Source organism: Nicotiana tabacum, chromosome 18, assembly GCF_000715075.1.
Source record: "Nicotiana tabacum cultivar K326 chromosome 18, ASM71507v2, whole genome shotgun sequence".
In the NCBI taxonomy this organism is placed as follows: domain Eukaryota; kingdom Viridiplantae; phylum Streptophyta; class Magnoliopsida; order Solanales; family Solanaceae; genus Nicotiana; species Nicotiana tabacum.
In genome coordinates, this window is record NC_134097.1 from 85,002,972 (window position 1) to 85,070,551 (window position 67,580).

A 67,580-nucleotide genomic window follows, 5' to 3' on the forward strand; every position below is an offset into this window, starting at 1 on the left:
TCACCTGGAATTTATGAAAACTCTCAACAAAAAATTAAAGAATAAAATGTCATTTTAATTGAAATCATAGATAATATGTGAATCATTATGTCGAATCAATACTTACTCGAGAAATGGTTGAATTTCATCATAGTTCTTCAAAATATAAATATGTGCTTGCTCTAATTCATCTGGGTTAAGTTTTTCTAATTTTTCAGCTCTTAATTCTTTTCCAGGTTGACAAAAAATTGTTAAACCTCCATCAGATTCAATAACACCACCATCATAATTCCGCTCAAGGCGATTAAACTTTGTTTCCGTTGTATGCAAATACCTTGAGCATAGAGTCAAATATTCAGTTGCCAAATATCCTTTCACGATAGAACCTTCTGGGCAAGCCCTATTATCAACTAAAGATTTCAAAAAGTATAACAATCGCTCCACTGGATACATCCATCGATATTGAATAGGTCCAACAATCATAGCTTCATTAGCTAAATGAATCGGCAAGTGCACCATTACATCAAAAAATAAAAGAGGGAATACCTTTTCTAACTTGCACAGAGTTATAGGAATTTGAGCTGTTATCAGTTCTAACTAATCCATTCTTAAAAATTTTTCTCCAAGCAAGTTGAAAAATAAAGACAACTCAACAAGAGGTTCACATATAAATTTGAAAAGCATACCACATATAGCAAGTGGAAGTAAATATTGTAGAAAAATATGACAATCATGACTTTTTAGGCCTGAAATTTTGCAATCTTTAGTGTTGACACACTAAGATATATTTGATGAATATCTATTTGGGAGCTTTAAGTTCTTTAGGAATCTGAAAAATGTGTTCTTTTCTTCAGGAGATAACGTGCAATATGCTGTTGGTAGCTCATATTTATCCCCATTTTTAATTGGATGCAATTCTTTCCTTATGTTCATTGCTTGCAAATACAACCGAGCTTTTATGGTATCTTTGGTTTTTCCTTTGACATTTAAGATTGTTATCACGATCCAAAATCCCAACCCGGTCGTGATGGCGCCTCTCATGAGGACAAGGCCAGCCAATCAACAAAACAGTACATCTCTTTATAATTACTTAGCAAAAATAAGTCTAAACCATGGACAATATAATCTTAAATGCGAAATAAATGTGATAGAATAAGGAAAACCCTCCCAACTCAGCCCGAAATCGGGGTGTCACAAGTCATGAGCTACTACAGAGTTTACTAATATTTTACAAAGTCTGGAATTATCATAAATAACAAAGATAAGGGAGAAAATGGGGCTGCGAACGTCAACAGCTACCTCGTTACTCCTAGTCACCGCATGGTCTGGAAAGAATCAGCGCTCAGGAGTGAACCCAGCTCTGCCTGTATCTGCACACATGGTGCAGGGAGTAATGTGAGTACTCCGACCTAGTGAGTAATAAAAATAAATAACGACTGAAAACATAAAATCTCATAACGGCACAATATAGCGCTATCCCAAGCAGTAAAATCAGTTATACAGTAAAATAGTGAGTATCAGATAATTCTTCTTTTAAAACAGTAAAGACAAATAATTTCCACAGTAAGGATAAATCAAAAGCTTGCCCCTCGGGCTCAATATGTAAATCTCAGTATAGTATCAGCCCCTCGGGCTCACTCCTAACTCACCAGCACACAACATCAGCCCCTCGGGCTCACTCCCAACTCACCACACACAAGCAACGGCCTCTCGGGCCCACTCCCAACTCACCTGGGTACCCTGCGCTCACTGGGGGTGTGTACAGACTCCGAAGGGGCTCCTACAGCCCAAGCGCAATATCAATAGGCCTGAAAGCCTTCACACATCACACACGAGGCTTGAAAGCCTCCTCATATAACACTCGAGGCCTGAAAGCCTCCTCACATCACTCAACATATCCTCACGTATGGCCCTCGACCTCAATCAGTCCAGAAAATAATCATAAGCCTCTTGGGCATCAGTAAAACAATAGTGCTCAGCTCAACAACATTATAAATATCATTAAATCTCGAGTTGAGTATAAATGTAGCTGAGTTCACAAAATAATATAATTCAATTGGACTGAGTTCAAATAATATTTCAATTCGTGAGGAAAATAGTGATGTAAATTCACAAAAGATTTCATATAATTGGCACGAAGCCCAAATATGGCAATAAGCCCAATCATAGTGAAAAACAATAAATCTTTATCAATTACGCGGTAAAAATATCAACTGGGATGGACCAAGTCACAATCCCCAATAGTAAATATCCCCGCGCTCGTCATACAACGCGTGTCTCATCTCGACATAGCAGTATGTTGTGCAATCCGGGGTTTCAAACCCTCAGTGCATCATTTAAAATCATTACTCACTTCAAGACGGTTCAATGTCTACTCCGCTATGCCCTTGCCTCTCGAATTTACCTCTTCGCACGTCGAATCTGGTCAAAACCACAACGAATACATTACAATAGGCTAAGGGAATATAACCCAATCGAAAAGACTCGAAAAATATCGAAATTCACGAAATTCGCAAAACCCGAGCCCGGGCCCGCTTCTTGAAAAATTACAAAACTCACATTACCGGATTCCTCGTCTCACCACGAGTCCATACATACCAAGAACTCCCAAATCCAAGCTCAAATGACCTATCAAATACCAATTTGAAATATCAAAAACTCAAGCCCTAGTTCATCAATTTTAGGCTTAATTTCCATGAATTTCTAGACCAATTTCACAATATAATCGAGTTTTAAGTTCAAAGATCTTACCTCCAATCAATCCTCTTCGAAACCCTCTTCATTTTCTCCCAAAAAGCTCTGAAGATGCTCAAAAATGGAGGAAAATGACCCAAAAATCGCGGATATAAACTCACTGCCCAGATTTTTCGGAATCACTGTTCACCCGCGCGGTACTGTTCACGCGGGGGCACTGTTCATGCGCGTGAGGTCACTGTTCACTGTTCACCCGCGCGGTTACTGGTCACGCGCGGGTACTATTCACTGCTGCAGAAAAACAACAGCTTTTAAGAAATTTGCAGCACAACCATTTTTCACTAAAATGACTCTAACTCCATTATACAAACTCGGAATTAGACGATTCTTGTTCCTATGAGTCACAAATAATAATAAGAACACAACCCTTCAATCGAAACTCAATTCGGAGCTCGTTTGCCTAGTTCAATACCCATTTCGCTCGTTAAACAATTAACTCACATTTCACGTCAAAAACCCAATCGCGACTTGATGAAATTAAACCAAAATTTCCAGATCAGTCCTATAATTCATGATTTAAATTCTGGAAGTCTCAAAATCAAATTTGGATCTCTAGAACTAAAAATGAACCTTTAGATCATTACATTTATGCTCAAAACGGCAAAAATCTTCCAAAAATGACCCGTTGGGCATCCGAAACACACCCAAGGCCCCCGTGACCCCGACCAATAATACCAACCAGTCCCAAAATACATTATGGACTTGCTCGAGGCCTCAAATCACATCAAACAACGCTAAAATCATGAATCAACCTCTAATCCAAGTTTTATGAACTTTAGAATTTTCAACTTCTATTTCCGATGCCGAAACCTATCAAATCACGTCCGATTGACTTCAAATTTTGCACACAAGTCCAAAATGACATAAAGAAGCTACAAAAATTTCGGAATTCCATTTCGACCGTCGGATCAAAATTTCACCTATCAACCGGAAATCGCCAAAATACTAACTTCGCCAAAATGAGCTAATTTCTTCACCGGACCTCCAAAATTAATTCCGATTGTGCTCCTAGGCCTTAAATTATCCCCCGAAACTAACCGAATCATCGGAATTCAATTCCGAGTCCTCTAACTTACAAGTCAATGTCCGGTTGACTTTTCCAAACTAATTCTTCCTTAAAGAGACTAATTGTCCCATTTCATACCAAACTTGATCTGAATTGACTCAAATTCACCAAGTACACATATTGAAACATGAATAAGCATTTAACGGGGAATACAGGATGAAAATACAGGAAACGACGGTTCGGGTCGTTACAATTGTCCCCAACATATTGTCACATATATTTTTCTCAATATGCATCACATCCAAATTATGTCGCAACAATAGAGTTTTTCAATGGGGAAGATCAAAGAAAATACGCTTCTTATTCCAATTATTACCCCTACTCTCATGTGATATTTAATCTTTTTCTTTGGATCCTTTGTTAGTGGTAAACCATCTAAATCAACCACTTGATCAAGTATATCCTCACCGGATAAACTTTCGGGTGGTAGTCTTTGCTCCTTAATGCCATCAAATGACTCTTTATCATTCCTCCATTTGTGATTAAGAGGAAGAAAGCGTCTATGACCCATATAACACTGCTTTTTACCATTTTCTAACCTAATTGAGGATGTTTCTTCATTACAACATGGGCAAGCCAATTTTCCTTTTGTACTCCATCCAGATAAATTTTCATAAGCCGGAAAGTCATTAATGGTCCATAATAAAGCTGCATGCAACATAAAATCCTGTCTAGTTGGCGCATCAAAGGTCTCCACTCCAGTTTCCCATAATTCCTTTAATTCATCCATCAAAGGCTGAAGATAAACATCAATTGCATCTCCTGGACTTTCAGGACCAGGAATAAGCATCGACAAAATAAAATTCTCTTACTTTATACATAACGAAGGTGATAAATTATAAGGAATAAGTATAAAAGGTCAAATGCTATACAGAGTTCTAGAACTTTTAAATGGTTGAAAACCATCACTAGCAAGTCCAAGTCGAACATTACGAGGTTCATCGGCGAAAGATTGGTGAAGTTCATCAAACTTTTTCCATACCATTGAGTCACCTGGGTGCCTCATTATTCCATTGTCAAATCTTTTGTCATGATGCCATGTCATTAAAGATGATATCTTTGAGGACATAAACAACCTTTGGAGTCTTGGCTTTAAGGGAAAATAACATAAAATCTTGTGCGCTATCTTTTTCCCACTCTTAAATTTGATTTCTCCACTATGTTTATCCTCTTTCCATCTAGACGCTCCACAAACTTTGCAAGATTCAAGAAATTTGTCATCCTTCCAATATAACATACAATTATTCTTACACACATCAATCTTCCCGTAAGAAAGTTCAAGATCCCGAATTATCTTCTTTGCCTCGTAATATGAATCTAGCAAGTTTGATTCGTCAGGCAATAGATTTTCCTTCAACATCTTCAACAACATTGTAAATAATTCATGACTCCAACTCCCAATACTTTTGATATGAAGTAATTTGACCATAGTAGAAAGTTTAGAAACTTTTGAATTTTGGTACAACTGTTGCTAAAAATCCTTTAAAAGCTTATAGAATTTTTTTGCTTCAAGATTTGGTTCCTCCTCAAAAATATTATCACCATCAGTGTTCGTATTGTCTGCATCAAAATCAGGGTATAAATCTCTTATGATCCCATGTATTTCATCCTCACCATCAACTTCTTCAATGTCATCATCTTCTACATCTTCTGGAGTTAATTGTGGCTCACCTAATTTTTCCCCGTGGTGATACCAAAAAGTATAATTTTAAATTATTCTATGTACTATTAAATGTGACTTAACCATCTCACGTGTTCCCGAAGATGTGTTACAATATTTGATACATGGACAGTGTATTACACACGCTTCACTTAATCTTGTAAAAACAAAATCCAAAAAGCTATCCACCCCAATCTTGTAAGCATTACTAAGTCAGTCATGGACAAGTTCCATCCATTTCTTATTAGGTGCCATGATCTGGTGCATGTGTAATATAAATGTATATATGTTAAAAGAACTTATGGATCATCAATAACTCCTATATTACGGGAGAACTTATCAAAGACTTATATTATATTTAAAACAAAAAACCTCTTAGTAAAATATTATTTATATTTTTACCCTTTAAAAATTTATTTTACACTAGACATGATTATAATAATTAATTTTTTAATATTGAGACAACCCACAAACATAATATTTTAAAATATTAAAAATAATTTGTATAGTATTCCGTATTAGTTAAAGAACAAGAACAAGTCGCATTTGCCCGTCAGAAAGAAAAAAAAAAGAATCTTGTGAGTTAGCTGACATGTTGTGTCTTCTAGAATGAACTTATGAATACATCTGAACATATAACTCTTCAAGAATTTTTTTCGAAAAAGCTCTTAAATCTTCAAAGGCCATGTGTTCTGTAACGACCCGGCCGGTCGTTTTAAGAAATTAAGCTTCGTTCAGCGGCGTAAGGTCTGGAACAGCTTTAGAATACGAGTATCGACTTGCATGCATGGTGGAATTTAGTTAACGGATGGTTTAGAGTCAAATTGGAAGAAGGAATCTAGTTTTGGAAGTTTGAACGGTAAAAATTTGACCAAAATTGGACTTTTGGGTAAACGGCTCTGGAATGGGTCGTGGATGATATCAACAGCTTCGTATGGTGATTTTGGACTTATGCACGCGTCCAGATTCAGATTTGGGGGTCCGTAGGGTAAATTGAGGCATTTCGGCGAAAGTTGGAAAAGTTGAAGGTTGGAAAATGAAGAAGTTTGACCACAGTTGACTTTTTTGATATCGGGGTTGGAATGCGATTTCGAGAGTTGGAGCAGCTCCGTTATGTCATTTTGGACATGTCTGCAAAATTTTCATTATTCCGGATTGATTTGGTAGGTTTCGGCAAGAGTTTAGAAATTTGAAGAATTGAAAGTTCATAAGTTCAATTTATGGTTTGATTCGTCGTTTCGGTATTGTTTTGTGTGATTTGAAATCTCGAGCGAGTCCGTGTTAGGTTATGTGACTTGTTTGTGTGATTAGACGGGGTCCCGGGAGCTTCGGGGGTGTTTCGGATGGGCTACAGATCATTTTTCCCCATTTTGGAACTGTTGTTTGCTGCTTCTGATATACTTCTTCGTGATTGCGAACAGCCTCCTGCGATCACGATGCATTGTTGAATACCACCTCGAAATCCTTCTTCACGTTCGCATCTTTCCCTTCGCGTTCGCGAAGCACTGCATTTTCCTTCTTCGCGTTCACTTCTCCCCCTTCGCGATCGCGAAGGCCTTGCATCTTTCTTCTCCACGTTCGCGAGCTCATCATCGCATTAGCGATGAGCAACTTGGGCAGCCTTAAGATTTATTCTACACGATCGCGACTCTTCTTCCGCGATCGCGAAGCACAAATACCTGGGCAGACAGAATATATCCCAAAGTCAAGGGTTTCACCATTTTTATCATATTTTGACTTCTAGAGCTCGGTTCTTGGTGATTTTTGAAGGGATTTTCACCTGGGCGACTTGGTTAAGTGATTCTTACTTGGTTTAGACTAATTTCCATGAATCTTCTCTTAAATTCATCCTTTAATTTCGAAATTTTGGTAGAAATTGGAGAAAAGTTTTTAGACCTAGAGATTGGGTTTTGATTGGGTATTTGACATCGGATTGGAATAATTTTGATATGGTTAGACTCGTGAGAGTGTGAGTATTCTGAAAATATAAATTTTATATGATTTCGAGGCATGAGCCCGAGGGGCGTTTTGGTCATTTTATATAATTCCGCGTATTAGCTTAGAATTTAATTGTAGAATCAGTTACTTGAAGTGTTATTTACATTATAAAATTGAATTGAATAGATTTGGGCCATTTGGAGTCGAGTACTCGTGGCAAGAACGTGGTTTCTAGTTGATTTTGAGCCGGTTCGAGGTAAGTATCTTACCTAACCTTGTGTGGGGGACTTTCCCTTAGGATTTGAGTCTTCTCTGTTGATTGTAATCCGTGTATGCGAGGTGATGAGTACGTGCTCAGACTTATTTGTGGAAAAATTGGCCTTTTTAGGTTCTTAGGTCCTTATATTCACTGAATATGAAGTTGTTCTTGATATGATTGAATTCCCTATTACTAGTTTCTCCTCTACATGTTTTACTTTGAATTAATTGCTTTATGGTTCATTCTCATTGCCTAATTGACTTTTACTTTGTTTAACTGAAGATCTTTACCCCTTCTATTGTCATGTTATCTTTCATAACTGCTTGCCCTTATTTGGAAACCATTATTATCTCTCATGTAATTATTTAGTCTTATTTGAGGTTACGATTATCTCCCAGCTGCTCATCCTTAATTGAAATTGTTGTATATCCTTCGTAACTTGCCCAACTTTAAAAAAAAGGTTTAGATATCCTATGTTTAGTTGACATTTCCTTATTTGAAATTATTTGATTCATGTTAACTTCCTTATTGTTGAACTACAATTATGGAATCGTTGCTTCATATTATTTGCTCCCTTGTTGAATCTTTCTTATTACGCTTAGTATTCTCTGTTGCGGTTATTCCTTGTGAGTTAGTTTTACTGTCCCCTGGTGAATGAAAGTTCTTGAGTGGATTCTCTTGTCGTGCTCTTGTATACATTGTCATTGTTGTTGTTGTACTTGTGATGGTGGTGCACGAGGTTTCTGCCGTGCGATTGTTGATATTGTGATGCACGAGGTTTCTGTCGTGCGGTTGTTGTTGACGGGTTGCACGAGGTCTTTGCCGTGCTATTGTTACTATTGATAATTTTTGCATATGCGGCGTAACAAGGCGGGATATGTTATTATGCTTATATGTGGGTTGCGCATGTGGCGAGATAAGGTGGGAACATTATGATGCACGTGTGGCGAAACAAGGCGGCACTTATTATGTTATTATTTGCACACGTGATGAAACAAGGTGGGCTATGTCAGGGGTTGATTGCAAGGATTTGTGACGGCCTGTGGAGGCATTCCTATTTTGTTTAAATATTGTGATTGTGGGTTGCTTACCTGTATGAGCTTTATCTCGTGGAAGTTGTGAGGAAACATCGTATGTGCTGCCCCTTCTTCTTCTTACGCTTATTAGCTGGTAGAAATATGTTAAGGCACTTGCACAAGCATACACGTAGTTGAATACCCCTATCGAACATAAAGTCCTCCTGATTTTTCTAAGCATAGATGTACGCCCTCATTACTTATCATATATGTGAGAGTGGCCCTAGTTAGCAAGTGAGTTGTCAGTATGACCGTGAGGCTGATGGGGGCATATGATGCCAAGTAGTAGATTTCAGGTACTGGGACTCGTGAGTTGTAATTTGTCCGAGATTCGATGATTCGTGGAACTTTTGGATAAGACCGATGTGAACGCTGTCGTAGAATCTGAGTTATTGTTTTGTCTTCCCTTTACTATATTGTGGCCTTAGAATTTGGGTTGTGTCTTTGTCCGTTCTTATGTGTCATCATTTTTAATATTTTCGTTGTTACTTGTTGTTCTCTTCCCTTATTGAGATTGTAGCATTATTGGTCATTTCGTGCAGTCTTTATAATATTGTATATATATCATGATCCGTTGTTCCTATAATTGTACTGTTTATTAGACCAGTAGATGTCTTGACTGTTCCTCGTCACTACTCCACCGTGGTTAGTCTTGATACTTACTGGGCACCGCTATGGTGTACTCATGCTACTCTTCTGCACATTTTTGTTATGCAGATCCAGGTACTCCCACTCAGTTCTGTCAGCCTTGGAAGGAGGCGTTTCTATAGAGACTTCGAGGTATATCTGCTACGTCCGCAGACCGAAGAGTCCCTTTCTATCTTTCTGTAATGAGTATAGCCCTTTCAGTATTTTCCTTTGTTTAGACATATTCCTGAGTTAGAGCTTCTTATGTATCCCTTAGCTTGTGATTTGTGAGATTCCGGGTTTTGGGAATTTTGTTAGCTTCGAGAGTTGTTATTTTATGTGCCGAGCGGCACCTTAAACACTGTCTTATTTTACTATTTCGGTTTTTAAATTATTTCTTCCGCAATTATTATTTATATTCCACATTGTTAGGCTTACCTAGTCGTAGAGACTAGGTGCCGTCATGATGGTTCACGGAGGGCGAATCGGGGTCGTGACATGTTCTAACTAAAACTAAAAATGAAGCATGATAATTTTTAATGTCTAAGCAATAAAATGATTAAACTGGGATAAATTTCAAGTTGAATATATTAACCAAGATAACTGATTACCTTTTGTGAGCAATCTTGAAGGATATATAATTACTACTTATTTATTGTGATTAGTGATGGTAATTAAGATGCAATATGGAGAGTATGGACACTAATGATACATCCTCTATGGGAACTTGACTTTATCTACTTCTGGGAACAGGATAAAGAAATCAAATTAAAAGGGGTCCCCCCTATGATAGAAACATATACAACATCAAGACTCAAACTGATAAATAGAGTAAAGAGAAAAAAAGTTCCATATCTTTCTTACAACATAAGAGATATGCAAGAGTGGAAAACAGTAGAAGAAAGGAAAACTCCTCCTGATTAAGTGATGTTTTCTAAAAGAGACAGCATCTGCTTCTGCTGAGAAAAAGCTATATACCTTTGGTTCTCTCCAAGTTCTGATTTTTTCCATTGGAAGCCCCAGTTTTCACTTATAGCAAATGGGCCAAGTTTGCATGTGAGAAATAGCTACATGTATCAGTCTTTCATATTCAAACATTCACTATCACCATAAAACTCCATCAATTAAAATTTTCTCATGGGATGTACTCAACAAAGGGTCCCTCCCTAAACTTTTTAACTATAGTACTTTTTCCATGTTTTACATAATATTCATGGACTAGCTAGTTATCTAACACCTGTACCTAGGAAGCTGATAAGTAATCTTCATGTATAGAAATAATAAAAGGAAAAACAAAACAAATACCACAATAATTTGTAGATGGAAAATATTATTTTCAATCAATGAATATATAAAAAGTAATTTTAAACTCTATATAGTAAGGAATAAAAGATATTGACAGGCTCAGAGTCTCTTCTCCTCCTCCATTCTTAGAAGTTCTACGTTCAATAATGACCATCTCATTTTACAAGTTATCTGAATGTTGGATTGGTTTATATGAAGTGAAGAAAAGCAAGTAATTAGTGAAAGAGATACTACTTTGGAGCAATATGCGCTATGATTTTGGCGTTGATTCATCACAACCTTTGCACTTCTAATAAGTTTCTGTATACAATAGGAAGATCAATGTTCATTTTTATTAGCTGAAATTTTCCCCAGCCTGCTGTATCAGTTTCTAGAGGACTCTTCATAAACAAGATAAGTTTTGGCCCGTCTCTTTAATGAAATGTCTTTTCTATTCAGCAGACAAACAAACCTCAAACCTCAAGAATTCTCTGTTGGGCAAAGTACCTACTCAATATACATCAGTTTCATCGATCAAAGCAGTGCCCCCAATAAGAAAGTATACCTAAAAATAAACTAACTAGATATCTTCTTATCTTCTAACGAAATTCATGTTGCATTTCTTTAGCATCACTACGTTTTTTTTTATTACCGCACTTCTTTAGCATTTTATCCAAGCCAATATTTTTTGTCAATTAGTAAGTTTAGCACCTATTATATAGAGGTCTGGAACAAATATGATTTTACTCTTTTTTTTTTCTTTTCATACAGGCAATATGACCACGCCCAACTATGCCTTATAAAAAAGACAAAGCGATCGTTGCAATATAATCCGGTTTATAAGTCTGGAGTCGCATCCCACAGAGAACTAAGACTTAGCTACAGTTGTTCACTATCACCAAAAATACAAGCTTGAACAATTTCTAACTTATAGATATTAAGATTCTTGTGTTTAACTAACTAACTAACAAATTAAATAATAAATTAACATTAAAGATACTACAGGTTGGAGAAGAGATTAAGGAGGTCTAGATTTATGATTTTCCCAATTGTCGGAATCTTTCCCGCTATGTCTTCTATAATTTCGCCTAAGTATTCTCTACCGATCATGAGCGCTTTGCGTGTTGTAATTCTCGCCCGAGTAATTATGACAATTTACTAGACATACTCTCCCGAGTTACGCTAGCAGGCTTTAATTACAGCTTACTTAGATCGCACCCAAGGTTTCGTTATCTCTAATCCCACCTTAAACCCTTGGTTATTGATTCCTCACATACGTCGGGAGTGATGTTGTTCAATAACTACCTAAATATGCACTCTCTCCTGAGTAATACATACTAAATAGGCACAGCTAATTGAGGGCCCTTCAATCAACCACAAGAATAATATAGTTGAACAAATAGAGAAAATACTACGACTCAATTATATAAAAGCATAACAAGAATTTATCCTACAACAGGTTCCATCAAAACCCTAAATAACAAATTAGTTATTCATAATAGTATGTAAAACTACAATACTAAAATTATAACCAACAATGAAAAATAGGAAGATGAAGGAAAAACTCGTAGAGGAATTCCTCGCCTTGCTCCTCTTGTGTCTCTGCCTCTTTAGGTCGAATTTGTGTCAAAAGTCTGTCCAGCCTCCTCAAGATACTGTTTTTCCATGTATATATACCAAGTAGGGTTGAGCCCAAACAATTACACCTTCTCCTACACGAAAAAGGACACATTTTCTGGACAAGACATGCGCGGCCGCGCTTGGACCGCGCTCAGACAGCGCATATCCACTTTGATTCTGCCTGACGAGCGCGGCCTGAGCACGGTCGAAGCGCGGATGCGCTCTTGATGCGAACGTTTCACCCTGTTCTGCTAGAAATTTAGAAAAACGTAAAACATGTAAGTTGTAGCCCTTTGAGTTATATTTCCAACCATATATTGTGGATCCCAAATGGAGTTCTGAGAAAAAGGTTATGTCCATTTTACTAGACAGTGCGCAATATGCCTATTCGATTCTTCGTTCGTTCTAACTATCATCCGTTGATCCCTGAACATGATCCCGGCTTAATTATTTGGGCTTTTACTCAGACTTCAAAGGTCCAAATTACTTGAATTCATTCCATAACATCTATATAGCTCGCAATCACTCCTACAAGGCATAAAACACACAATTAGTGCAAGACACTAGCGATTAAAGTGCCAACTCAACTAAAGTGTAGTAATTATAGTGTAATAATCGACTAAAATACGTAATTATAGCCTATCATCAACACCCTGTAAGCACGTGATTTTTGCCCTATATGAGAATTACTCCCAAAAAATTCAAAAATAAAATAATTTTTCTTGGTGTGCAATTTTTGTGATATTTTGTGATAACTCCCTTGCACCCTCGCGGGTGCGAAAAAAGGAGGTGTGACACACCCCACACTTAAAACATTGCTCGTCCTCGAGCAATCAAACTACACTTTATATAGACACGATCTTTTTTTGAACAATTCTCCTAACTCATCACACCAAGATTTTTTAAAATAGACTAAGCACAAAAGCATAACATCTTCACCTCAAGATTTGACTCACAAGTACCATGCATTATTCATAACTCACCCAGTTACTTTAACATAGAGATCACTGACATTACCTTTCCTTCATGAATCAAGTGCCATCACACAACAAGAGAGTAGTTCCACATAATAAAATTTAAGAGCACTTAGGAACTCAAAATAGAAAGAATTCACTCACTCTCAGAAATAACATTCATATGCCACAAAAGATGCACCATAGGCTTGCCCGTAGTGTACTCTACTAATCGACTCATTCAGTCTAGGATCAAGTAGAACTTTATTTGGTCGTAATGTAGGCTTCGCGACGGGTAGGATACATTTGGATATAAGAGTGACTACACCTCCCTAAGCACTTTAATATATATATTTTAACATTCAAGCCCATTCTTATGTCAAACCAAAACTCCACCTTCACATTAATATATATTACCACATACTTCTTTAAGCACAATTACATCAAGAGTCACCACTTATCAAGGAATATGTTTTTTCACAGCAACACAACTATTTTCTCTTTATTTCTTTTTCAATTCAAGTGGCTCTTACTTTTTCAAAATAGTACACCTTTCTCCTTATTTCATTAGTTCCACTCAAAAGCCAAACCAACCACCCCACACTTGAACTTTTACAAAGTTCATAACAATTCAAGTGCTCATGAGAGGTTAGAGGGTTCAAATAGATAGTTAATTCAAACAAATAGGTAAGTCTTGTAGTGTGGTTGCCAAAAAAACAAGATTACAGGCTCAAGGGATTAACTATGATAATTAACAATTAGGCGGGTAAAATATAAATATCTGGCTCAATAAAGAAACACCTGTATCACTTTCAAGACTGAATAAAACTACTATTTCGCTTTGCAAACACACAGGGCAAGTTCTAGGCATCAAATGCAATGCACAGAATAACTATCAAACCTCAAACACACATGGCACATAACTCACTCAGGATTGGATTCATCAAGACACTCTAGTCAAAGCAGTTAAGCAAAGTTAAGATCATACAATTTAAGGTACTTATACAAGACTAAAAAATTAAGCCTAAGCGTCACAACTAAAGTACTCACTATTCTCAAGGTATAAAAAAGTCAAGAGATATTGCTTCAATTAAATTCATCTCACACTGGCTCCAACTCCTAAAAGAAATAAAACTAACTATACACAGTTTAAACAAAACCCTTGGAAAAGAACCACGACACAAAGAAAAATCAAGGGGGAATTTCTACACTACCTAACAAAAGAATTTTTTTTTGTCTTTTTCTTTAGACTTAAATCCCTCAAGAAAATTGTCTAATATATCCATTGTCGAGAAAAGTCCAATCTTTTCTATTTACAAAAAAAATAAATTCAATTAAACTAACATAACTAAAATAGCATAGAAAGTCACCCAGACAATCTCCTCACCCCACACTTAAAATTGTGCATTGTCCCCAATGCACACCCATACATACAAGAGGGAAAACAACTCCCTGGTAGGAAAAAGGCCGAAGCACTAGCATCTCATGAGTTACTCAGACTTCTCCCAGGCATGATCCTTCGTGCGAGTACCTCATACTTTGTTCCAACTATCTGGTTTGCTATTGCATCCTTCCAATAACTTTGCTTTCCATGCTCCTAGAAAGTCAAAAATCGACACTACAAAAATAATATAATAATAATAAAAAAAATAAAGCAGTGAGGTTGGGTTGCCTCCCGACAAACGCTTGATTTAACGTCGCGGCACAACATGAATCACTTTCTGCCTCCACTTCGAACTTATGAATTGGACCCCAAGTTTTGATTCTGCTATGTGATCATGCTCCTAGGGTGGTAGACCAAATCTGACTGGCCCAATAAAATAATATAGTATTCTGTACTTCTTGGCCTTTGGATGAGATGTGTATTCCCGACTTTCTGGCACGAAGAATTCCAGAATGTAGGTATCTTGTTCCTTGCTCCTTGACTCCTCAAGTGGCTCGTACGACTCTATCTTCATATCATCATCCATATACAATGTGGAAAAATGCTTGGAGTGTGGACCAATGCACTCAACTACACAAACATTGGGATTGTCAACATCCTTAACACTAATGACACTAGAGTCAACTAAATATGTATCCTCAATATCCTTGGTTGACTCTAGTATCTCTTCTACGACATTGGCATCCTCAAAATCTAGTTCGATTGATTGTTGTTGTTCTACTCTGGCATTCTCCTCTAGCTCATCCTCGTATTTTTTTAAATCCTCCAGTATAATGGCAATTTCTGTAGCCAATTCATACTCATATTGGCTACTATCCACAATGTCAACTTATTGCACTTTACAAGGTTCAATTAATTTATTCGCTTGAGCCTCCAAGTTGTGAATAGCTTCCCCTTGCCTTTGTACCCGCAGTTGTATCTCATCATATTGTTCCATAAGGCACTTTAGCATATCCCCGATCTCTTTCAGGTCCTCATACCTGGGTTCTTTGATCCTATTAACTTCACAAGAAAAAGAAGAACCATCAAAGTAAGGAGTTGGGGGAAGATAAGAAATGTAAGCACAACCATGAAAGTGACCATCTTGACCACCACACATATCACACACATTCCACAAATAAGATTGAGTTGGTGCACATAACTCGCTCTCGAGAATATTTTGATAATTTTGCCGTGCGTGGTTTCCTCCACAATATGCATAACAAGGATCAAAAGTAGAATTACCAACATCAAAACTCTCATAATTCCAAGATGCCATGTCTCTCAGATCAAAAATAAAAAAAATTAAAAATAAATAATAATCAAATACACGAAACAAATATAATAATTCAAACTTGCAACCTAGAAATATGTACACCTACAGCTACACCTTTACTTCCCTGGTAGCAACGCCAAAATTTGATCATGCCCAACTGTGCCTTATAAAAAGGACAAAGCAATCGTTGCAAATATAATCTGGTTTACAAGTGTGGAGTCGAATCCCACAAAGAACTAAGGCTTAGCTATAGTTGTTCACTATCACCAAGAATACAAGCTTGAACAATTCCTAACTTATAGATATTAAGATTCTTGTGTTTAACTAACTAACTAACAAATTAAATTAATAAATTAACACTAAAGATACTACAGGTTGGAGAAAAGATTAAGGAGGTCTAGAGTTATGATTTCCCCAATTGTTGGAATCCTTCCTACTGTGTCTTTTATAATTTTGCCTAAGTATTCTCTACCGATCATGAGCGCTCTTCATGTTGTAATTCTCTACCAAGTAATTATGACAATTTACTAGACATACTCTCCCGAGTTACGCTAGCTGGCTTTAGTTACAACTCACTTAGATCGCACCCAAGGTTTTTGTGATGACCCGGCCGGTCGTTTCAAGAATTTATGCCCCGATCACCTATTAACTGCTTTCCCCGTATTTGTTTCTGTTTTTTTTATTTGTGGGGATGTTTGGTTTTGAATTTCGGAGACTTTTGGGACACTTAGTCCCTAAATGAGAGCTTAATTGTTAGAAATTTGACCGTAGTCGGAATAGTGTGAAGACGGACTCGAAATGAAATTCCTATGATTCCATTAGCTCCGTTGGGTGATTTCGAGTTTAGGAGCATGTTCGGATTTTGTTTTGGAGGTCTATAGCTAATTTAGGCTTGAAATGCCGAAAGTTGAATTTTTGGAGGTTCCAGTTCGATAGTGAGATTTTGATCTAAGGGTCGGAATGGAATTTCAGAAGTTGGAGTAGCTCCATAGTGTTGAGTGTGTCGTGTGTGCAAAATTTCAGGTCATTCAGACGAGGTTTGATAGACATTTTTGATCGAAAGCGTAAATTGAGAGTTTTTGGAGTTCTTATGCTTGAATCCGATGTAAAATTGGTGTTTGATGTTGTTTTGAGCGTTCGAAGGTTGGAACAAGTTTGAATGATGTTTTTGGATTGGTTGGAATGTTTGGTTGAGATCCCGGTGGCCTCGGGTTTGTTTCGGATGCTCAACGGACCATTTTTGGACTTGGAGAAGGATCAGATTTTTGCTGGTTTTTGTTGCAGATTTTTCTTCATCGCGATCGCGCGAGCATGCTCGCGATCGCGAAGGCTTAGATGAGGCATAGGGAAATTTTTCTCTTCGCGTTCGTGTGAAGAGGAATACAAACGCGTAGTTATGGGCAATGCTGAATCGCGAACGCGCGGGCTAGGCCGCGTTCACGTAGAAGAAATAAGGCGACATTGGAATTAAGTGTTTCTCTATGCAGTCGCGTGAAGCCAACCGCGATCGTGTATGTCTGAGGGAGCTATAGCATCGCGTTCGCGTGAGGGTTTCTGCGTTTGTGTAGGGTTAATTTGGGATCTAGCAAAGTTTCTCTTCGCGATCGCATGGAAGCTTCCGCGATCGCGATTAAGGATTACTTGGGCAATATTAAACATTTCAAAAATGAGGGTTTGGCCAGTTTTATCAAAACTTAAGCTTGAGAGCTCGGATTTGAGCGAGGTTTTGAGGGATTTTCAGAAATATCGATTGGGTAACGATTCTCAACTCCTTTTTGCTTGTAACCCATTAACTTAATCATGAGTTCATCATTTAATTTCGGAAATTAGGAAAAAATTGGAAGAAAGTTCTTAGAGTTATAATTCGAGTTTTGATTGGGAATTTTTCATTGGATTTGGATAATTTTGGTATGGTTAGACTCGTGAGAGCATGAGGATTCTGAAAATATAAATTTTACCCGATTCCGAGACATGGGCCCGGAGGGCGTTTTGGTCATTTTACCTAATTTCACGTATTAGCTTAGAAATTATTTGTGGAATCAGTTACTTAAAGTTATATTTTCATTATGCAACTGAATTGAATAGAGTTGGGCCATTTGGAGTCGAGTAATCGTGGCAAGAACGTGGTTTCGGGTTGATTTTGAGCCGGTTCAAGGTAAGTGACTTGCCTAACCTTGTGTGGGGGACATTTCCCTTAGGATTGGTATTGTGATAATTGAAATGCCTTGTACGTGAGGTAACAAGTGCATACTTGTGCTAATTGTTGAAAATCCTATTTTCACTAAAGCAGCTTTAATTGTGTTTTTCCTTTCCTGCTTACATTACTTGAAATTTAAGCCTGTTGTTAGCTTAGAGAAGCATGTATAATTGACTTAATTGCTTTATTTGCTTAAACTGCCTTAATTGTATTATGTGAAACATGCTAGGTTAGAATTACGTGTTTTACCTTGGAATGAAGTTGAGTTTAATTGAGTATTCTTTGTGTTATTGCTGTGTGTTTTATTTTGGGACTGCGGATGGTATCCCGGGAGATCCCCTGTAAGTATTTTGATTTGAACTAAAATGCAGGATACTGAGAGATACCCAGCACATATATTGAGGATACTAAGAGATCCTCGGGATACCAAGAGATCCCCGGCTGTTATTTCTGTGTGAGCTATATTCCTTTCCATTATTATCTTGTCTCTATTATAATTGATGATTGTTTTTTCTACCATGCGTTATTTCCTACTGTTGCACTTAATTATACTGTCTTATTCTATATTGTTCTACCTTGTATTTTATTTAACCTCAGTAGGGCCCTGACCTTCCTCGTCACTACCCGATCGAGGTTAGGCTTAGCACTTACTGAGTACCGCTGTGGTGTACTCATGCCCTTTCTGCGCATGTTTTTCATGTGCTGATCCAGGTACTTCCACTCAGACTTATCACGCTTGAGACAAGGCGCTTGTAGAGACTCCGAGGTATATCTGCCGCGTCCGCAGACCGAAGAGTCCCTTTCTATCATCCCTTTAAGTATTAACCCTTCTGTATTTCTTTTCTTTGTTAGAAATTCTGGAGTTAGATACTTTAGACATTCAAAAGCTTGTGTTTCATGAGATTCCGGATTTTGGGAAATGTTGTTAGCTTCGAGAGTTGTTATTTTATATGTCGAGCGACATATTAAACACTATCTTATTTTACTATTTCGGTTTTAATTATTTCTTCCGCAATTTTTGTTTATTTTCCGCATTGTTAGGCTTATCTAGTCGTAGAGATTAGGTGCCGTCACGATGGTTCACGGAGGGCAAACCGGGATCGTGAAAAGTTGGTATCAGAGCTCTAGGTTCATAGGAGTCATGAATCACAAGCCGGTTTATTACAGTCTCGCGGATCGGTACGGAGACGTCTGTGTTTATCTGCGAGAGGCTATGTAACTGTTAGGAAAATTTCACTTCACTTGAGTTCTTGTCGTACGTGATTTTGATATCATAACTCTAAACTTCTGTCTTCTATTCTCTCACAGATGGTGAGGACACGTGCAACCCGAGATGATCAGGCACCCGCGTCCCTTACTGCAGTCGTTAGAGGCCAGGGCCACGGTAGAGGCCGAGGACGCACACGCGGTGCAGCTAGAGCACCCACTCGAGCTACCACCAAGGAGCTATAGGCAGTTCCAGTCGGAGCCCAGGCACCTAATACGCCTACTGTTACTACTACTCTAGCACTTCAGGAGACTCTAGCACAGTTCATGAGCATATGCACCACTCTGGATCAGGCAAGGCTGCTTCCCCTTGCTGCAGCTACATCTCAGGCCGGGGGAGGAACACAAACTCCCACCGCCCGCACTCCTGAGTAGCGAGTGCATGTTGATCAGGTCCCAGAGATTATTCTGGTACAACCTGTTGTTCCTGATCAGCCCGAGGATCGGGCAGCGACTTCCGAGGATGAGCAGCGGAGGCTTGAGAGGTTCAAGAAGTATAAGACTCCTATATTCAGTAGTCTAGCATTAGAGGATGATCTTGGGTTTCTAGATGAGTGCCACCGTATTCTCCGTACCATGGCTATTTCAGGATCAAGCGGGGTTTCCTTCACTACCTTCCAGTGTCGAGGTGCTGCCTATGAGTGGTGGCGTACTTATGAGTTAGACAGTTCGAATAAGGTAGCTTCCCTTACTTCGACTCAATTTTCAGACATGTTCTTGAGAGAGTATGTTCCTCAGAGCCTTAGGGACGCATGACGCACAGAGTTTGAGCATTTGCGCCAGGGTGCTATGACTGTCTCAGAGTATGCTGTCCGTTACACTACTTTGGCTAGACATGCACCAGCCTTGGTTTCTACTATTCGCGAGAGGGTTCGCCAGTTTATTGAGGGGCTTATTCCCAGCATCAGGCCTAGCATGACTCATGAGTTGGAGATGAATATTTCTTATCAGTAGGAGGTCAGTATTGCTAGGAGGATTGAGGGTATGCATGCTAGAGAGAGAGAGAGGAGAGGAAGGCCAAGAGGTCTTGAGAGTCGGGCCATTATTCTGGTGTCCGTGCCCCAGCTGCAGGTCGTCATGGTAGGGGTTATATGAGTCGCCCTATTCATTCAGATCTTCCAGTAGCCAGTGGTATTCCAGCTCCTCCTAGGCCTCAGGAAACTTATTATGCACCTCCAGTATCTAGTGCGCCTCCTGTGCGGGGTGCTTTCAGAGGTCAGTCCAGTAGACCTGGACCGAGCCAGTCACAGCCACCACGTCCTCCCAAAGCTTGTTTTGAGTGTAGTGACACACGTCATGTGGTGAGGGATTTCCCTAGACTGGGGAGGAGTGCGTCCCCACAGACTTCTCAGCCACAGTGCGCTCCACAGAGTTCTCAGTCTATGATCACAGCACCAGTTGCTACCCCACCTACTTAGCCAGCTAGAGGTGGAGGTCGGGGAGGTAGAGGTCGCCCTAGAGGGAGAGTCCAGGCCAGATACTATGCCCTTCATGCCCGTACCGAGGCTATTGCCTCCGATTCTATCATCACAAATATTGTCCTGGTTTGTCACAGAGATGCATCGGTTCTATTCGATCCAGGCTCCACTTATTCTTATGTGTCTTCTTATTTTGATCCTCATTTGGGTGTATCCCGGTATTCTTTGAGTTCCCCTGTTTATGTTTCTACTCTTATGGGAGATTCTCTTGTTGTGGACCGCATATATCAGTCGTGTTTGGTTGCTCTTAGTTATTTTGAGACCAGAGCCAATTTATTGTTGCTCAGCATGATTGATTTTGATATTATCTTGGGCATGGATTGGTTGTTGCCCCATTATGCTATTCTTGATTGTCACGCCAAAATCGTGACGTTGGCTATGCCAGGTGTACCGCATGTTGAGAGGAGGGGTGCTTTAGATCACACTCCCAGTAGAGTTATTTCCTTCCTTAAGGCTCAGCAAATGGTTGAGAAGAGGTGTGACGCGTATCTAGCTTATGCGAGAGATGTCAGTATTGATACCCCTTCCGTTGAATCAGTCCCAGTAGTACGGGATTTTTCTAATGTGTTTCCAGCTGACCTTTCGCGCATGCCACTCGACAGAGATATTGATTTTGGCATTGATCTTTTGGCGGGCACTCATCCCATTTCTATTCCTCTGTATCGTATGGCTCCTCCTAAGTTGAAGGAATTGGAGGACCAGTTATAGGAATTGCTTGATAAGGGTTTTATTCGGCCCAGTGTATCACCTTGGGGTGCTTCTGTCTTGTTTGTAAAGAAGAATGATGGTTCTATGTGTATGTGCATTGATTATCGCCAGTTGATTGAACAAAGTTACAGTGAAGAACCGTTATCCTTTGCCTCGTATTGATGATTTGTTTGACCAGCTTCAGGGTGCACGAGTGTTTTTAAGATTGACTTGCATTCAGGGTACCATCAGTTGAAGATTAGGGAGCCAGATATCCCGAAGACTGCTTTCAAGACTCGATACAGTCATTACGAGTTCCTTGTTATGTCATTCGGGCGGACCAATGCCCCAGCAGCCTTTATACATTTGATACACAGTGTGTTCCGACCATATCTTGAATCATTCGTTATTGTCTTTATTGATGATATTCTGGTGTATTCCTGGAGTCGGGAAGATCATGAGAAGCACCTGAGGACTGTGCTTCAGACTTTGAAAGAGAAGAAGTTATATGCTAAGTTCTCGAAATGTGAGTTTTGGTTGGATTCTGTGGCATTCTTGGGTCACGTGGTTTCTAGTGAGGGGATAAAGGTGGATCTAAAGAAAGTGGAAGCAGTGCAGAGTTGGCCCAGACCATCCTCAGTTACAGAGATCCGTAGTTTTCTTGGCTTGCCGGGGTATTACTGTCGTTTTGTATAGGGATTCTCATCTGTTGCAACACCTATGACTAGACTGACCCAGAAGGGTACTCCGTTCTAGTGGAGAGAAGAGTGTGAGGCGAGCTTTCAGAAGCTCAAGACAACTTTGACTACAACCCCAATTTTGATATTGCCTAGGTTCGGGGTCTTATATTGTCTATTGTGATGCCTCGAGGATTGGCCTTGGAGCGGTATTAATGCAGGACGGTAGAGTGATTACCTACGCATCCAAACAGTTGAAAGTACATGAGAAGAATTGTCATGTCCATGACCTTGAGTAAGCTGCTATAGTTCACGCCTTGAAGATCTGGCGTCATTATTTGTACGGTGTGCCTTGTGAGATTTATACTGATCATCGGAGTTTGCAGCATTTGTTCAAGTAGAAGGACCTTAATTTGCGCCAGAGGAGATGGCTAGAGCTGCTGAAGGACTATGATATCACTATTTTGTATCACCCGAGCAAGGCCAATGTGGTGGCCGATGCTTTGAGTCGCCGAGTGGAGAGTTTGGGGAGTTTGGCTTTATTTACCAGCAGCGGAGAGGCCCATGGCGATGGATATTCAGGCCTTAGCCAGCCAGTTTGTGAGATTGGATCTTTTGGAGCCTAGTCGAGTTCTAGCTTGCGTGGTTTCTCGGTCTTTATTATTTGATCGTATCAGGGAGCGCCAGTTTGATGACCCTCATTTGCTTGTCCTCAAGGACAAGGTTCAACACGGTGATGCCAGATATGTGACTATTGGAGATGATGGGGTATTGAGGATGCAGGGTCGAATTTGTGTACCGAATATTGATGGGCTTCGGGAGTTGATTCTAGAGGAGGCCCATAGTTCACGATATTCCATTCATCCGAGTGCCGCGAAAATGTACCAGGATTTGAGACAATACTATTGGTGGATGCAGATGAAGAAAGACATAATTGGGTTTGTAGCTCGGTGCCTCAATTGTTAGCATGTGAAGTATGAGCACTAGAGACCGAATGTGTTGCTTCTGCAGATAGATATTCCGGAGTGGAAGTGGGAGCAGATCACCATGGACTTTGTAGTTGGGCTCCCACGAACTTTGAGGAAGTTCGATGCCATTTGGGTGATTATGGATCGGCTGACCAAGTCTACGCATTGCATTCCTGTGTGTACTACCTATTCTTTGGAGCGTCTGGCGGAGATTTATGTACAAGAGATTGTTCGTCTGTATGGTATTCCAGTTTCCATCATTTCAGATAGAGGCACTCGGTTCATATCACGGTTCTGGAGGGCCGTACAACATGAGTTGGGTACTCGGGTGGAGTTGAGCACAACATTTCACCCTCAAACGGATGGACAATCCAAACGCACTATTCAGATTCTTGAGGATATGCTCCGTGCGTGTGTGATTGAGTTTGGAGAGCCTTGGGATCAGTTCTTTCCATTGGAAGAGTTTACCTACAACAACAGTTATCAGTCCAAAATTCAGATGGCATCGTATGAGGCTTTATATAGTAGGCGGTATAGATCCCCGGTGGGTTGGTTTGAGCTGGGTGAAGCTAGATTATTGGGCACAGATTTGGTTCAGGATGCTTTGGAGAAGGTGAAGGTGATTCAGGATAGACTCCGTACGACCCAGTCCAGACAAAAGAGTCACACGGACCGGAAGGTTCGTGATGTTTCCTATATGGTGGGAGAGCGGGTTCTACTTCGGTTTTTGCCTATGAAAGGCACTATAAGATTTGGGAGGAAAGGGAAATTGAGTCCGAGGTTTATTAGCCCTTTTGATATATTGAGGCGTGTTGGGGAGGTTACTTATGAGCTTGCCCTACCTCCAAGATTTGCAGGACTTCATCCGGTATTTCATGTTTCGATGCTCCGGAGGTATCACGGTGATTCGTCGCATGTGTTGGATTTGAGTTCAGTCCAGTTGGACAAGGACCTATCTTACATTGAGGAGCCAGTGGCAATATTGGATAGGCAGGTTAGAAAGCTGAGGTCAAAGAACATTGCATCAGTGAGGGTTCAGTGGCGGGGTCAGCAGGTCGAGGAGGTGACCTGGGAGACCGAACAGGGTATGTGCAGCCGTTACCATCATCTTTTCACTACTTCAGGTATGTGTCTATGCTCGTTCGAGGACGAACGAATGTTTAAGTGTAGGAGGATGTGATGACCCGTCCGGTCGTTTTAAGAATTTACGCTCCGATCCCCTATTAACAGCTTTCCCCGTGTTTGTTTTTGCTATTTTGATTTGTGGGGATGTTTGTTTTTGAGTTTCGGAGAGTTTTGGGACACTTAGTCCCTAAATGAGAGCTTAAGTGTTAGAAATTTGACCGTAGTCGGAACAGTGTGAAGACGGCCTCAAAATGGAATTCCGATGGTTCCGTTAGCTCAGTTGAGTGATTTCGGGTTTAGGAGCGTGTTTGGATTTTGTTTTCGAGGTCCGTAGCTAAATTTAAGCTTGAAATGAAGAAAGTTGAACTTTTAGAGTTTTCAGTTCGATAGTGAGATTTTGATCTAAGGGTCAGAATGGAATTCCGGAAATTGGAGTAGTTCCATAGTGTTGAGTGTGACGTGTGTGCAAATTTCCAGTCATTAGGACGAGGTTTGATAGACTTTTTGATCGAAAGCGTAAATTGAGAGTTTTTGGAGTTCTTAGGCTTGAATCCGATGTTGGTGTTTTGATGTTGTTTTGAGCGTTCCGAAGGTTGGAACAAGTTTGAATTATGTTTTAGGATTGTTTGGCATGTTTGATTGAGGTCTCGGGGGCCTCGAGTGTGTTTTGGATGCTCAACGAACCATTTTTGGACTTGGAGAAGGATCAGATTTTTGCTGGTTTTTGTTGCAGACTTTTCTTCTTCGCGATCGCGAAGGCTTAGATGAGGCAGAGGTAAATTTTTCTCATCGCGTTCGTATGAAGAGGAATGCGAACACGTAGTTATGGGCAGTGCTGAATCGCAAACGCGTAGGCTAGGCCGCGTTCACGTGGAAGAAATAAGGCGGCAGTGGAATTAAGTGTTTCTCTACGCGGTTGCATGAAGCCAACCGCGATCGCATAGGTCTGAGGGAGCTAAAGCATCGCGTTCGTGTGAGGGGTTCCACGTTCGCGTAGAGTTAATTTGGGAGCCAGTGAAGTTTCTCTTCGCGATCACGTGGAAGCTTCCGCGATCGCGATTAAGGATTACCTGGGCAGTATTAAACATTTCAAAAACGAGGGTTTGACCATTTTTATCAAAACTTAAGCTTGGGAGCTCGGATTTGAGAGAGGTTTTGAGGGATTTTTAGAGATATCGATTGGGTAACGATTCTTAACTCCTTTTTGCTTGTAACCCATTAAACTAATCATGAGTTTATCATTTAATTTCGAAAATTGGGAAAAAACTAGAAGAAAATTCTTAGACATAGAATTCGAGTTTTGATTGGGAATTTGTCATTGGATTTGGATAATTTTGGTATGGCTAGACTTGTGAGAGTATGAGGATTCTTAAAATGTAAATTTTACCCGATTCTGAGATGTGGGCCCGTAGGGCATTTTGGTCATTTACCTAATTTTGCGTATTAACTTAGAATTTATTTGTGGAATCAGTTACTTGAAGTTATATTTACAGTATGCAATTGAATTGAATAGATTTGGGCCATTTGGAGTCGAGTAATCGTGGCAAGAACGTAGTTTCAGGTTTATTTTGAGCCGGTTCGAGGTAAGTGGCTTGCCTAACCTTGTGTGGGGGACGTTCCCCTTAGGATTGCTATTGTGATAATTGAAATACCTTGTACGTGAGGTGACAAGTGCGTACTTGTGCTAATTGTTGAAAATCCTATTTTCAGTAAAGTAGCTTTAATTGTGTTTTTCCTTTCCTGCTTACATTACTTGAAATTTAAGCCTGCTGTTAGCTTAGAGAAACATGTCTAATTGACTTAATTGCTTTATTTGCTTAAACTGCCTTAATTGTATTATGTGAAGCATGCTAGGTTAGAATTACCTGTTTTACAATGGTATGAAGTTGAGTTTAATTGAGTATTCTTTGTGTTATTGCTGTGTACTTTATTTTGGGACTACGGGACGACATCCCGGGAGATCCCTTGTACGTATTTTGATTAGAACTGAAGTACGGGATACCGAGAGATCCCCAACACGTATATTGAGGATACTAAGAGATCCTCGGGACACCAAGAAATCCTTAGCATATATTGAGGATACCAATAGATCCTCGGGATACCAAGAGATCCCTAACATATATTGAGGATACCAAGAGATCCTCGGGATACCAAGAAATCCCCGGTTATTATTACCGTGATTATCTTGTCTCTATTATAATTGATGATTGTTCTTTCTATCATGTGTTATTTCCTACTGTTACACTTACTTATACTGTCTTATTCTATACTTTTATTTTATTTAACCTCAGTAGGACCCTGACCTTCCTCGTTACTACCCCACCGAGGTTAGGCTTGGCACTTACTGAGTACCGTTGTGGTGTACTCAAGCCCTTTCTGTGCATGTTTTTCATGTGCTGATCCAGGTACTTCCACTCAGACTTATCACGCTTGAGACGAGGCGCTTGTAGAGACTCCGAGGTATATCTACCGCGTTCGCAGAGCGAAGAATCCCTTTCTATCCTCCCTTTAAGTATTAACCCTTCTGTATTTCTTTTCTTTGTTAGATATTCTGGAGTTAGACACTTTAGACATTCAAAAGCTTGTGTTTCATGAGATTCCGGGTTTTGGGAAATGTTGTTAGCTTCGAGAGTTGTTATTGTATATGCCGAGCGACATCTTAAACACTATCTTATTTTACTATTTCGGTTTTAATTATTTCTTCCGCAATTTTTGTTTATTTTCTGCATTGTTAGGCTTACCTAGTCGTAGAGACTAGGTGCCGTCACGATAGTTCACGGAGGGCGAACCGGGGTCGTGACAATTTCGTTATCCCTAATCCCACCTTTAAACCCTTGGTTATTGATTCCTCACATACGTCAGAAGTGATGTTGTTCAACAATTACCTAAATATGCACTCTCTCCCGAGTAATACATACTAAATAGGCACAGCTAATTGAGGGTCCTTCATTCAACCACAAGAATAATATAGTTGAACAAATAGAGAAAATACTACGGCTCAATTATATAAAAACATAACAAGGAATTTATCCTACAACAGGTTCCATCAAAACCCTAGATAACAAATTAGCTATTCATAATAGTATGTAAAACTACAATAAAAAAAGTCATAACCAACAATGAAAAATAGGAAGAGGAAGGAAAAACTCGTAGAAGAATTCCCCGCCTTGCTCCTTTTGTGTCTCTGCCTCCTTAGGTCGAATCTGTGTCAAAAGTCTGTCCAACCTCCTTAAAATACTATTTTTCCATGTATATATACCAAGTAGAGTTGGGCCCAAACAGTTACACCTTCTCCTATGCGAAAAAGGACACATTTTCCGGATAGGACATGCGCGGCCGCGCTTGGACCGCGCATATCCACTTTGATTCTGCCTGACGAGCGCAGCCTGAGCACGGCCTGAGCGCGACTTCGCTCTCGATGCGCACTTTTCACCCTGTTCTGCTAGAAATTTGGAAAACCGTAAAACATGCAAGTTGTAGCCATTTGAGTTAGCTTTCCAACCATATATTGTGGAGCCCAAATGGAGTTCTGAGAAAAAGGTTATGTCCATTTTACTAGACAGTGCGCAATATGCCTACTCGATTCTTCGTTCGTTCTAACTATTATCCGTTGATCCCCAAACACGATCCCGGCTTAATTCCTTGGGCTTTTACTCAAACTTCAAAGCTCCAAATCACTTGAATTCATTCCATAATATCTACATAGCCCGGAATCACTCCTACAAGGCATAAAATACACAATTAGTGCAAGACACTAGCGATTAAAACACCAACTCGACTAAAGTTTAGTAAATTAGAGTGTAATAATCGACTAAAATACGTAATTATAGCCTATCATCACAATGCAAAGCCACATGTAATCAAGTGATTCAATTGAATTCACTACGCCGAAAAATTATAATGTGCAAATAGGAGATAAATTTTTGTACATATATAAAAGTTTGAATTAGGTGTAAATTATGAATCCCCTTATAAGAATTTCTAGCTGCAACACGTATAGGACCTCTCTTGCAAACTATAACAGATTAAGAATCCGAAAAATTTACTTATCGTGCATTATAATAAGAAGCATAAAATGGTAGAGAAAGTAGAAGATGAGGAAAACAACAACTTTGATGGAAAGCAGTTGGTTCTGGGCATTGAATAATTGCAAGAAATATACTGGAAATAGAACAATGATCATATAAATTTGAAAAGCAGAGAGATAACAAAAAGACCCAATTTCACAATAATTACAACCACAAATTTAGCGACTTGAGTTTACCTTGACAAGAAAACACAACAAGAAGACCAAATCGTATAAGCTGCGGTGACAGAACCCACAAAGCAAGTATTAGCACATCAAGTAACAAAACCCATCTATTAGCGTTAACACAGATTCATCACAAAACACACAAATTATAAGCTGCGTACAGCAAGAAGACCAAATCGTTTTGTGATTTTTTGTTGAGTTTTGCTCTGTATATATATATATATATATAGTGTTAATCGCTTAAGAACTTGCCGATGGAGTAGCGGGCAGTTGCAGCGAGGGCATATTTGTTCGTGATTCTTTGCATCCTCTTTGCTGAATTTGGTGTACATGTTTTGGGATAACATTAGAGCGGGAGATTTTAGGGTTTTTTTGATTAATTTGGGGGATATGGGCGGACAGTTGTTGAGGAAAAAAAGGAGGGAATAATTAGCACATAAATTTTCATTTTATTCAGATGTAATAACGAGGGGACACAATTTGAAAGACCGAAAATTATTCCCTCATAAAAAATACAGTAAAAGATAACTTTAACGACCGGAATAAATATTGGCCGCTATAAGCATACATATAACGACTGAATTAATTTCCTTTCATAAAGAAGTGATCGTTAAAGACCTCTTTTCCTGTAGCGTATATTTGGACTTGGAATAGAGAGGCAAGCTAGCATGCAATATATATGTGTATGTTCGTCCACCTAGAACTTTTTAGTTTTTTTTTTCTTTTTTTATATTTGAAAATGGTAGAAATTCTTCTTATCGATTAATTTCCTAACTTGTTCTTGAGTGATGATTACCAAAGAGTAACTAGATAAAAATCTGGTAATGACAAGATTTTATTTAAATCATTTTATTTCTTATGTGTCTTAATGTGGGAATCTAGCAGCTAACCTAATTTTTAACTGTCTTTATATATATGTGAAGTTCTTTTTATAAGAGAGTAAGGAAGAGTGGAGTTTTTGGCCTCGAGATTGACCGTGAAACCTCTAAATATAACAAAAGAGTGATGACCAACAGCTTCTTGACTTATGCATTCAATAATTGCTTGAATTATATAAGCTCTTATCCCCAATTCATCAAATCTGCTATAGCCATGCATATATCTTAGATGAGTAAATTAACTTGAACATGGTTTTAGTAGTAGCAATTCTCGTGAGAATGATAAAACTATTAAAAATTAAATGACATTTTATGCTCAACCTTTTCGTAATCAGAATCCTCCACAGAAATTCATTTACGCTTCAAAACGACAAATAATTGGCATGGTTTCTCGTAGTTAGCTTTCATCCATGCAGAGATGTCTTCACTTTTGAGAATAGTCCTCGAAAAAGCTTCATCTGCGATTTTACTTCCAAAGTGATTGATAAAAACTCCTTCCAAAACAGCCCTTAGGTTTGTCATTAAACTCTTTGCATCAGCCTCATCTACAAGCTTTGATTGGGGATATGTCAACTCTATTCTCTCGATGCTAAAACAGCCATTTTTCTCCACCACTTTAGTCATGTCTTCAGGAGAGGGAAAATACACTGGCACATTGAATGCGTCAACTAGAGATTCATCTAGCATTCCCTGTATATATGTGAGAAAGAAAGAAAACTCAATTCCAAATATACGACTAACACTTATTGAAATAATAAATGATTAGTTAGCTTGCCTAATAACTGTTAGAGCTAGTTAGTACTATTAGAGGTGGTTAGTTGCACATGTCGTGCACGTGAGGATACAGCCTGTATCAGTCTATAAAAGGCTGTCATTATACATTTTGAATATTTCTCTCTGCGTGTGCCCTAATCTACCGCTCCATTAATTGAGCAGTGGAGCTCCATCTCTGTGTCAATTTCTTCAAAACTAACTAGTTTTTCATGAGTTTCACATATCCATTCACATTTCACTCTCATCATAAAAAGTTCAATTTTTATCTGAAATAGGTCACAATAATTAAATCTAGCTAAAATGGGAATGATAAACGTAGATAGTTTTCAAATATGGAAATTAATGTGACTCTTTGAGACATAAAAAAGAAAATGTGTCAGCATAAAATGGAATGGAGAGAGTATCAGATATCAATCTTTGCAAAACCATGGAGTACATAATATACCTCATTGACCATATCAATAAGACTTGATCCGAAAAATTTGAGGAGACGATAACCTGAAAATGGCGAAACTAGGACCATTATTCCTCCAGGAACAATCTCCTCAGCTCTTGCATTCAAGAACACTTCCATATCGTTGTCGAACTGAGAAATATAAGCGTTAACTACTGCAATATTTGGGGCATCTACATAGTGAATCAATCCCTTATTCCACGCAGGGGATTTCTCATCTAATAACTCTTCTGGCAACTTAGATAACCAATGGATAGCAGAAGATGAATGTGCAAAATGGATCGATCCTGAGGGAAATAACCTGCGGTGGAAAGACCCTGGAACTCCTGATGCAAAATAAGACCTATCGGCAGGTAGGGATCGAAAAAGGGTATTGAAATCATTGGTGATATGATCGTTGAAGAATACTTGGAATTGAGGAACAATATTAATGGAATCTGTACTGAATTGGTCCTTTATAGCTTGTATAATATGTTGCATAGCTGAGAAAGTGTTCGGTCCAACTGAACATCCCAAGTCTACAATACGAAATGTGTTTATTGAAGCTGATAACAGGCTTTTGATGTCAAGCTTTTCAGTAATTGCATCTCTTATCATCTCTTTAGCACCATCTAGCACTTCTTTCTGCAGTTGACAAACACACATAAGTTTGACTAAGAATTTGCAGCTTTATCATGCATACTAATTCACCAACATCTAATATCTAAAATTCATGTGAGCAATTTGTTACGTACTATTTTTGGTGAGGTGGATGTGCGGGCACACTAGATGGATAAGATTAGGAATGAAGATATTCGGGAGAAGGTGGCGTGGCTTCCATTGATGACAAGATGCGGGAAGCGAGACTCAAATGGTTCGGACAAGTACAAAGGAGAAGTCTAGATGTTCTTGTAAGGAGGTGTTAGCGGCTGGTTTTGGAGGGAACGAGAAGAGGTAGAGGACGGCCTAAGAAGTCTTGGGGAGAGGTGATCAAACAGGACATGGCGATGCTTAAGATTTCCGAGAACATGGCCCTTGATAGGAAGCTGTGGAGGTCGAGTATTAGGGTTGTAGATTAGGAGATAGTTGAGTCTTTCCTTACTTCGTACCTTTGTAAGGCTAGTATGGTAGGGTTTCTATTGAAGTCAGCTAGTGGCAATGTTGTGCCTTACTACTCTTTCGTTTTTCATAGCGCCGTGTGCATGTAATTTCTATCGGTTTTTCTTTTGCATCTACTTTCTCATTTTCATGATGTTATGTACTGATATTGTCTCTTTTCATCTTCTTGAGCCGGTGGTCTTTCGAAAACAGCCTCTCTCCTCCCTCAGGGTAGGGGTAAGATCTGCATACACACTACCCTCCCCAGACCTCACTAGTGAGATTTTACTAATCGTTGTTGTTGTTGTAGTTGTTGATTTTGTTGGTAAATATATACTCGAATTACAAGAATCTATATAGTAAAATTGCTTAGGCAGTTGTCTAGCTATATGTGAAAAAGAATACGTTCACATGCAAGACTGAAAATTCTTATTTGTTACAAAGCTATATATGTTTTAAACACTGGATTCAAGATATTTTTCGTTCCATGTTTCTCAGAACAGTTAAGCTAAGCTAGAAATTAAATATAATACCTGCAATTGGGAGTTTCTGGAGTAACTGTAGGCACCATCACCAGCATTCATTGGGAAATAATATCTTTGCATTTTGTCTAAAGCTTGATACTTTTTCTTCATTATAAGCTTTCCTTTTTCTCCCCACAGTTGTTGCTTATATATATATAAATGTGGATAGAGTGAGTGGGACACAGATTCCCTTTTTGCAAGGCAACAACTCTAAGATGACTGCTATCAATAATTATTTTATTTTATTATTTCAATATGCTAAGTTAATTGGGGAAGTTTCCACCAAAATATGTACTGTATTTTGGTTGGAAGGCTGGCCACGACGTAATTCTCCCTCTGTTATGTTATGGAGAAAGAAAAGCAACGTAACCTACCTTTCTTCATTCCTTTTCAGTGGAGAAGCGAAAAAATTAATCATCAATATGACAATATATAATATTCTGAACCAAGAGTACCCCACATTTCAGTGGCAATTCCCCAGCAAAACATTATCCTGCATTCACTGGCAATATTATAATATCCCAACCACATACAAAGTAGCTAGGGCACACATATCAAGTTATTAAATGTCTCTTTTTATAACATTTTTGCATTTGTCATTCTCAGGTCCATGTTGCATGATTCTACAACGGTTTTTATTTTTCCTTGTTTATTCTTCAAATATATTGGCCGTGGACGGTATTTTTCTCTTACACAAGGTTTATCCAGTGGGAACTAAGAGAATAGACGCTAACGCCTCTTCACTATGTGCTGATCCGAGTACCTATTCAAAGATAAATTCCGAATTTAGATTTAATGAGTTCAACTTTTAAGATTTTCAGTATAGAACTCATTATACCGTAGCGCATTAAGAAAATTCTCTCTCTTCTCTCTCTAAACCAGACCCACAATGGCTATATTTTAACCGACGTCTTCTACACACGGCTACCGATGGACCCGCCGGACGGGCCACTCCGGCGCGTCTGGAAGGTCAATCGACTCCAAACACAACGGCGAAACAACGTACTGAACTTATAGATGCAAATGGGTCCTATGCTACCAAAGTCATCTCCACCTCGAATGTACCGACTCCCCAAAATCGCCATGGCAGGAATCAGTTATAGCTACTCACACCACTCATAATGGAATGCTAGCAGCTCTTTTCAAGGCAACAGATCATTATGGTGTTATGGCAAAAGAATGCAAGCTCACAATTGTTGGGCGATTCCTCAAACCAAGGCCAAAATTGACAAAATTAGGTCAAAATTTAAGGAATTAATCTCGATTAAGGGCTCTGCCAAGATTGGGGTTTATGACAACTATAATGTTTTTCTAGATTTCACCAATGAAGAAGACTTTAACATAGTTTGGTTCAGAAGGGTGATTGAAATTGAAGGACAACAGATGTGGCTGCAAAAATGGTCCTCTGATTTGAAAACTGAAGAGGATTTGCCTATTGCTCCGGTATGGGTCCTCCTTCCTGTTTTACCTTTTCATATGCACGCACGAAACTATGTAAAACAAGTGGTGAGTTCAATTGGTACTAGAGGAAGAACGAGGCCTAGCATGGAAAAAGTCAGAGTCGAAATCGACATGCTTAAAGACTAGCCAGACTCTATTTATGTGGGACAGACATATGATAATGCCCCTCAGAAAGGTTTTGTGCAAAAAATAGAATTTAATGTGTCAAAATAGTGTAAATTTTGTCGAAAGCTGGGACACAATATGATCAACTGTAGAGCTTTAGAAAGAAGAAAGCTGATGAAAATAGAGAATTGGAAGCTCAAAAAACTATGGCAAATCAGAGGGATGAAACAAAAGAAAATAAAACTGATAACAAATAGGATGTTTCCGAAAATATCAGTGCTATAAATAATGCTCTAAATAGTGACAATAAGATATATAATCAAGTGGAAAAAATATCAAAGATAGAACCAGCAGAAAAGTTAAGAAGCGCAAACACAAGAAATTGCCCAAGAAGAAGTCTAAAGTTATTTTCAAGCCTATGATCAATCTGTCTGATGTTACAAACAAGGGTAAGAAGAACAACAAAGAGATCACTATGGCTTTACAAAATATGAATCAGAAAAGTGAACATGAAGAGGTTAAGAATGAACATAACAGTCAAGCAACATTCGAAAAGGGGGTCACACTAGATCTGCCAATAGCCAAGATACCTCTATTAAAAATCCAAGCAGTAAGGATCACACTGGGTCTACCAATAACAGTGAAGCTAAAGAAGCTTATCAGGAATCGATACAAGAAAATAGTGATCCAAATAAAAATGGAGATCAAGAGAAAAGACAAGAAGGAAAGAAAGCTCTTACAATGAGAGATTATGTCAATGAATCAACAACTGTTCCTTCAGAGATTAGAAATCTTCCTGGGATCGATATGGTAGTTGATATCAATATAGAATCCAATCCAAAACAAGACAAATATGTTATAAGCAAACAAATTGAAGTGACCTCCCCTAATAGGATAACAGTCATGATTCTAGAAGACCAACTCCAAACAGACTCAAAGGAAGGATCCTTTTAGGTCATAGGAGGTAAAGAAAAAGGGAAGAAAAAAGGAAAAAAGAACCAAAACAAAGATACTATATCTCCTAAAGGAGGAAACTCATGCTAACTTGATTTTTGTTTCCATGATTAAGTACAATGTTTTGGAACATTAGGGGAGTCAATACCAAAAAAGCTTAACCAAGATTAAAAAAAATATTACCATCTATAAGGTGGAACTTGTTTCCATTCTAGAACCTTTTGCCATATTAATCAAATTAAAAGGTGTAGGAGATTCCTTGGCTATCAACATTGTACCTCCAATATTAATGGTCATATTTGGATCATGTGGTCAGGCAACAACATGACCACTATTTTGAACAATCATGATCAACAACTTACTATCAAATTGCATTATAAGGCTGCTAAAAGTGATCTCTATATCACAACAGTGTATGCTAAATGCACTCCTGAAGAAAGGAGAGAACTGTGGCGTAACTTAGAGTTTACTAATCTCCAGGTGAATGGTACATGGTGAATTGGGGGTGATTTCAATGTCATTCTAGACCCAGATGAGAAAAAAGGTGGTAGACCACATAGAATGAGTATACAAGTCTTGATTTCAGTACTTGTATGGATAACTGTGGAATGATGGATTTGGGTTTTTGTAACGACCCGACTGGTCGTTTTGAGCAATTTCTCCTGATTCGATAGTTTGAGGTCTCGAGCAGCTTCACATTATGTATATCGACTTGTGTGCATGGTTGGATTCAGTTTCCGGATGAATCAGAGTTGAACTGGAAGAAAGAACCTAGTTTTGGAAGTTTAAATAGTGAAAATTTGACCTGAATTGGACTTTTGAATAAACGACCATAGAATGAGTCGTGGGTGATTTCAATAGCATCGTATGGTGATTTTGGACTTAGGAACGCGTCCGGATTAAGATTTGGAGGTTCGTAGGGTAATTTGAGGTGTTTCGGCGAAAGTTGGAAAAGTCAAAGTTTGGAAAATGGGGAGGTTTGACCCATAGTTGACTTTTGTGATATCGAGGTCGGAATGTGATCCCGAGAGGTGGAACAGCTCCACTATGTCATTTTGGACTTGTCTGCAAAAATTGGCGTCATTCCGGGTTGAATTGATAGTCTTTGGCACGAGTTTTGGAAGTTAGAAGGTTTGAAAAGTTCCTAAGTTCGATTCTTGGTGTGATTCGATGTTTCGGTGTTGTTTTATGTGATTTGAGACTTAGAGATAGTCCGTGTTAGGTTATATGACTTGTTCTGTGTTTGGATGGGGTTCCGGGGGCCTCGAGTGTGTTTCGGATGGGCTACGAGTCATTTTCTCTTGTTTTTGAACTGCTGTTTTCTGCTTCTGGTATCCTCTTTCGCGATCTCGAGCATCCTTTCGCGTTCGCGAAGCTTTGCTGCTGACCACGTGGAAATTCTTCTTTGCGTCTGCGCAACACTCCTCGCGTTCGCGAAGCTCTGCTTCATCCCTCATCGCGTTCGTGTCCCCCTCACGCGTTTTAGCTATGCAATTCTACTCTTCGTGTTCGCGTACTAGTTCACGCTGTGAGCACCTAATTTTTGACAATATTTAATTTTTTGTCACTTCTTCTATGTAAATATTTTAGGGGTTTTAACCTACAATTTTTAGCTTTGTTACACTTTTTATTATAGGGTAAAAATACAAAATTTTAAAAGGTGAATTATTACTATTACTATTATTTTATTTTTTATTTTTATTTTTAAAATAATAAAAAATTCGAAAAATATTAATTTATTTTTAATTTTTGGGTGAGATATAAAAAATAAGAAAAAGGGCAATATGGAATAAAAAATAAATAAAAGTAAAAGTGGGTGGAATTCTCTTTTGAAAAGTTAAAGAAAGTGAAAAATTAAAAGTAAAGTTTTGTGAAAATTTTTTAAAAATAAAAAGTAAAGAAAGTTGGAATTAAAAAATAAATATAAAGGTAGCTGAAAATTAAAAAAAATTAAAGTAAAATAAAGTAGAATTTTTATAAGAAAAGCAAAAGAAAGTGGATTGTTTTTTTAAGAAAAGTAAAATAAGTGGAATCCTCTTTTAAAAGTAAAAAAAAAGTGAGATTTTAAATAAGATAAAAGTAATTAAAGTTGGAATTTAAAAAATAAAAGTAAATAAAGGTGGGATTTCTTTTTATAAAAAAGAAAAGCAAATTGTAAGTGAGATTTCTTTTAATTAAAAGATAATAAAATATTTTTAAAAAAATAAAAATAATTCTGAAAAATTTCGAAAATTTTGCTATAAATAGAAGAGAAAATCTGAGAAGAAAAGGGAGAAAGGAGAGAAAAGAGAGGGGAGAATTGAGAGAAACACATTTTTTCTTCTCCTACGCTACGACAATTTCTACTCGTGTTATTCTTTCTTCCTCTTTCTTTCGAAAATTTCCAGCAATTCAACACCCCAAAACCCAACAAAAATACTTCAAAACATCCCCTTTTACACGCCAAAGAGTGGTGTTAACAATCGAGGTCGAGGATTCCGTTGGAGCTCTGTTCACCGGCTTTGATGATCATCTTTGCTTATGCTTGTTTGGCGTTTGTCTGATTTATTGTACATATTCTTGGAGACTCATTTAATTGGAAATCTTGCATTAAAATATTTATTCTTCCTTTTTTTTTTAATCTTATTTTATGTAATTTTATTTATTTATCTTTAAATTTTATAAATAATAATGTAAATCAATCCTTAAATGTTATATGTTTAATCATGTTTCTGAAAATATAGTATTTAAACTTGCTAAAAGTTTGGAAGATTTGGACACTAATAAGTTTAGGCTTCAATTGTTGGGATGTAGGGTATTGGTATATGATAATTTATTTATTCAAATATCTAAAATCATACACTTTTTCCACAAACAATTCCATAACTTTTGGCCTTACAATAATCTTAAATTAGTTTAGGAAAATACTTCAAGTGCGCTAGTTTATTTAGGTGCGCTTTAAATAATTAAATATCATGGCTATGTGTATGGTCTCCGTGGCATAATTGTGATATGTAACAAAATAAGTATTAGAACGCGTAACTTATTTCAAGATAATTTGTTTTTCATAATTTTAATCAAGAGATAAAGCGGACATAGGTAAAAGATGAGAACCAATAAAACACAAGTTATCCAAAAAATAGTATAAGCCAAATATAGTCAATAAAGCGACCGTGCTAGAACCACGAGACTCGGAGAATGCCTTACACCTTTTCCCCGGTCAACAAAATTCCTTACCCGGACTTTGTTTTCGCAGATCAATAATAAAAGAGTCAAACTTTCCTTTGAATAGGGATCAAATAAAAGGTGACTTGGAACACCCAAAAATCAATTGCAAGTGGCGACTCTGAATAACAAAATAATCCCTATTTCAAATTTGTCACTTTAATTGAAAAAAACTCTTTAACCCACAATCCATAACACACATTATCTTTTGGAGGGGTAGTAAATGGGTGTGAGAGCTCTGACGACTCTGCTGGGGACCTTTTAAGAATTCGAGCTTATACATGTTGACTTTTTATTTAGCTTTATTAATTTTGTATATATTGTGATTTATCTGTGCCTAATGTGCTGCCTGTTCAGTTTTTACTGCTTCGATATTGTTGAACTGTACATATAAACTGTCTTCTCACGCACCCCCTCTGAGTCTTCTTGAAATTAAAAATTGGGCATTTGCTTGACATAGCCCGATTTCTTTGAGATAGCCGAGGTGCTTGTCACCCGGTGAAGGATTTTAGTCACACATGTTTTAGGCGGGGAGCACCACCAGTTAAGCCGGAAAGCAATGCTACCGGTACACTGACCCTCCTCGGTTCGAGTTGTCCGCTCGAGTAAGCCAGTCTAGATACCTTCTCCACCAGGATTTAAACCTAGAAGAACAAACCTCATACCGGATTTCCCTAGTAGGTTCGCTCTATGTGCATCACATCATTTGACTTAGCAAAACTCGGCACAGGGGCCGGGTCCGTATAAGACAGGTATCCTATTTAAGACCATCATGTTAACGTATGTGCTACTTGATACATCATTTGGAAGGCTTACTTGCATTGTCGACCGGCTTTAGAAAATTGGCGAAGCGGAATCATTAAAAAAAAAGAAAAAAGAAAAAAAAAGAGTCTTTCTCATAGTTTAGCGCAAATAACCTTTTAAAAAAAAAATTTAGTAGTTTGGCACGAGGTGTAAAGATTAATTTTCATAAAAATCAAAAGAGAAAAGTACCCAGTTTCACTAAACTACGCGAGTTTGATTCTCACCGGATGTGAAATACGTAGACAACCTCCATCGGGTTCAGCCCACATGTTTCAAAAAAAAAAAATCCTATTTTTGTCAGCTTTTACTGTCTTGCCCTTATGCTCCAGCTGTTTTGCCAAGACAACCTTAAAATCTTCCTGGGAAGTGCCGAAGGGCCATTTTTGTAAAAGTAGTTACTTTATCCATATTTGTTCACCTTTTACCATTTGCCTTTATGACTGGCCATTTTTGTCGAAGCAACTTTAAACCTTTCCAGAAGTACCGAAAAACTGTTTTTGCAAAAAATAGCCATTTTTATCTAGCTTTGTCTGGTTATATTTGCTGAGACAACTTTTTAACCCCTATAGGAGTAGCAAAGGGTTATTTTCGTAAAAATAATTATTTTTTATTTTTTATTTTGTCTATTTTTATCATTTTGTTCCTATATTTGGCTGTTTTTTGCTGAGACATCCTTTATGCCTTCTATGGAAGTATTAAAGGGCCATTTTGTAATAATAACCATTTTTCTGCTTTTATCATCTCAACTTTTGTGTCCGGTAATTTCAAAATATATATTGTAATTAAAAAATATAGATCGAGTCCTAAATTGGCCAAAAAATAAAATAAAATAATGAATGATCATAATTTGCATATAGTTTAGGTAAGTCCTAACCCTTTTTATTTTACTCGTAGGATCACCATGAGTTCTCCACAAAGAAGCAGTCAGAAAAGGGTAAGGGACGAGACACCTCCTATGTTCTTGATCAGAGATAATACCCCGAGTATTCTCTGTAATTGGTGGGCTAGTTTTGCTACATGGGAATAAAATCAAGTATTTAAGCACCTCAAGTTCCTTACAAACATAATGGGAATTAAGACTAATAGAGATTTAATCGAGGCTCTAGTGGGTTATTGGGACCCCGCGAACAATGTCTTTAGGTTCAAAGATTGCGAAATGACGCCCACATTGGAAGAGTTATGTGGGCTCACCGGATTGGGGAGAGACCTTCGTGGGAAAAAGCCTGCTGCTCCGAGAAATGTTGGTGTGAGCAACTTTTTAAAGAAATTATGTCTCCGTCGAATTCCAATGGTTTGCTTAAACGAAGGTTGGGTTCCGTTGGAATATCTCTATGATAGGTTTGGGGACGAGAAAGGGTTCAAAAATTTCTCGGGCATAGAATTCGTCAACCAGTTGAGTTACGACGCTTGGAGGGAGTTGAGAATCTTCGCGTTCATGATATCATTTCTAGGGGTCATGGTCTTTCCAGAGCGTGGTAGGCGCATCAGAATTCGATTGGTTGCGGTGGTCTCATATTTGCAAAGTAGCGAGGATCATACCATTCTTCCCATGATTTTGGGAGATATTTTTCGAGCTTTGACCCGCCGCCAAGAGGGTGAAGATTACTTCGAGGGATGCAACATTCTGTTGCAGATGTGGTTCATAGAGCACCTTTATCATCATCCAATAGTAATAAATTTCAATGAAAACTGGTTGAATTACATTGGATGCCACCCAGACAGGGTCGCAAGTTGTAATCTTCTAGAGGGGGTGAGGGCCTGGCAGAAATTACTTGGTTCATTGAATGCTGATAGAATAACTTGGAACTATTATTGGTTCCCTTCTGCTAGGGTCATGCATATGTCGACGTATCTCCCATTCTTCATACTCATGGGTTTCCAACCCTATGCGCCTCTACGCGTCATGCACTAGTTAGGGAGAGAGCAAAAGAGGCCCCCGATTGAGGACATGCGCCCGTTCGTGTGGGAATTCAAAGGAGAGGAACCTCCAAGGGAGTCATATGCACAAAAGGTTTAGTTTGGTGGTCGATTTTCTGATTTAGATGAGATGGTAGCTGATCGTGAACGTTGGGAGGTAAGCCTCGCATATATTTAGGATACCAATAGATCCTCGGGATACCAAGAGATCCCTAACATATATTAAGGATACCAAGAGATCCCCGGTTGTTATTTCCATGATTGGGATACCAAGAGATCCCCGGTTGTTATTTCCGTGATTATCTTGTCTCTATTATAATTGATGATTGTTCTTTCTATCATGTGTTATTTATACTGTTACACTTAATTATACTGTCTTATTCTATACTTTTATACCTTGTATTTTATTTAACCTCAGTAGGGCCCTGACCTTCCTCGTCACTACCCGATCGAGGTTAGGCTTGGCACTTACTGAGTACCGCTGTGGTGTACTCATGTCCTTTCTGTGCATGTTTTTCATGTGCTGATTTAGGTACTTCCACTCAGATTTATCATGTTTGAGACAAGGCGCTTGTAGAGACTCCGAGGTATATCTACCGCGTCCGCAGACCGAAGAATCCCTTTCTATCCTCCCTTTAAGTATTAACCCTTCTGTATTTCTTTTCATTGTTAGATATTCTGGAGTTAGACACTTTAGATATTCAAAAGCTTGTGTTTCATGAGATTCCGAATTTTGGAAAATGTTGTTAGCTTCGAGAGTTGTTATTGTATATGCCGAGCAACATCTTAAAAACTATCTTATTTTACTATTTCGGTTTTAATTATTTCTTCCGCAATTTTTGTTTATTTGTTTGTGAAGACAGATTCTCGTCACTCAGTTTTCAGAGCTGAGCCAACTGATTCAGTGGTCTCCCTCTCTCCCTTTTCCGCATTGTTAGGCTTACCTAGTCGTAGAGACTAGGTGCCGTCACAATAGTTCACGGAGGGCGAACCGGGGTTGTGACAGTTTCGTTATCCCTAATCCTACCTTTAAACCCTTGGATATTGATTCCTCACATACGTCAGAAGTGATGTTGTTCAACAACTGCCTAAATATGCACTCTCTCCCGAGTAATACATACTAAATAGGCACAACTAATTGTGGGTCCTTCAATCAACCACAAGAATAATATAGTTGAACAAATAGAGAAAATACTACGGCTCAATTATATAAAAACATAACAAGAATTTATCCTACAACAGGTTCCATCAAAACCCTAGATAACAAATTAGCTATTCATAATAGTATGTAAAACTACAATAAAAAAAGTCATAACCAACAATGAAAAATAGGAAGAGGAAGGAAAAACTCGTAGAAGAATTCCCCGCCTTGCTCCTTTTGTGTCTCTGCCTCCTTAGGTCGAATCTGTGTCAAAAGTCTGTCCAACCTCCTTAAAATACTATTTTTCCATGTATATATACCAAGTAGAGTTGGTCCCAAACAGTTACACCTTCTCCTATGCGAAAAAGGACACATTTTCCGGATAGGACATGCGCGGCCGCGCTTGGACCGCGCATATCCACTTTGATTCTGCCTGACGAGCGCAGCCTGAGCACGGCCTGAGCGCGACTTCGCTCTCGATGCGCACTTTTCACCCTGTTCTGCTAGAAATTTGGAAAACCGTAAAACATGCAAGTTGTAGCCATTTGAGTTAGCTTTCCAACCATATATTGTGGAGCCCAAATGGAGTTCTGAGAAAAAGGTTATGTCCATTTTACTAGACAGTGCGCAATATGCCTACTCGATTCTTCGTTCGTTCTAACTATTATCCGTTGATCCCCAAACACGATCCCGGCTTAATTCCTTGGGCTTTTACTCAAACTTCAAAGCTCCAAATCACTTGAATTCATTCCATAATATCTACATAGCCCGGAATCACTCCTACAAGGCATAAAATACACAATTAGTGCAAGACACTAGCGATTAAAACACCAACTCGACTAAAGTTTAGTAAATTAGAGTGTAATAATCGACTAAAATACGTAATTATAGCCTATCATCACAATGCAAAGCCACATGTAATCAAGTGATTCAATTGAATTCACTACGCCGAAAAATTATAATGTGCAAATAGGAGATAAATTTTTGTACATATATAAAAGTTTGAATTAGGTGTAAATTATGAATCCCCTTATAAGAATTTCTAGCTGCAACACGTATAGGACCTCTCTTGCAAACTATAACAGATTAAGAATCCGAAAAATTTACTTATCGTGCATTATAATAAGAAGCATAAAATGGTAGAGAAAGTAGAAGATGAGGAAAACAACAACTTTGATGGAAAGCAGTTGGTTCTGGGCATTGAATAATTGCAAGAAATATACTGGAAATAGAACAATGATCATATAAATTTGAAAAGCAGAGAGATAACAAAAAGACCCAATTTCACAATAATTACAACCACAAATTTAGCGACTTGAGTTTACCTTGACAAGAAAACACAACAAGAAGACCAAATCGTATAAGCTGCGGTGACAGAACCCACAAAGCAAGTATTAGCACATCAAGTAACAAAACCCATCTATTAGCGTTAACACAGATTCATCACAAAACACACAAATTATAAGCTGCGTACAGCAAGAAGACCAAATCGTTTTGTGATTTTTTGTTGAGTTTTGCTCTGTATATATATATATATATATAGTGTTAATCGCTTAAGAACTTGCCGATGGAGTAGCGGGCAGTTGCAGCGAGGGCATATTTGTTCGTGATTCTTTGCATCCTCTTTGCTGAATTTGGTGTACATGTTTTGGGATAACATTAGAGCGGGAGATTTTAGGGTTTTTTTGATTAATTTGGGGGATATGGGCGGACAGTTGTTGAGGAAAAAAAGGAGGGAATAATTAGCACATAAATTTTCATTTTATTCAGATGTAATAACGAGGGGACACAATTTGAAAGACCGAAAATTATTCCCTCATAAAAAATACAGTAAAAGATAACTTTAACGACCGGAATAAATATTGGCCGCTATAAGCATACATATAACGACTGAATTAATTTCCTTTCATAAAGAAGTGATCGTTAAAGACCTCTTTTCCTGTAGCGTATATTTGGACTTGGAATAGAGAGGCAAGCTAGCATGCAATATATATGTGTATGTTCGTCCACCTAGAACTTTTTAGTTTTTTTTTTCTTTTTTTATATTTGAAAATGGTAGAAATTCTTCTTATCGATTAATTTCCTAACTTGTTCTTGAGTGATGATTACCAAAGAGTAACTAGATAAAAATCTGGTAATGACAAGATTTTATTTAAATCATTTTATTTCTTATGTGTCTTAATGTGGGAATCTAGCAGCTAACCTAATTTTTAACTGTCTTTATATATATGTGAAGTTCTTTTTATAAGAGAGTAAGGAAGAGTGGAGTTTTTGGCCTCGAGATTGACCGTGAAACCTCTAAATATAACAAAAGAGTGATGACCAACAGCTTCTTGACTTATGCATTCAATAATTGCTTGAATTATATAAGCTCTTATCCCCAATTCATCAAATCTGCTATAGCCATGCATATATCTTAGATGAGTAAATTAACTTGAACATGGTTTTAGTAGTAGCAATTCTCGAGAGAATGATAAAACTATTAAAAATTAAATGACATTTTATGCTCAACCTTTTCGTAATCAGAATCCTCCACAGAAATTCATTTACGCTTCAAAACGACAAATAATTGGCATGGTTTCTCGTAGTTAGCTTTCATCCATGCAGAGATGTCTTCACTTTTGAGAATAGTCCTCGAAAAAGCTTCATCTGCGATTTTACTTCCAAAGTGATTGATAAAAACTCCTTCCAAAACAGCCCTTAGGTTTGTCATTAAACTCTTTGCATCAGCCTCATCTACAAGCTTTGATTGGGGATATGTCAACTCTATTCTCTCGATGCTAAAACAGCCATTTTTCTCCACCACTTTAGTCATGTCTTCAGGAGAGGGAAAATACACTGGCACATTGAATGCGTCAACTAGAGATTCATCTAGCATTCCCTGTATATATGTGAGAAAGAAAGAAAACTCAATTCCAAATATACGACTAACACTTATTGAAATAATAAATGATTAGTTAGCTTGCCTAATAACTGTTAGAGCTAGTTAGTACTATTAGAGGTGGTTAGTTGCACATGTCGTGCACGTGAGGATACAGCCTGTATCAGTCTATAAAAGGCTGTCATTATACATTTTGAATATTTCTCTCTTCGTGTGCCCTAATCTACCGCTCCATTGTATGGTTGAACTCATATTGGAATGGATATTACGATTTTGTAAAATTTGTTGGGTTCCGAGGCGCGGGCCTGGGGGTCATTTTTTGGACCAATTTTTGGATTTTGTTAAAGATTGAAACTTTATGATCCAGAATAATTTCTTATATGATTTATTTGTGCTTTGAAGTCAATTTGGTTAGATTTGAGCCGTCCGGAGGTCTTTTCACCTGAGAAGTGCATTTTAGAGTATCGGTTTGTCGTCCTTGAGGTACGTATCTTGCCTAAATATGTGTGGGGACTTCCCCTTTAGGAATTTAGTCTTCTATGCTAAATGTAGTCCATGCATGTGTGACGAGTGTGTGCTCGAACTTATTTATGGACAAATTTGCCTCTAGGGTTCTTAGGTCCTTATGTGGAAAGCATCTCGTTATGATTGAGTTTCCTAATTGCTTAAATTGCCTCTATATGCTCCATATGACGTTGTTAGCTCTCCTTTAATTCTTACGTGTTACATAGACCTTAATTGCCTTAATTGAAGTTATTGCCTTCCTTATTGTTTGATACTTCTTGATTGTGAGTTCCTCTATGACTTCGTGCAAATATGTTACGTGTCCAATTGTTGTGGTTACCGGTGTAATTATCACGTGCTTATTATGTCTTGTTGTTTGTTGATGTTATCGTGCTTCTTGGTTTTTTCGTGACTCTTATTATGTACATATTTCTTTCCTTGACGGGATGTTGTTGTTATGCTATTGTTCCCTTGTCGGGATGTTATTGTTTATGATAGTGTCTCCCTTGCCGGAATGATGTTATATTCTTGTTCCCTTGCCGGGATTTTTTTATGATTGATGATGATTTGTCAATGGGAGCGGGTTGCACGCTTGCAACAAGATATGTGAAATGGGAGCGGGTTGCACACCTGCAACGAGATATCTAAAATGGGATCGGGTTACACGCCTGCAACGAGATATATGAAATGGGAGCAGGTTGCACGCCTGCAATGAGATATATGAAATGGGAGCGAGTTGCACGCCTGCAGCGAGACATGTGAAATGGGATCGGGTTGCATGCCTGCAACAAGATATGAAATGAAAGTGAAATTCTATGTTTGTTTTCCTTATCCTTGTTCTTTAATTGGATTTTAGTGTCGTGCACTTTTGGTTTGCTATGTTTAGTAGCTGTTACCAATTCAAGTGTTCTAACTGCTCAGATTCCTTTACCGCCGTGATCCTTTGTGAAGGAAGCCATCATATTTTTCAATACTTTGCTGTATTTATTTACATATTTTTCACTACTTCAAATTTCAATAATTGTTTCATAATTTTCTTAAACCGTCTGAGGTTGTATTTTTCTTAAAAAGGAATTTCTATTAAGTTTTAAATTATGAACTCCCTTATTAAAGGTAATAATTCTTCCGAGGTTGTATTTTAAATTTGAAAAGGGGTACTTTCTTACTCGAATCATTTCTAAAAACAATTTCATCTTTTCACGCCAATTTTTCCAAATTTATTCAGAAATTGTAATTTAATTTGTATTATGTAAATATGACTTCCTGAACATCTTAAGTACATTTGTAAGGACATTTTGTATTGTATATCATGTGGATTTTATTGTTAAAAGTGAGATGGAAAAAATGTGGGCACAAGGTGCCATATGTGCTGAAAGTTCGAAAGTTGAGATAATGATATGAGAAATCGAGGATTGAAATGATCGGGATGGTATATTAAACATGATGTGATTGATTGAGTTGACATTGTTTTCTTTAATTGAATACATTCTTACTTGTCTCCTTCTCTGTTATGTTAGTGTTGAATTGCTTGGGTTATCTGATTTATTTGGTTTTTGTTCGTTACTATCCCTGTTCTCCCTTTATTGTTTATACTGCTTGTACTTGGATTTTCTCTCCGCAGTTGATATTACTTTGTTATCTTTATCTTGATGTTTTATTATCATATCCTGTTAATTTTATTTGACCAGTAGGTGTCCTGACTATTCCTCGTCACTACCCCACCGAAGTTAGTCTTGATACTTATTGGGCACCGCCGTAGTGTGCTCATACTATACTTCTATACATTTTTGTGTATAGATCCAGGTGGATTAATAGTAGCTGTGCGGGTTGTCGCGGTGGAGACTCAAGGTAAACCTGCTACAGCGTTCGCAGGTCTCGGAGTCACCTTCATTTGTATTTATTTCCATTTGCTCCTTTGTTTCGGGGCAGTGATGTATTATTTTGTGTAACTACTCTTAGGTAGGCTTGTGACTTGTACCACCGATTTTGGGAATTTTGAATTATTCAGAGTTGGTTAATTTAAAGTTGGTAAGCATCAATATTACTTCAGTTTATGTTAGGTTTACCTAGTTTAGAGACTGGGTGCCATCACGACTCCTTCGGAGGGATTTTTGGGTCATGACAAGTTGGTATCCGAGCTCTAGGTTCATGGGTGCTACGAGACACAAATAGGTTTAGTAGAGTCTTGCGGATCGGTACGGAGACGTCTGTACTTATCTTCGAGAAGCTACAGAACTGTTAGGAAATTCTCCTTCTTTCATTCCTTATCGTGCGATATTGATTCAGCTCGAAGTACATAACTTATGTTCGTGATGCTACAAACGGACTACGAAGGATTCACGGATGCTCAAACATTGTCTCAACATGTTGTTTAGACTGAAGACCCAGAGGTATTGAGAGACTATTCAGTTGTTCGTATGGAGGCGCAACAGTTTCCGATATCTGGTTGATGAGTACGAGCTGGGAGGGTTTAATTAGTTGACTAGTCGTCGCAATTTTTGGCAAGGTCACGAGGTGGGTGTTGATTGGGAGTAGTTGGTGGTGTTGGAGTACCTGGTGATTTGTGTTGTGCGAGTTGTGAAGAGTAGTTTTGTGGATTATAAGATATTGTTTCCTATGGCTTTGCGCCAAGTGGAGGAGTCCAATAGTGGCATTCATATTGCAGAGTCAGACTTATATCAGTTTGGGCTGGAGGCATGTACATGTAATATTGGTGGATTCCCGAATTTTGCATTCGACCAAGGATCGAGATTTTTCATGAGATGATATTAGGGGCTTACAATTAATTTACTATTTTTTATAATTTTAAAAGGGAAAAAATGGATATTTAAATAATAGCCCAATTCGTTTCAATTTTAGCCTAAAATCTGGCCTAATTAAACCCAATCCCCAACCCAAATTAAACTGACCCAAGACCCCAAGCCCAATCCTAAAATTACTTGACCCAACCCGAATCAAATCTTGGCCATTGATCAATTTTGATCAACGGTCTAGATCCGCGCTTACCTTTTTTAACCAGACGACCCCCCCAAATACCCCTCTCATTTTCCTCACTCGTCTCTATCTCTCTATCTCTGGTTCTCTCTAGAACCTTCCCCCTCCCCTTCTCTTCGATGAGTTCCTTTCATCTTCTCCGGACACCTCTTGGCCTGAATCCATGGTGGTTTTACCACCCACCAACCCCTTATGGCTCCTCACGCTTGGTTATTGAAGTTTCATGACTTGATCACGAAGAGTTGGGTCCAAAACTCTATTGATTCAAGCTTTACGGCCATCTCCGGCCCTGCTCCGGCAAGCCATGACTGTTTCGAGCCTGGCCTCGACCCTTCCTTCTTAGATCCAAGCCTTTCTCATCGTTTGGGTTCCTCTGAAAACCCTAGCTTTTGAGGTTTTTCTGATCTCTTTAGATCTGTTCCAGATCTATGCTTTCCCTAAGCTTTTAAACGATTTTCTTGATTTTCTTTCAAACAAACTATACTTTCAAAACCATTTCTTTTCCGATCTAGAGTTTTTCTGAGATATTTAGATGTTTCTCTGATTTTCTCTTTCTTTTGTTTGTTTCTTCTACTGTATTTTCCTCTACTGTGTTCTTGTGTGTTTCTTCAACTGTATTTTCCTCTACTGTGTTCTTGTGTGTTTCTTCTATTGTGTTCTTATGTGTTTCTTATTAAGTTTCCTCTACTGTGTTCTAGTTAAGTTTCTTCTAATATGCTTCTTAATATGCTTCTCCGACTGTTCTTATTAATTTTTTCCATTATCTTTCTTATCAGTTCTTCTACTATGTTCCTTTGAGTTCCTCTACTGTGTTTCACATGCTGTTCTTTTACTATGTTGTTCATGAGTTTCTGCTACTAAAAGACATGTTAAGGGTCTCAGTTCCTTTCTGAGACCTCTGAACCTATTTCAAGTAGTATTTTTTACCCTAATCACTTGCACTTTCGTCCCTGCACTCAGTTAATGGCAAGAACCCTAAATTTGGGGGTTCTTCCGAGTTTTGAGACCCTTGGCTATGTGATTTGCTGGCTCTTTATCTCTGGAATTGCCTGATTTCAAAAACCCTAATTTTTGGACCTATTTGAGTTCCTGGAATTGTTTCATCTACTACTTCATTAAGTTTCAAATCATTGTTTCAATTTTGTTTCTTCATATGATTCTGACTTTTGCCAAACTCTATAAGACCTTTCACTTGATCCCTTATCTCATGCCTAATACTTGTGTACTCTTTATATGTGCTGGACTTCCCCCCTCTAAAATGGCTTTCAGATCTTGATTAGTTTCAGACTTCCTTCTGTATAGGTTTGATTGATTTCTTTCCTTATTTGCTGATTTCCCTATGACTCGATTTAAGTTACCTGACTTTCCTAACTTTTCTGACTTGGTTCATTCATGGACCAGTGATTACAAAATTTTTGATCCTAGATTTACTAGCTACTAATTGATTTCTCATACCTTATTTATGCAACCGTGTATTTCAAAGCTCTGCCCCTAAAATAAACTTCTATGTATCTACCCCTAATTGCCTACTTTGCACAAAATGCTTGTTTGATTTCTTTCCTTAAATAACTTTTACCATTTGAATCTGAATTCCTTAATTAAAGGAAGTCTTACGTTAATTAATTCTTAATGAATATTCAGTTCCTTAACTATTTTCTTACCTTATTTCTGCCTGTTTTTTCACGCTATAAATGCACGACTCTTTCATTGACACAAACATACAATCACTCATTCTTAGTCTTTCTGAACTTATACTTAGACGCAATAGTGTTCTCTATTCTTGTCTGCACTGTGGCCTTTTTACAAGACCTACTGCTTTTCTCTATTTGTTTCTTTGAAACTGGTATGTCTTGATTTAAGATTTAGCACCACAACAATGTGTTTATTTACTACTTTTGTATCTATATCTACTTACTGTTTCTGTATAATTCCACACTTAAATTAGCATACTGATTTCCTTATGCATGTTCTATTATGAATCCCCAAAACCCTACCCCCTATGTGTGTGAGCTATGGTTTAAGGCATGACAATATGAAAATTATTGTCCATGAATTAAATTTAATCCCTTGGGATCCTAGCCTTTAATAGTGTATTCTAACAGGCTTATGGGTATGCTAGCATTCTCCATTGATGGGTATGCCCACAGTCTACCTTGCCTCTTTCAATTTCCCTATTCACCATGAACCCCTTATGTGTACTTATCTGTAGTTATTTCCCTCTCCTCTTCCCCTTTTTAGAATTCTGTTTCTGCACTTGGACACTCGCTTAGTCTTTAAGTCCTGCCCCCCCTCTTGTGAGCCTTGCCTTAAGACCCTTGAGCTCCCTCTGAACTTGGACACTTGAGGGCTGGCCCTTCCACACTGCACTTGTCCAAATCTGATAATGTATTTCGGTGTGAGCATTGCCCGGAATCCGCTTTGAGGCTCTTAGGGAACTTTGACACATCCAAATGGGAGAAAGGCTTTGGATCATGATCTCATGGAGTTGGTTTACCTCATATTTCAGACATGAAGTCTGAATCAGGCTCTCCTTAGTTGTACTTTCATTTTTTTTGATGTATTTTACTTTATTCTGTGCTATAATAATTTGTAATAAACTCTTGGGGATGTCTAGTGAAAAAGGGCAGGTAACTATGTATGCAAAGGGTAGATATCATGCCTATAGGTATTTCTGAATTCTGCATTTCTCACATAGATACCATGTCTATAGGTATTTCTAAATTCTGCATTTCTCACATAGTTACCATGTCCATAGGTATTTCTGAATTCTGCATTTCTCACATAGATACCATGTCCATAGGTATTTCTGAATTCTGCATTCTCTCATATAGAAATCATGTCCATAAGTATTTGGAAATCTGATTTCTGCATATGCATATAGAAAATATTCCTATAGGTCCTTCTGAATCTTGTATATCCATTCTTTATGTAGCAATCATGTTCATAGGTCTTAAGCAATCAACTGCAATAAGATATCATGTTCATAGGTCTTAAACAAAATTCGGCATCTAGATATCATGTCTATAAGGCTTATGCATTTTTACCATGTCTATAAAAGGTTTAAAATCAACAACGCATAGAAAGCATGTCTATAGGAACTATTAATCTAATCTGAATCGCGTATAAAGCTAAAACCAGTAATAACGATTTGTCATCATTCGCAGAACTTATAACCTTCGTAAAAAACCTGTCTTTCTTTAATAATCTGACAACCTTTCTTAACCAGTACGTATTCAGTTTACTTCATTTCTTTCTAAAATTCAGTAGATACCATGCCTATAGGATCCTTGTCCAACACTTAGGCAAGCCTTAGGGTAAAAATTATAAATTGAATATGTTTTATTAACTACAACCAGCAGATAGGCCTGATTCGAGCTTCTTATCTAAATTATGTAATAAATAAGTCTGCCTCAACCTTTAATTTCTTAATTAGATCCTAAACAGTATGTGTAAGACGTGCTAACTATGTGCTTCTTTGATTAAATGAGGTATATCTGAGCCTTTTTACTTGTTATGTGCTTTTCTCCAACTTGCTATACATGTTTTTGTATGTCGCCTTAGAATTTTGCCTTTGAAACTACAAATAAGCCTATTATCCCTACCCCTTAGGATTAGTAGTCCTAAATGCCTCCGGGACCGATAGGATTGGGACGGGTAATAGCATGCAATAAGTAAACGAGACCATTCCGCGCTTTAATACCTTAACGGAGTGGGAAAGTGTAGATATGGATATGATGACCATGCGATAACATCTCGTGTAGCCCCTCACTGAGGAGTGATTACCGGATGTTGTGTGAGGTGATCCATATTATTTATAAACCTAGGACCCCCTTTCCTTTGTTTCTTCTCAAATTTCAAACTATTCCTTTAAGAAAAATCAGCTTTCTTTTAGTTCTTTCCAACTTTGTTTATTTGTAACCATTATGTGAAAATCCCCTCTTATTTGAAGTTTTATTTGCCTACGTGTTGTTTGCGCTTAAATTCACAACAATAGTCTGGTCGAGAACCATACTAGTGGATCCTGAGGGGTGCCTAACACCATCCCCTTGGGATAATTTCAAGCCCTTACCCAATCTCTGGTTACTCAAATCAAACCCTTCTTAGTGTCCTAATGCACTTAAATAATTAGGTGGTGACTCTTCAATTCAAACCCAAATTCCCAAAAGGGAATGAGTTGTCCTCCCAAAATATCATAAACCCAATTTCGCGAGAAAAAGGGAGCGCGACAGCATGACGACTCTGCTGGGGATTTCTTTTAGGCATTTACCATTTCAGGCTATTCTTGTGACTTTACGCTTCTTTATATGTCTTTATTTGCTTAATGCCTTTAAGTATTTAATTCTCTCTTCTACTACAAAACTAACTTGTCTTTTTGTTTCTTTCCCTTATTTCTTTTATTGTTTTCCTTTACTGATTTCCTTTATTACTGTTTTAAATTATGAATAATTATTGTAATTATTACTTTTATAATGTGCAAATATGTGACAACTTGTTTTAATTATTGCATAAGCATGTTTTTAACATCATATTCCGCTCGTGCCAAACAAAATACCATAGAAACGCTTATAATGAGTGGTTGCGCTCTTCCAATATTATCACCCCTAAATCCGGCAAAGGCATATTTGTGGTAAAACCAGTCGATCAACGGTGTAGTCGACGGTTCTGCGCCTTTCCCTCTTGAGTTGTCCGCTCAAGCATACCAGTCTAAGACCTCATAGAAACCTTACTCTGTTTAATTGTGCATGCATCATGGTCAAACTTAGCCGAGTCAGTTATGTTGTCCGCATAATGACTCTTTAAGATAGCCTTATCCAAAGTCCACTGGGTTTCCCTAAGACCCAAATGGACACTACCACGTTTTATGCATTTATTTGGGGAACTAAATGCTTTTATGCCAATTATTGATATTAAATAGTCGAGTCTGGTGGGGGTAAGGTCCTAACCCTTTTGTCTTGCATAAATATGAGACACAAAGTTCCCAAATTCGGCATGGTGACCAACATCCACCCAAAACTGCTAAGCTGGTGGGAGGATCTTCATTCTAGTGATCAGACTCTTGTTCGGAAATACCTAGGAAATCTACCTTATCCAACCCAACAACAAGATCATAGAAGCTGCTACTTTGTTCTGGGATGGTGATAGGTCTGTGTTCCGCTTCGGGGACATCGAAATGACACCACTGCTAGAGGAAATAGGAGGAATGGCTGGTATACCATGGGAAACTCCGGGTTTGTTAACGCCGAAAAATCGCAAGTGTAGAGGTTTCCTCAAAATGATGGGTCTAAAGAAGAATCCGGACTTGACATGCTTGAAAGAGTTGTATATTCCATTAGATTATTTGTCTGAGAGTTACGGTCATACCAAATCCTACCGTACTTATCCTGATGAGTTCGCCCTTACATCATTGGGGCATATTCATCGAAGGGTCTTTGTCTTCATGTTCTGCTTCTTGGGGATGATAGTGTTTCCAATGAAGAAAGCAAGTATCCATACCAGGCTAGCTATGGTCACCAAAACTTTAATGAAGGGAATTTGTGGGCAACCATTTAGCATAGTGCCCATGATCATTGCAAAGATATACCGAGCCTTGAAGAAGTGTCAACAAGGAGCCAAACACTTCGAGGGTTGCAATTTGCTACTCCAGCTCTGGCTCATGGAGTATCTCCAAAGTAGTGAATATCGGCAAGAGATTCAGCAAAGGGATTAGGATGATCACATAGCCTTCCATCTCCCAAGATGAATGAACTACATGCACAACATGTTTGCCCAGCCGAAAGACGCCAAGGGGTGGTTAGAGCTGTTTGAAAATCTAACGGAGGACCAAGTACAATGGATGTTCGAGTGGTTCCCTACTCATCGTCCGATCCAGGGATGCACCGTTTCTGATACTGATCAATTTTAGAGGAACCTACCCTTACGTCCCTCTCCGAGTTATGAAACAGGCTGGTAGGAAGCAGGTTATACCAAGGGTCGACAAGATGAGTCACTTTCGGGCTGAATTTCAGGATTATGATAGCCCTTACAAGTGCCAAGTTCAGCATATGTGGCACTGCAAAATCATCATGGGAAGGGATACCATCGAGCTAGACAAATACCATGCTGGTTGTACTCCATACTATTCAGGCTGGCTGGAGGATAATCATAATGGTCTAGGTCAACCTGGGTTTGTTCGAGGTCACAGAATCATCGATGAAAAGGCTGAAGCACAGGTCAAAATACAATCAACTGCGCAAGAGGATTCGGGAATGCGAAAGCGAGCACCGTGAGATACAAGAAGCCCACCAAAAGCTGATTGAAGAGTGGAAAGACATGGTTGTTAGTGCTAACAAGCGACTGGGATACTTGGAGCAGGGTTTAGTAGAGCTGGAAAGGAAGTTGCTTAGAAGAATCGAGGATTGCCAGAATGCTAAAGGAAATAAGGGCGGACACCTGGCCAGAGCCTACCTGTTGCTGGGACTTCGCGAGCTGGTGAAGCTGTTCGATAGAGCCAAAGATGCCGAGTCTGGGGAAGGTCTTTTTGGGACCAAATATATAGGAGTTTTTCCTTTTTGCTTCGAGAAATATAATAAGGCCTATGGCCATTAGTGACTTTTATTTCCGGTTATTTAGTGTCGATTTGGGATTCGCCTACTATTTATCTATAAAATGAGGCATTTAGCATTCTAAGTTCTCCAAATCAATTTGTCGCTAGGCCTACTTCGGGCATAATGAGGTTCCCCAAATTAGGACACGATTTACATTCTTGCACTATGTGTTTAAATATTGCAACATTGTTTCTTATAATCCTCGCTAACTTGTTACCTTTTTGTTTTATTTTTGTTTTATTCCCCTCCCCAAAGGTTAGTTCGTGCGCTCTAGCATCATCATCCTATTCTACAAGATCCAAGGGCCCTTCACCCACTCCTCCTCTTAGTCCTATCAGAAACAAGAACAAAGGGAAGATGGAAGATTCAAACAACATCAGAAATGAAAAGTCAACTGAACAGATAGAGGTCACTCATGGTACTCAGGTCTCCAAAGAAAGTGCGTCCCAACTCGAGCAGAAACTGTTGAAATTCCAGGAAGAACTTGATCAGGTCCGGACTACCAAATTCTCCTTACTACCAATAATAAAAGAGTTTCACATATGCATTCACATTTCTCTCTCATCATAAAAAAGTGAATATTATTATGAAATAGGTCTGGAAAAGTCATGTCATTAAGGGCGTATTTGGTATAACGGAAAATATTTTTCAATTGTCCCATGTTTGGTTGGTTTAAATATTTTGGAAATTATTTTCTTTATTAACTCATTTTCCTCCAAAATGTTTTCCCTATTAAGAGAAGGGAAAATATTTTTCAAAACTCTTTTTTAACCTTCCCCACTATATTCCCCATCCCCATTAACCCCTACCAACACACCTCCACACCCCACCTACCCACCCCACCCCTCCCTTAGCCTCCACCCCCTCGCCACCCTAAATAGACATATTATATTTACTAACTTTCTTTTCATGTTATCGATAGAATTCCCTTTTTTGCATTTCAACAAATGAGTATTTCCCCTTCATGTTATAAAAAAATATTTTTTTTTGCACTTTAACAAAAAAAAGTACTTTATTTTCGTGATGTAAAAAAATATTTTCTTTCATTTTAACATAATGATGTAGTAAAAAGTATTTGCTTTCGTTTCAACAAAATGATGTAGTTTGTTTTCATGATTTAGAAAAAATATTTTCTTTCATTTCAACAAAATGAGTATTTTTCTTTTCATGATAAAAAAAAAGTATTTTATTTCATTTCAACAAAATGAGTACTTTATTTTCATGTTATAGAAAGAGTACTTTCTTTTTCAACCAAAAAAGAGTACTTTTTTTTAGTTATGGTGTACAAATTTCAATGTTGTTTTTACGTAAAAAGTAAAACAACACATTAGTTACTTTGTGTTTGTGTGATTGAAGAATAATTAAATTCTTGAAGGAAATAAAATTCTGAAAACGTTGGGTATTTGGGGGGGGAGGGGGGGGGGAAGGAGGGGGCAGGGAGAGGGAGCGGAGCACAAGAAAAATGGGGACTTGGGTGAAGAGGGAGAGGAAAGTAGAATAAAAAAATTATATTGTACTCTTTAATCAATCGGTAGAAAATATTTTCCGATTTTTTTTTTCAATCACCAATCAAACACTTTTTTTTAGGAATTGCTTATATCCAAAACAACTTTTCACACATATGATTCGATTAAGGTTAGAATAATCAGGAATACTATCTTCTCTTTTTTACCAGAAAAGTAATACGTGATAAAATCAGTAATTTTCCATGAAAATATTTTCTAGGAAAATAAAATATTTCATGAAAATATTTTCTAGGATAATAAAATATTCTCCATGAAAAATATTTTCCTTCATACCAAACACACCCTAAAGAGGAATGACATTAGATAGTTTTCAAATGTAAAAATGTAACAATCCTTTTAATTAATACATAAATAGGAAAGTATGTTGCATAAAATGGAATGACGGGAGTATTAAAATAGACGTTGACGAAACCATTGAACTTAATTACCTCATTAACCAGATCCATAAGACTTGAACCGAAAAATTTGAGGTAACGATAACCTGAAAATGGCGAAACTAGGACCATCATTCCTCCAGGAACAATCTCCTCAGCTCTTGCACTTAAGAATATTTCCATGTCTTTGTCGAACTGCGCAACATAAGCATTAACTACTGCAGTATTTGCGGCATCTACATAGTGAATCAATCCCTTATTCCACGCAGGGGATTTCTCATCTAACAACATTTCTGGCAACTTAGATAACCAATGGATAGCACAAGATGAATGTGCAAAATGGATCGAACCAGAGGGAAATAACCTGCCGTGGAAAGACCCTGGAACTCCTACTGCAAAGTAGGACCTATCGACCGGTAGAGATCGAAATAGGGTATTGAAATCATTGTTGACATGATCATTGAAGAATACTTGGAATTCAGGAATAATATTAGAGGAATCTGCACTGAATTGATAATGGCACTTGTCCTTTACAGCTTCTATAATATGTTGCATAGCTGAGAAAGTGTTTGGTCCAATTGAACATCCCAAGTCTATAATACGGAATGTGTTTATTGAAGCTGATAACAGGCTTTTGATGTCAAGCTTTTCAATAATTGCGTCTCTTACCATCTCCTTTGCACCATCTAACACTTCTCTCTGCAGTTGAAAATTATACATATATAGGCTGACCAATAATTTGCAGCTTTATCATTCATCATTCTTTAATATCTAATCTAGCGTAACTGTCAAAATCGTCTAAAACTCATGTGATCAGTTTGTTTTATGTTTTCCTTGGTAAATAGTAAATAGTCGAATTTCAAGAACCTGATCAAGATCTTAAATTAACCACCAATAGACACCATTGACAACTTTTAATTAGAATAAATTAACTACTCCTATGGCAGGGAGCACAAGCGAGGAGAAGAGGAGAGCGAATAGAGAGAGGCACAAAGTGGCTAGGAAGGAGGCAAAGCTGGCGGTCACGGAGGCTAAGAATACAGCGTTTAGCCGTCTATACGAGGAATTAGGGGAGAAAGGTGGGGACAAAAAATTGTTTCGGCTGCCTTGAACGAGGGAGAGGAAGACCCGGGATCTGGACCAAGTAAGGTGCATCAAAGACGAGGATGATAGAGTATTGATGGGAGAGTCCCAGATTAATCAGAGATGTCAGACGTACTTTTATGGTCTTCTAAATGAGGAGGGGGATCGGGATATAGCGCTAGGGGACTTGGGGCATTCGGAGAGTCTCCGAGATTTTAGGTATTGCAGGCGCATTAAGGTGAAGGAGGTCGTGGGGGCTTTGCGTAAAATGAGTAAGGGTAGAGTGATTGGGCCAGATGAAATTCCGGTTGAGTTTTGAAAGTGTGTGGGTAGAGCAAGATTAGAATGACTGACTGAGTTGTTCAATATAATTTTTAGGACGAAGAGGATGCCGGAGGAATAGAGGTCGAGTACAGTGGTACCGTTGTATAAGAACAAAGGTGATATCCAGTTTTGTAACAATTATAGGGGAATCAAGTTACTTAGCCATACCATGAAAGTGTGGGAGAGGGTGGTGGAGGTGAGGGTGAGGAAGACGACATTTATATCCGATAATCAGTTTGAGTTCATGTCGGGCCGCTCCACTACGGAAGCTATCCACCTTATAAGGAGGTTGGTGGAACAGTACAAGGTTAAGAAGAAGGATCTGCACATGGTGTTTATTGACTTGGAGAAAGCGCATGACAAGGTTCCTAAGGAGGTGCTCTGGAGATGTCTTGAGGCGAAGGGCGTGCCGGTAGCCTACATAAGAGCGATCAAGGACATATATGATGGAGCTAAGACTAAGGTTAGGACTGTGGGAGGCGACTCGAAGCTTTTTCCGGTTGTTATGGGTTTACACCAAGGCTCTACGCTTAGCCCGTTCTTATTTGCCTTGGTGATGGATACTTTGACACACCATATTCAAGGAGAGGTGCCATGGTGTATGTTATTTGCTGATGATATAGTTCTAATTGACAAGACGAGAGCCGGTGTTAACGAGAGATTGGAGGTTTGGAGATAGACTCTCGAGTCTAAGAGTTTCAAGTTGAGCAAGTCTAAGATAGAGTACATGGAGTGCAAGTTTAGCGCTGAGTCAAGGGAAGTAGGCGGGGACATGAGGCTTGGGTCACAGGTCATCCCCAAGAGAGATAGCTTCAAGTACCTTGGGTCGATAATTCAGGGGGATGGAGAGATCGACGAGGACGTCACTCACCGCATAGGGGCGGGCTGGATGAAATGGAGGCTTGCAATCGGAGTCTTGTGTGACAAGAAAGTGCCACCGATACTCAAAGGTAAGTTTTATAGAGCTATGGTTAGACCGGCCATGTTGTATGGGGCAGCGTGTTGGCCTGTTAAGAACTCCCATATCCAGAGGATGAAAGTAACAGAGATGCGGATGCTGAGGTAGATGTGCGGGCACACTAGGATATACAAGATTAGGAATGAAGATACTCGGAAGAAGGTAAGTGTCGCCCCTCTGGATGACAAGATGCTGAAAGAGAGACTCAGATGGTTCGGGCACGTACAGAGGAGAAGCCTTGATGAACCGGTGAGGAGATGTGAGCGGTTGGCCGTGGTAGGTACGAGAAGAGGTAGAGGGAGACCTAAGAAGTGTTGCGGATAGGTGATCAGGCAGGACATGGTACGTCTGCAGATTTTTGAGGACATGACCCTTGATAGGAAGACATGAAGGTCAAACATTAGGGTTGTAGGATAAGGGTAGTTGAGCTTTCCTTACTTCATACCGGGGGTGAGGCGGGGTTGGATTAGGGTTGATCTTAAATGGCTTGCAGTTTATGATGAACCCACACTATTCTTGATGTTTATCTTAGCCCCGGGCCTTAGACTCTGGTTACTGTTATTGGATGTCATTTATCTTTTGGTTCCTATGCTTCTGTTACTATTACGGTTTCTACTGGAGTTACTAATAAATTCTCTTATCTTGTTTTTTTCAATTTCTGTCTTTCTGAGCCGAGGGTCTATCGGAAACAGCCTCTCTGCCCTATCAGGGTGCGTACATATTACCCTCCCCAAACCCCACTATGTGGGATTTTACTGGGTAGTTATTGTTATTGTAACTACTCCTATAGGTTTCAACTCAAAGGTTATTCGAGCCCCAAGTAAATCTCAAATTCAAGCTTATAAATATACAGAAACAACCAAACTTTCCTTTAATAACAGAACAGTAAAATTGCATAGGTAGTTGTCTAACTGTGAAACAGAATACATTCACATCGCATGACAAAAATTTCTTATTAGTGACAAGCTAGTTTAATTTGTTTTAAACACTGGATTCCAGATATTTTGCCTTCAATGTATCTCAGAACATGCAGTTAAGCTAAGATTTGGAATGGTATATGGTGGTGCAAGAAACTTTATACCTGCAATTGGGAGTTTCTGGAGTAGCTGTAGGCACCATCACCAGCACTCATGGGGAAATGTCTTTGCATTTTGTCAAAAGCTTGATACATGATCAGCTTTTCTTTTTCTCTCCCACAGTTGTTGCTCATAGCCTTCTTCCTATATAGTGCCTATAAATGTGGATAGAGTGGGAGGCAATTTTTTTTTTTTTTTTTGGCAAGGCAAAAACTCCAAGATGACTGCTGCCGATAATTATATAATGAGCTAGCTGGACATGTTTTTGTAGGGTCCATCCTATTTGTCCGAGACACGTTGAAGGAAGTATATAGACATGTGCCTATTTAGTCACTCGGCTGCAAATTAATTAACCCTGGGGACCAAGTATATATAGCTTTTGTGGCGGAGAATATTCAAGGTTTTCTCTTTTTCCTTTAATTTTGCAGCTTGGCGGCCACACCTATCCAAGGGGAACTAAGAGAATAGACCCGATGACTCGTCACTATATATGTGCTGATCCCAGTACCTACGTACTGCTCCGTCTCCGTAGCTTTTTTTGGAGCTCTCTTTTGGACGCTTCCTTTAATTTAACTGTGTCATGTCACTATGTTTATTCAAAATATACTAGGAAGACAACAATGAAGAAAACACAAATAATTTACACGTCCAACTTCACGATCGAATGATTTATTTCCTTATTTGTTTACCGTAAAAATGATAACAACAATTAAATTTGATTAAGGGACTCTAAAAATACGTGATCTATTTTTATGCCGGTTGTTAAACAGTTGATGCTATGTGAAAGACTTAGAAACGAAATAAGAGTTAGGAATAAGGCAATAACCAAACCGATAGACTAACAATCGGGGCCTCGAGGTCAATTCCGATGCTCGGCTGGGAGCTATCGAAGGCAGTCGAAGAATGGCTAACAGTTATAATAAAATCAACGAAGGCTCTTTATGGCCAATGATAAGCAATAAATGATGAACAATAATGAAGATAATAAATGGAAACAATAATATCAAGAGAATGTGTTAGAGAGTAGAGAGAATGTTCTTGTGTATTTAGTATGGAGCAGCCAACCCTTTACGAAATGACAAGGATCCCCTTTGTATAGGAGAGGAGATCCCTATGTAGTACAAAAGCATTAATTACAAAGATACGGGGCAGGTATAGCCACCTGATGCCCAAATACGGGCCAGGACTAGACTCATAGGCTTTGTCGGCCTCAGTTGCGTGCCTAGGGAACTTCCCACTCTCACCATAGCCGTGGTCAATGCTGTCCCAAGGTTGGACGTCGACAAACCTCGAAGGAGAAAATTTGACCGTAGCCTTGTAGTATCGAGCCTTCGAGATGATCTTCTGCGGTGCCTTGATGACGAGGAATTGGACCCTCCGATTTCACCGTATACAGATAGTCCCCGCATTTCTTGGAGAGGAGCGATAAGAAACGATTTTGACATCCAACTATTCAGACTTCCCGTGATGATGTCACATTGATGATATCACGCTTATAACGTAACCCTTCGCTATAACCGGGGCGTACCATGGACTTGTCTTTTCATCATCATTCAATCCGCTGCCGATTCCCATTCTTAAAGCGACAATACCGCTGTCGATTCAGTTTTCAATAACACATTGATTGCGCCTGCCGATCCGTCTTTCAAAGGTGCGTTGTCGGTCATACTATCACCCCCTATAAATGGGGGCTTTCTAGTACTATCTTTTTATCCACGTGCCTTTCAACATCTTTCCATCCCTTTCTTCTCACCATCTTCCTCCATTTATACCCACCATGTTTGGGGCCCACGACCTTAAGGTTACATGGCGGCGTTCTCATCAGCCACGCCATGGACTTTTGTCTGGGCTTTCCCTTGCCGAGCGAGATTATACTTTCTTGTCGTTATTGTTGTTATTATGGTTGTTACTGCTGTCGTTGTTGGCTCGAGGTGATGAGATAGAGGGGTCAACTTCTTCCGGCTTAGGAGGATGTTTGGACTCTACACCGCTGCTCGGGAGAGTGTTCGGACTATATAATGCTACTCACTCTCCTACCCTGGCCTGATGTGGCACTTCATCCCCTTAGCTTCCCAAGGGATGAAATGGCACAACCAGCCGCTAAACTTGCACGACACAATGTCCCAGAAGGCGGACTTGAAGTAGTTGTGCAAGTAGGGTTGGCGCTTGCCGAATCCTCTATTTCTGGCCTCGGCGGGCTATGTCTCTTTTTTCTGCTTCTTTTGCGTCATTTTTCTCTTCTCCATCTTCCCACTTTTCTCTTCTTCATCTTCGCCCTCAGGGATATTATTATGGAGGACCGAGATGAGACCCCATAGGATGTGGCGATCGAAGATATTTCCGCCGAGGATATATGCCCGAGAGATGGTGCTCGAAGATGCTGCCGCTGGGGATGACCCTCGAGAATAGATTAGGCTATTGTCTTTTACTATATGTGTACCTTTTTGCTTCTTTGTTTATGTGTGAGGACCCCTCGTGGGCTTTTGTAATCATATGTTAGGACCTCTCATGGGCTTTTGTAATCGAATGTTTATGAATGAAAAATATTCCTTTAATTTGTCTCTGATGCATACTATTTTCCCTTTATTTATGCTTGTGTAGAATCTAAGTGCATGACCCCGTCGGTTGGTGCAAATGTCGAGCCCGGGTTGGACTGATAAACTCGGATCGTCGGGACCCTGACTTCGTGTCGAATGAGAGTATGGCTTCGAGCCCCTAAATCGAGACTTAGCCTTTAGACCCTGCGATAATCTTCGAGGGGGAATTCGCTCGGAAGCTCTAGAATGGAGACTGCCTTTAAGCTTTTGAGAGCAGTCCCCGAGTGGGGGTTCGTTAAAAATCGGACCACCTGGAAACTTGCTTCGAACTTAGCATAGATAGCCTTAAGGCGTTGTAGATAGATCCCGGACGAGGGTCTACCCGAATTTAGATGGCACCCTGAGACCAAGCCCATATGAGTGGAGTTTAAATGCTTATTTCCTTGGAGCCTAACTCCTTTTTGATGAAAGTCCTCAAGGTCGGGTACCACCTCGAGACTTGTAATGATGTTGTTGGCTTATTGGAACCTAACTTCCTTTTGATGGAGGTCCTCAGGGTTGGGTACCACCTAGGGACTTGCGACGATGCCATTGGCTTCTTGGAGCCTAACTTCTTTTTGATGGAGGTCCTCGAGGTTGGGTACCACCTCGGAACTTGCAGCGGTATGAGGAACTTCATCCCCAAATCATCATGTGGTGCCGCCTAATGCACAATATGGGCAAATTATTTTTATAACTAGGAATAACTGTTACATATTGCTTTATGCCTAGGAAAGCGTGAGGTAATAACTTAAATAAAACCAGAACTGCCTTTGTTTAACCGTCAACCTGATAAAATTAGTAGGAAGCCTGATTCAGACTTCTTTTCTGAGTCATGCAATAAATCTGGTTCTTCTGTTATTACTTAGATACCATGCTTCAGAATTCTGAATTCAGACCTTACCTATATATGAGTCATGCTGTTCATGTGCACTGTATTTGGAGGTATATTTGAGCCTTTCGTTTGTCTTCCATGCTCCCTTTAATTGAAGTCCTACTTGTTAATTATATGTCACCTTAGTGTTTTACCTTTATACTTGAGGGTCTGTCTAGAACTTCCTTTTGTAAGATAGGAGTCCTAAATTCCTCCGGGACTGATAGGAAGGGACGGGTAACAACATGCAATAGGGGTCGAGACCAACCCTTACTTTAGTTACCTTCACGGGGCGGGAAATGGGAGATATGGATATGATGACCAGTGCATTAATGCCACGTGCAGCCCCTCTTTGAGGAGTGTCATACCGGGTATTGCATTGATGTGATCCATATTATAAACAAACCTAGGACCCCCTTCCCTTTTTATGCTTAGATTGTAATTCTTTTCAAAAAGTCTTGCTTTTCATTAATTGTTTCTCAAACACCTGTGTATCAAAACATAAATCCCCTATTATGTGAGCCCTACTTGTCTATTTTCTACTTCCACAAATTCACAAAAAAACTGTCTGGCCGGGAACCACACTAGTGGATCCTGAGGGGTGCCTAACACCTTCCCCTTGGGATAATTTCAATCTCTTACCCTATCTCTGGTTACCAAACGTAGTTGTAAATGAACCCTATAGGTGCGCTCATGCACCTTAAAAGTCATTAGGTGGGAACTCTCCAAAATGCAATCCCCTTTCCCAAAAGGAAAGAGTTGTCCCCAACCAAAATGTCATGAACCTGATTCCGGGGAAGGAAAAAGGGGGCACGACAGCATGGTGACTGTGCTTGGGATATTTAGGCTTTTACCATTTCATACCATTTTTTTGTGAATTTATAGCCCCCCTATGTGCAATTATTTGTTTAATTCCTTTAAGTGTTTAATTTTTTTTTCAAAAGCAAATCTGACATATCTTTCTTGTTTATTTCCTTTATAACTGCTTTAAATTATGAAACTGCTGTATTTATCGCTTTCTTAACGTGCAAATACATGCCAACATGCTTTTAATTATTGCATAATCATTCTCAACATCATACTCCACTCGTGCCAAACAAATACTATAGCAATGCTTGATGAGTGGTTGCGCTCTTCCTATATCATTACCCCCTAAATTCGGAAAGGCGTATTTGCGGTAAAACTAGTCGATCAACGGTGCAGTCGACAGTTCCATGCCTTCCCACCTTGAGTTGCCCGCTCAAGGGTACAGTCTAAAACCCCATAGAAACCTTACTCTGTTTGAATTTTGCATGCATCATGGTCAAACCTAGTCGGGTCAGTTATGTTATCCACATAATGGTCCTTTAAGATAGCCTTGTCCAAAAGTCCACTGGGTTTCCCTAAACCCAAACAGACGTCATCACTTTCTGTGCATTTATTTGGAGAACTAAGTGCTTCATTCTAATTGTTGATATTAAATAGTCAAGTCTGGTGGGGGTATGGGCCTAACCTTGTTTGTCTTGCAAAAAATGAGGCATGAGGTCCCCAGTTTGGGTATGGTTAGCACACCCCCACTCTTGCTAGACTAGTGGAGGAGTCTTCCATCAAATTGCCAAATCAATGAGTGGAAATAGAGGGCCGCCAAAGCTAGCAAAAAGCTGGAATATCTGGAATACAGTCTGCTGGAATTGGAAGGAAAAGTGAGGAAGAGAGTCGCCGACTGCCAGAACACTGAGGGAAAGGAAAGAGAACATTTGGCAAAGGCACTTTTACTGGTGAACTTGAATTGGATGATTTGACCAACGAGAGCATTCAACCTGAGAAAGGTCCTTCTGAGGCCAAATAGATTAGGTTTACTCGCTTTCCAAATTTAATAAGGCCAATGGCCATTAGTGACTTTTATTTCTTGTTTATTTAGTGTTGTTTAGGGATTCGTCAATTTCTATTAATAAAATGAGACATTTAGTGTTCTAAGTTCTCCAAAACAATTTTTCGCTAGGCCTACCTTGGGCACAAAGAGGTTCCCAAATTAGGACACGCTTTACATTCCCGCACTATATGTTTTAATATTGCAATACTTTTTATAATCCTTACTGACTTGGTTACCTTTTATTTTTATTTTTGTTTTTATTATTCCCCTCCCGAAAGGTTAGTTCGTGCACTCCGGCATCATCATCTTACTTAACAAGATCCAGGGGACCTCCACCCACTCCTCCTCTTAGTCCCATTAAAGGCAAGAACAAAGGCAAAATGGAAGATTTAAACAACATCAGGAAGGAGAACACAACTGAACGGGTAGAGGCCACTGATGGCCAGGGTATTCGGGTTCCTAACGAGAATGTGTCACAACTTGAACAGAAACTGTTGAAATTTCAGGAAGAGCTTGATCAGGTCTGGAATCTGGCAAACCTGTCATTTTCCCTCAGCGCCCCAGATATAAACTTCCCTAACACTCAAAATCCTACACCTCCTCAAAATATCCCAAAATAGCAGAATCATCCCACACCTCACCATCACACTGCTCCACCAAAGAACCAATGTAACACCTGCCATACCCCAAACAATACTCCACTACTCATCCCAGAACCTCAGAGCTCCACAAATGACCATTTCCACACCCATACACCAGTCCACCATAACACTCCTATCTACGTAAAGGCCATACCACGCTCCACCTAACCTATCTCATGCACACCTGAGTCTGATGAAAAAGATGTGCTTATCAGGAACTTGGCCGAGGAACTTAAGAAACTGACCAGCCAGATTCAGGGCGTTGAGGGAAGCAAAGGAATCGAGGGGCTGAATTATGAGGATCTTTGCATACAACCTGATGTCGAACTGCCTGAGGGGTACACATCTCCTAAGTTTGAAATGTTTGATGGTATGGGTTATCCAAGGGTCCATCTAAGAACATATTGTGACAAACTGCTTGGAGTAGGGAAGGATGAAAGGATCTGCATGAAGCTGTTCATGAGGAGTTTGAAAGGGGATGCATTTTCTTGGTACATCAGCTAGGATCCCAAGAAGTGGTCAGGCTGGGTAGGTATGGCGTCTGACTTTATGGATAGATTCAGGTTTAATACAGAGAATACACCAGACGTGTTCTATAACCAGAATTTAAATAAGAAGCCCACAGAGACATTTCGCGAGTATGATACTCACTGGAGGTCTGAAGCTGCTAAGGTCAGACCCGCCTTAGAAGAGGAGCAAATGAACAAGTTCTTTGTCCGGGCTCAGGACCCGCAGTATTATGAACAGCTGATGATGATTGAGAACTACAAGTTCTCCGACATTATCAAGTTGGGTGAAAGAATTGAAGAAGGTATTAAAAGTTGTATGGTTACAAATTTCGAGGCCTTGCAAACTATGAATAAGGCTTTACAGTCTGGTGGTGTGTCCAAGAATAGGGACGTAAAGGGGCCATGATGGTTGCACAAAGGACCAGTCTCCCCTCAAATACCAAGCTTACCCAAAACCTCCACTCACATACCAGCCAACCCAAATTACCGAGCACCCTCACCCTCGTACCAAGCTCCGCTACCAACTTATCAGTCGCCTCCACCTCCTACATACCAACCTACCTCACCCAGATACTCCCAACCCGCTCATGTCTACCAAACTTATAATGCTCAACTATCCCATTATCAATCACCCCCTGCATGCCAAAGTTTCCCCAGACCCCAACCTAATTTTGATCGTAGCCCTCCAAAACAATATACCGCCATCGCTGAACCCATCAACCAGCTGTATGAGAAGCTCAAAGCTGCTGGTTATGCCACCCCTATCCTTGTTGCAACCCCGGAGAATCTTTCTCAGTGGGTTAACCCAAACAAGTCCTGTGCATACCACTCCGGCATGAAAAGGCACACCATCGATGAATGCCGCTCCTTGAAAGATAAGATACAACCCTTGATTGATAACAATATCATTGTGGAAAAGGAACTCGCTCCGAATGTCCGCAACAACCCTCTGCCAAACTATAAGGG

General features: G+C 39.0%; 2 protein-coding genes and 1 long non-coding RNA gene across 3 annotated transcripts; all 3 read right to left on the reverse strand.

Annotated features, from left to right (window-relative positions):
* Positions 1-29,604: 29,604 nt before the first annotated feature.
* LOC107832215 (loganic acid O-methyltransferase-like) lies at positions 29,605-32,656 on the reverse strand. The gene is made up of 3 exons (XM_075236493.1): positions 32,282-32,656; positions 30,663-31,295; positions 29,605-30,133 (listed from the first exon to the last, which is right to left on the reverse strand). Exons 1-3 carry the CDS (start codon positions 32,381-32,383, stop codon positions 29,795-29,797), a joined length of 1,074 nt encoding a protein of 357 aa, XP_075092594.1. The 5' UTR covers positions 32,384-32,656; the 3' UTR covers positions 29,605-29,794.
* A 9,244-nt stretch (positions 32,657-41,900) lies between these two features.
* Positions 41,901-43,503, reverse strand: LOC142172806 (uncharacterized). The gene is made up of 2 exons (XR_012701777.1): positions 43,184-43,503; positions 41,901-42,638 (listed from the first exon to the last, which is right to left on the reverse strand). It is a non-coding gene; the product is annotated as an uncharacterized LOC142172806 (long non-coding RNA).
* Positions 43,504-44,196: 693 nt separating this feature from the next.
* On the reverse strand, positions 44,197-60,379 carry LOC107832214 (loganic acid O-methyltransferase). Its single transcript, XM_016660028.2, has 3 exons — positions 60,168-60,379; positions 56,776-57,420; positions 44,197-44,739 (listed from the first exon to the last, which is right to left on the reverse strand). The coding sequence occupies exons 1-3, from the start codon at positions 60,294-60,296 to the stop codon at positions 44,401-44,403; spliced, it is 1,113 nt and encodes a 370-aa protein (XP_016515514.2). The 5' UTR covers positions 60,297-60,379; the 3' UTR covers positions 44,197-44,400.
* Between the last annotated feature and the right edge of the window lie 7,201 nt (positions 60,380-67,580).

Excerpts from the sequence above, each read along its gene's own strand:
- LOC107832214 (XM_016660028.2), bottom strand. The coding sequence starts at position 60,296 with ATGAGCAACAACTGTGGGAGAGAAAAAGAAAAGCTGATCATGTATCAA. Across the intron at positions 57,421-60,167 it reads CCAGAAACTCCCAATTGCAG|AGAGAAGTGTTAGATGGTGC; the intron begins GTATAAAGTTTC and ends TTTCAACTGCAG. Across the intron at positions 44,740-56,775 it reads TTATGGATCTGGTTAATGAG|GGAATGCTAGATGAATCTCT; the intron begins GTAATTAAGTTC and ends ACATATATACAG.
- LOC107832215 (XM_075236493.1), bottom strand. The coding sequence starts at position 32,383 with ATGAAGAAAAAGTATCAAGCTTTAGACAAAATGCAAAGATATTATTTC. Across the intron at positions 31,296-32,281 it reads CCAGAAACTCCCAATTGCAG|AAAGAAGTGCTAGATGGTGC; the intron begins GTATTATATTTA and ends TGTCAACTGCAG. Across the intron at positions 30,134-30,662 it reads TTATTGATATGGTCAATGAG|GGAATGCTAGATGAATCTCT; the intron begins GTATATTATGTA and ends ACATATATACAG.